Below are 72,089 nucleotides of genomic sequence, written 5' to 3' on the forward strand. Positions count from 1 at the left end.
ATGACATGCAATCAATGTTCTGGAACTCAACGTGTGACGTCAACGTTTTTTTTTAAGGTGCGAGAAAGAACTTATCTGCAAAACGAAAGGGGGATCTTGGGGGTGGAGGAGGAGCGGAACCTGCCAGAGACCAGTGAGTATCAGTGCTTGTTGCTGTTGTCTTTTAGGGCTGGACGTTAGACAAGCCCATGAGACGCCCCCTTAAATTTAGACAAGCCCATGAGACGCGACTTTAGACAAGCCCTCGAGATGCCCCTTTAGTCAAGTCCTTGAGAAGCCCCTTTAGACAAGCCCTTGAAAAGCCCCTTCAGACAAGCCCATGATATGCTCCCTTTAGACAAGCCCTTGATACGCCCCTTTAGACAAGCCCTGAGAAGCCCCTTTGGACAAGCCCTTGAGACGCCCCTTTAGACATGCCCTTGAGACGCCCCTTTAAACAAGCCCTTGAGAAGCCCCTTTAGACAAGCCCATGATATGCCCCTTTAGACAAGCCCATGATATTCCACTTTAGGCAAGCCTTAGAGACGCCCCTTTAGACAATCCCTTGAGAAGACCCATTTGGATAAACCTGTGATGTGCTCCCTGTCCTGAGCATAACTATATAGAGGATATTATATGAGTGTTTATGTCATACAATGTTTACGACACGAGTGTCTAAATACCGGAATTTAGAGTCGCAAACATTGTATGACATGAACACTCATATTATGTTCTATTTATTACCGAAGAAGATGTCTACATACAGAGACGAAGTTCAGTGTTTACCTATAAGGGCTGAGGCCTCTAAACAGCAACAGAACGACAATCTGTCGAATGACTCTAACAATCTTCAGCATGACGTCGTTTCTAGTGTGACGTCATTCCGACTTTACGACACAATAAGATTTGAATGACGTTAACAATGCTGTCCAGATGACGGAAACAATACACTGTTGCCTCGTGACGGGGTATGACCCGAGGGCACAAGTGATTTTTTATTAACCCCGATATGTTTGCCCTCCTAGGTAATAATATGGAGTGCGTTGATGGAGTTGGTTGCAAAATATATTATTTTCAACATAATCCCGCATGCAGGCGTGCCTGGACCCCACTTGTGTAGAAGGCTTCTTCCAAGGGGTGTAAAATGTCCACCATAGCGTAAATGGCCAAGGGGGAGCATCATCCCTTAAAGTTGATACCATGTCCGCATTGATGGCTGTTGAAGTTGACCCTTTGAGCGTGGTGGCCAATTTGTGTCCAGTTGCATCAGAATAACTAAGCACTTCGATGCCTGCAGACATACGCTGCCTGGATGTGTATTTGGTTCAAATGCAGCCTATAAGCATGGGAAGTATTGTACTCGCAAACTGTATACACGCAAACTGTTCAACGTGAGATTTACATCCTCAGTAGTAAGAACTTTTCAACAGTCTCTCGAAATCATGCCTCTAACCAATAGGTTCATCATCTCCCAAGATGTAACTGATGTTATACTTGGGATAATACTTTCTTAGTAAAGTACAGATTCTCGTACATTTTGGGTTGAGTTCCGTCCGCGATTGGAACCCACACTATCAGAGTGAGGCACCTAATCGCCAGCACACAAAGTCAAAGATATCACCGTCTCAGCCACCGAGGCTTCCACAAAAAAATGAAAGTCCGACAACTGGTAGTCTAGATCACGTACTTTGTGTACCCCTCTGACAAGTGTAAATTGGCACGGCTCCCATAGCCGAAAGCTATGAACACACAATGCCACTCAGAAAATGGTCAAATGTTACTAATGTTATAGTTGCGATAACACTTTCTTAGTACAGTCTTTCCAGATCACGGGACTGCGTATGCTGGATCTCCAATGACGCAGTCACCCTGTTCCAAAGATGACTCAGTACACGTGCATTACCAACTGTTCCAGGTGAAGGGCTAGGCCGGGAGTTCCTGTTGCAGGTGTCCACCTCTCGCTTCAAACGTGAGGGACTTGCAAGAACAATAAACATATTAAAAGCAGAAAAATGCATTGTTTGTTATTTTTTACAATGACATTGAATCCTTAGATTCATATATAAATAGATACTGTAGAATTATTGTCCTACCAACATGTGATGCGTGTGTTTTGCACATACGTATTCGTAATGACCTTCAGAACAAACACACAAGCGAGCATGCGACCACGTACACTTGCAGTAATTCGCGACACAATTTGTCCTCAACACGGTTATTTATGGTACCAGCTTGCTCTGTGCAGAGTTGGTTCCCACAGCGGTGCCAGGATCCGGTAATCGAGGGCTCGAATCTCAGATACTTGAATTAGGAGACATGGACACTTACTTTGGTTTTGTGTAGCTGTTCAGAAAGTATCCCGTGGGAAGATTGATTGTTCTGTAAAACGGGTCCATAATGGTCCATCTGAAAAAGTACGTTTGTCGAATCCTGCACACTGTGAGTCAACAGTCACATGGACCCGTGAAGATCTGGGGAAGAAAAGTTCTTCAGCAACCCATGCTTGGGTATAAGGTGACTATGCTTGTCGTAAAAAGCGACTAACGGGATCGGGTAATCAGGCTCGCTGACTTGGTTGATGCATGCCATTGTGTCCAAATTGCGTAGACCGATGCTCATGATGTCAGTCACTGGATTGTCTGGTCCAGACTCCATTATTTCCAGACCGCCGTCATATAGCTGGAATATTGCTCAGTGCGTCGTTAAACAACAAACAAACAACAGTCATATGAATAGTAAATATATTGGTGAGTGTGGGGAGGTGGGGAGGAGTCTAAGCAACCACAATTCGGTTAGCAGAGTTATGGCCCTTGGGTGTGCCTGTGACCAGTAGCTTGTCAGCATCGTTCCCGCTCTCGTTGGTTTCATCAAAGTAGTAAACCCGTATGACCTGCGCTACTTGATGCATTACTTCCGCACTAAGCGGACACGCCATGATATTACCGAAATGTTCAAAGCGACTTAAAACCCACCTCATTCACTGACTCACTTATTGACAATGATATATCATATCAGTGAACCATATCCGATCATATTAGCCTCTGAACTATCCGCAGAAGGAACAATGCAATAAACAAGGTCCAACCAATCCCCACCTCACACCCAAACCCGCCTGAAGTGGAAGGTCAAGGGTTCCATTCCCGGCCGCTTCATAAAAGATGGTACTTGTTGTTACCCTGTCTGGAGCTCGACACTAACGGGATCAAACAAGGACATGTCGGCTCGAAGTCAGTACACGGTACAAACACGCAAGCACGCACGCACGCACGCACGCGGGCGGGCGAACTCAAAGGGACCACAAATTTTAATTTGTTATAACCGTAGTTCGTTATAAGCATATGTACAACATATATGCAGAAAATGGACGGGACCAAGAAACAGTTCGTAATATCCGTCAGTTCATTATTAGCGAGTTCACTATGAACGTAGTATACTGTATCTTGAACGCGAGGTTAAATTTCACCTCACCCCCACTGGACACGAATGTGAAATAATGGTGCTCATGTATCACACATGCACACCATCACCCCCACCCCAACACACACACACACACACACACACACACACACACACACACACACACACACACACACCACACCACACCACACCACACCACACACACACACACACACACACACACACACACACACACACACACATACACACACAAAATAAATTATAATACAATAGGTACAAACTGTCCGATATGGATGAGTTTGATCTTAGCCCTGACAAAATGTATATAGACACACGTGTTAAACGATCTGCTCATGCATACACTGAAGTTTTATCTTTATTCAAACATATGAAAATCAGAAGGAATGGGTACATTGTCAGAAAGAAATCGGAACATTAGTGACTTTTGGTGTAACCATAGAGTTTAAGATAATTTTTGTCATTAAACAATATATCACGTGACTAACCACGGGTCCGGGTAGTCCTGTGGGTACCCGGGTCCTAGTCAGGACCAACCCGGCCCGAGTACCCAAGTTAACCGTCCCAGCCTTACTTGTTACTGAAATAATTAAAGCCTAATCAGAAAATGCAAATCCTGCTTACAACAACGTTATATATTCGTTCACAAATTATACTCAATATCTAGATGAATTATTTAGGAACGCTGCATTCGTATCAAAATAACGAGACCTTTAGACTGAAACGTGACCTTTAGGTCGTAATTCACGTGCCCATGGTAATCATCGAATTAGTAGTTATTACCGTATCGTGTGTGCACTACGTATATTGGCTGAGCATCTCCATGACAACAATAATAGGATATAGTAAGCTTGAACGGGATGCATTCCATACACCAAAACGTACACTGGAACGTTGCCTGATGTCAGATTGTGACAGCGGACTGTCGATAGCGAAAGGTCACACATTCAAATCGGCTTAATCGTAACAGTATTCATTATTGGGAAAAGATAGGAGGTGAAATCTTATCACACCACCCTTTGACCCTATTGACTAGTTGGACCGGGTATATCCAGTGTCAACACATGTTCTGCAATGAAATCAAAGACGTCTCCAACCACCCTCTACCGTGTGGACAGACTCGCTCTGTCGGCAAGATAGTTTGGAGACGAAGCAATGTCGAACTGAAGTTAGTTATACATAGTCGTGTTTGGCAGGGAACCTTGTTATGTCGTAGATGAAATCAGTAACTCGCTTCCAGATGCTCATATCATTCCTTCCCCAAGGTATATTGACACTTCCTCATGAAAAATGCATTGGAATATTCACTGGCAAGGAAGCTAGAGTGTCGTCTTTCAGGGATTTAACAAGTGCTGTGGGGTTGCAGTTCATTGTGGCGTTTGACCTAGGCTGCGATTTACGTATATTTCACAACGCACTGACAGGTGCGTTACGTGAGTTCGAAGAATTGGAACCCGAATTCCACGGCTGGGGACATACATAGGATGCGGACTCCCTTCTTGGCTGTGAAGTTGACACCATGGCTATAGTAAGAAGAAAATGTTTTCAGAAAACAATCTTGTTTTGTTTGCTTGTATTCGTGATGTGGGAAATGTACTTCGTGTTTTATTCCTTGGGTGCAGATGGATCTAGAGTGATGGATACACTCATCAATAAAGTCCTTGGTGATACCGTTGACATTCAAGCAGGTGTTCGCAGAGTTACCTCCCCTCGACCTCTCAACATCAGCAACCCCGAAGAGCTGAAACAGCTTATTGAGAGTATAAACCTGCAGCAGCTTGTGCGCAATGGGGAACGCCTCGGCCTGGATCTGGACTCGGAGAGTGTTGTGATTGTAATACAGGTTCATCAGAGGATTGAGGAACTCCGGTTCCTCATTGAATCTTTAGAAAGGGCAAGGTACATCAATAAATGTTTGGTCATATTTAGTCATGATATGTATTCCAAGGACATCAATACAATTATAAATGATATTCAGGCGTTCCCAGTTCTGCAAATATTCTACCCCTATTCCATTCAAATTTATCCGTCCAGTTTCCCCGGGCAGCACCCCAATGACTGTCCTTGGAACATAACTTTGATGGCGGCCCGGAAGCGGAAGTGCAACAATGCTTATAATCCGGACAGTTATGGTCATTACAGGGAAGCCAAGGTCGCTCAGATGAAGCACCATTGGCTATGGCAACTACACTATGTCATAGAGGAGATCCGGATTCTTAAAAACTTCAAAGGGACATTCCTGAGACTCGACGAAGACTATTATGTCGCAGAAGACGTGATTTATATGATACAAGAAATGAATAAGATAAGAAGATCTGAACCAGGTAAACACAACATGATGATTCTTGGAGATTATGATGAAATACCCACCTGGTCGTACGAAGGAATGTCCAACATTATAAGACAACAGAAATGGTATGTCGGCGTCGGACGTGGAATGGCGTTCAGTAAAGACTTCTGGCAAGACTTCAGGTCCTGTTCGCAAGTGTTCTGTACATACGACGACTACAACTGGGACTGGGCCTTACAGGAAACAGTCCTGAAGTGCATGACGGGATCGCTGAACATTCTTCAGCCTTCTGCTGGTAGAGTTTTCCATATAGGTTTATGTCACGGTTTTCATAGAAACGTGGAAGGTTGTTCTTCCAAAAATATTAAACGTGAAGTAACCGACTTGTTGATAGAGAACGAGGAGTACCTGTTTCCGAAGGAGGTGTCACTGACGCATAACCAGGACGCGGATTTTGAACCAGGACACGCCTTCGCTAATGGTGGTTGGAAGGACCCACGAGATCACCGACTGTGTAAGAGTTTTCTTGGTCGGAAGGGACTTACAGAACAAACTATTCGGTCTATCAATAAAGGCATTCGAGCCTGACGTGATGAGAAGAAGAAAGAAAGTGTTCAGTAAGCTAGCCTGACAATAGGCGTAAAATACCAGGAGCAAAACAGTTTTTGTCATCGAAAAAAGTGCGGAAGAGCTGATTATATTTTTACCTCTTTACCTTTTAATATTAATATCATTTTGAAGATATTCTAGCTTGAAACGTTTCAGGTCAGCAAAGTGTGTATTTGTTTGCGGTAATGAGACACAAAGATAATTCATCTAATGTATCCTTAAGCTATCGTTTTCATTTTCATATTTCTCATCTCCCTACGGACCGTAAAATCAACCTTAAAAAGATATAATATATAACCGAGAGATAACACCTGCTTATCCGTTTCCGGAACACCCTGTGTCATCACTGGTTATCAGTGATTCATTCATATAATGTTCACCCTTTTACGCACAATGGAATCTGTTTCGTTGACATTTTGTATGCTTTAGGAAAATATATGCACGTGAAAATACGCCTGGTCTGGCGTTCAACTCTATGGTTGTAAATGAAACGGGTCAATCTATTAATTTTTAATATTTTATAGCTGAGTGAAACACGATAACAAGGGGTATACAATACATCTTCACTACTTCCTGGTGAGACAATAAAGCCAATGTTGCCCTTAAAAATAAGGGGAAGTGCAGGAATAATTTAAGATGTTTTATCGCAGTACGAGATGAGGACTACAGTATTGAATTTCGTCGATAGAGATGTCATGATGATTACTGCTGTCGTACTGATACCTTATAACATACTTCACTGCAATATTACGTAGATTTATATATCTGTCTTTATCAGGGGCGCAACTAGGCTAAGTTTAAGTGAAAACAAGCAAGCATTTGGGGACCGTTAATGTTCATTTTATTTGTAAAAAATACTGGTAATTTATTTATTATATTTTTTTATTAGAAATATACATACATGTTTCACCAACACATTTTTAACACAACAATGAAATACACATTGAATATAACGTCACCGTGTCCGACAGAATCGCATAATCTTGATCTTTGAATTAACGATGAAATGTTTGTGACAAATCAGTTATAATTCAAAGATTTGGGCAATTCGGCGGTTCCGTCCTCTGGAAAAAGTATTCAGTCACTTTGTCAATGTCCTTGTGGATGTGGAGGTGTGCCAAAGAGCTCACTCTCTCGTTGGTCAGTGTTGACCTGCGGTGTGTCTTGATCTGCCTCATTGCGCTGAATGAACGTTCTGCAGTGGCAGAACTCACTGGCATTGTGACCAGGGTTTTCACAGCTATGATAAACCATCAACCACTAAAATATTAAAGTGCGTAAAGGTTCCGATTTTTAAGTTAGACAATAAATATCACGTTCGACGGGTAGAGTTTGAATGAATAATTTACTACATAGATGGTAAATTGAGGTTTACCTATTTAAAAAAGAAAAGTACTTTTTTTAGGTGTAAAAATAAATTGTGTTTTTTTCTTAGGTGTAAGCAATTTTCATTTCTGCTACAATGGTAGTTTCGCCCCTGTTTATATTTCAGCCATTGACGTTTCACGTTTTTCTGGATAAGATTTGAAGGGATATATGGGGATCACTGTGTAATTCCAATTTAGTAAACAAATATGTTCATAAATGCTGTTTTCTGTTCTGTTCTTGAAAGTCTGTTTAGAGAGCTTATTCACGTTAATCCTTAACAAATATTACTTTGTTACCGGGAAAACGAAAACAACTAGTCTCGTGACCTAACCTGCTTTGCCTAACAGAATAGACCAATAAGTTATGATCAGTAAAGAAGTTGTCCATGTTTCTTATCCTTACTTAGTACTCCAACTTCTAAATGCCTCTCAAAGAAGAATAGACCAATGTTCAAAGACGAATAAAAATGAAACAAACAAGACATGGTTATTTGATTATGAAGTACTAGATACAGTACCATAGTTGGACTTTTGGTCCTAAGTTTCCAGTGTTGTGGTGACTGTTTTTTGTTCAGCCCTGTAACATTTTGATGTTTGTAATGTTTTGGTCCAATCCATTTTTTCAGGTGTATACTTTCTTTTGCACGACAATTTACGTACAATTTCCTATGAATGCTGAGAACATCTACCTGGCGATGTTAGTTTGATTTTCTCAAGTTGTGTTGAGAAACTTACGTACGACAAAGATAGGGGTCATTGCCACGCGAGAGAAGTAAAGCCTTCTGCGGATCTGGTGTTTGGGTGGTGGTTGCGTGGGCGTGACGTGTTTTCCAACTTTTTCGAAAAGCAGTATCCGCGATTGAATATACTATAACGTACATGTCCACAGAAAGTATAAAATGTTCTTTTATTCGACAGACAGCCTCACGTGTTATTTCGTGAGTGAGTATGGTTTTGCTCCGCTCATAGCAATATTCCAGTGATATCACGACAGGGAGCACCAGAAATAGAAAATGTTATTTATGTCGGCATTGTAACTATGTGCACAAAATGTGTCATTTGTGTCAGCGGTTCCAATACAGTTAATTTTTTGTCCCAAAACACACGACGTCGTGCAATCCAGACTGACACATGACTCACCTGCGGACACAACAACTTGTCACCGACTGTCGTCCTACTTGACTTCAAACGATAAGCACGATGTGCACAGACAGGGGTGGCCGCACTTCCGGTTCACAGTCCTCATATTATTGGACTGATAAAATCTGTTTCGAAATGTTTGTATCGGAAGTGCTACACCTGTAACATTGCAAAATCCGTTATCCCAGAGACGTTATGTTTGAACGGTTTTGTTTTAAATTTCCCCACAACAGACAGGGGAAATAAAATACCATTGCCCGACGCCCGTGCCAAGTACGATTTGGAAAGTCAAGCGAGTAATATACATTGTAAATTGTCTATCATGTCCGTGGACAGGTAAGATTTGATAAGTAAATTGGGTTTAACGTCTAGCTTTTCTTAAAGAAAAGTAAATGAATGATCAGAATCCCCTCCGCTTTCCTCTTTAGCGTGCCCCCACCGCCAAAGAAACCCCCTAAGATTGGTGCAACATCATCCGAAGTACGTTAAAAGTTGGTGATGTAAATTGTAGATATCCCGACCATGTGCGCTAATAAGCAAATAGAGGCTACTCTATCATTCAATAGCTCACTATGTTCAGCGACCCATGCTTGCCGTAAAGTCGACTATGCTTGTCGTAAGAGGCGACTACCGGGATCGGGTGGTCAGACTCGCTGACTTGGTTGACGCATGCCATCGTATCCCAGTTGCGTGGATCGATGCTCATGATCTCAATCACTGGATTGTCTGGTCCAGACTCGATTATTTACAGACCACCGTCATATAGCTTGAATACTGTTGTACGGTCCCGTGGCATCCCGCTGTTATAATAGTATTGCTGAACCTATTTTGACATCAAATATATTGAAATAGGATGTGTACCAATGTCACCAAGAATATCTAACGATCTAATAAAACACCCTGAACAACCAAACCCTCCTACATAAACAATTGTTACATTATTCCGAATATCTGCATGAATGACAAAGGCCTATCAAACAATATCTGCATGAAGATAACTTGTGGTCGCTTCCTACGAAATGCACGTATACTTGTTGCGCGAACCGGTCACTGAAAGAGGGTGCGTTTTTCCGCATATTTCACATCCTTGTGTATTATTTTCACGAACGGCGCTTTCCCGTCTTTCAGCCTGACATAAATATGATAATTTTATGATCAAGAATTTGGGATGTATTTGAGAAGCTCGCCTTTAATGATATATAATAGTTATGAGAATGTCCTAAACCACCTACCTCTCACACAACACTTATACAAGGATTTTACTCTCTGAACAGATTATGCCATTTGTAGAGAGGACAAGACATCTGACTGTTAAATATATTGTCAAGTTTGTGCACCCTGACCAAGCTCACAAATTCACATGTATTCCAACCCTAACATGTTCCATGAAACTTGTGCTATAAGGTTACAAGGATGATGAGGGCAATTACTTGATTAAATATTGTTCATATTTTCCTGATCGAAAATTCAATAGGGCAGTCATATTGACAAAAACCTGTTTGGGGTTGTTACTTAGCCATTTTTAGTTCAAAATGTACTGAAATGTGCACACACAATGCCATTTAGAAAGTGGTCAAATGTAAGAAATGTTATATTTGGGACAACACTTTCTTTGTACAGATTCCAGTACTTTAAGGGGATAAGCTCCTCTGGTAGTGTGGTTCGGACCATGAAGATTCCGGGGTAGAATTGTTCTTTCGCCCCCCATACTTGCCGTAAAAAGCGACTATGCTTGTCGTAAAAGGCGACTAACGAGATCAGTGGTCAGGTTCGCTGACTTCGTTGATGCTTGTCATCGATCCCAATTGTGTGGATCAATGCTCATGATGTCAATCACTGGATTGTCTGGTCCAGACTTGATTATTTTACAGACTGCTGTCATATAGCTGGAATATTGCTGAGTGCGGCGTTAAACAACAAACAAGCAAACAAACAAGCAAACAAACAAACAAACAAACAAACAGTGTGGGTTCGAAGGCGTTAAACAACAAACAAGCAAACAAACAGTGTGGGTTCGAATCTTCGACAACAAAAGTGATGAAAAGAATAACAAAGCAAAAAGGTACATTTCAATATTTATAGTTTAGTATGTAGAAACAGTATGTCATTATTATCATTAGTCGACATTGATGAATTGAGACAAGGAAATAAAACTGTCCAAGGAGGAACACTGCATTGGGTGGGTAAGTGCATTGTGACAATGGCAAGATACCACATGACCAGATCATACAATGATGATGTGGATGATTGAACTGTTCCATGATTCAAGTCAAAACAACAAATGCAACGTTAACACAGGAGTAAAACTTTAAGTGAACAACTGCACCTCAGACCAAAGGGCCACCCACCGGAGTGACTGAGTGTGCAAATTAACAGCAGTAAGAACACTGTCACACTCTCTGGGTATGATCACACACAAGGTCAGCCAGCCTAGAATTGAGACTTGGTTCTTATGCCAAGTCACATATCAAAATACCAGTACTTTCCACAGTGGTTCTATTTAGCAAATTAGGATGGTTGTTGGTTGGTTTGATGTTTAACGCCACACTCAGCAATATTCCAGCTATATGACAGCGCTCTGTAAATAATGGAACCTGGACCAGACAATCCAGTGATTGACATCATGAGCATCGATCCACGCAATTGGGATCAATGACATGCATCAACCAAGTCAGCGACCCTGACCACCCAATCCGTTAGTCGCCTTTTACGACAAGCATAGTCGCCTTTAACGGCAAGCATGGGTTGCTGAAGACCTATCTTCACTGGTCTGGTAAATTAGGATGACCACGGACAGGAACACGCTGTTTGTCATATGAGATGTATATTTGCTGCTTACATGTAGGTACATTTTATTTGTTGCTATCCCTTGTTCACAATGTAGCAATGACTTGAATACAGTGTCCATCATCATTCTTTAAGAACCAATTCAACAATAAATAGGAGTGCAAGGTGCTGGTGACACCAACAGTGAAGTATTGAACTTGGGTTGGTCCATCAGCTGTTTGGGTTATATTTAGACCACCACTGACTTCATTAAATATTGAAGAATAATTTTTTTATTCTATTCTTATACACATTTCATCAATGTGCAGCTGAATACAGTGCCACAATGTGTAATATTTGCATGCTATGGTAATATTTATATGTTATGGCAATGTGTTTGAGGATTATAATATATCATTGAAAGATGACTTGCTCAATGAATATTATTACATATTAAAAGCAATATGACCATAATCATTGCATTAAATCATATAACAAACATGACCAATAAAAAGGTCAAATTTCTCACTTGAGATAAAATAATGAAATATCATTAACAGCATTTAACACCACATGTTGCGTATTGTTAATTACACATTTATATCGTTATATATGTTAAACACATGGGGCAGCACAAACACATATGTTTTAGAAGTCAACTCAATGGCTCAAATACTATCTGGAGTCCAGCATACATTTACTGACATCTTATTTGCATTGAGATGGGAAGGGGGTATTGGCAGGCATGGAAACAGACAATCAACTTATGGCAATGCACAGTTCGCATCACTTCTAGTGCATCTGTCTGTGAACGGAACTCTCATTTCAACACTTGTAAATTTTAACTTCTTCAATATGGTAATTATCTAATCATAAACAGTACATGAACACTTGTATATATATACTTGATATATAATAGCTACAGCTAAAACAGTTAAAGACCACCAGATTCTTTCATATTTCTATATAAGCATTACTTTTTTTAGTGGTATAGTTTGTAAATATTATCGAGTGAATATTATTATCTACTGGATTAGTGAGTGAGTTTGGTTTATGACAATTTGAAAAGCATATAAATTAGGTCACACGTCTGCTTATGTAGGAGAGAAGCCCAAAGTGACCTATAAAAGCCACTTACAGTTGAACGTAACCTCCAAACACAGGTATGGCTCTGACAGGTTAAGAATCATAACAATGTTTGAATCCTAGATCAGCAGATCCTGGCACAGTAACTTGGGTGACCTTGACCTCTTTACCACCAATGCCACACCCTCCTGAATTAACATACATGCTTACAGATGCACAACAAATAGTCATGTGCTGATAAGCTCCTGATCTAGCGAATACACTTCACTACAATGTTCTATTTAATGCTTATATCCACGGAGCCATTGTGGACCTTATTGTATGTACATATATACATGTATGTAGTATTGGGCAAGACAGCAAGAACATTCTGTTGGAAAAAATACTCTATGCCATTTATATTTCATGGCATCATCACATCACCTATAATTGGTTATGGTATTAATGTATAATGATATATACATGGTATATAGAACACACATGGAGGGTGTGAATGGAAGGTGGACACAAGGGAGATAACTGATGGTGGACACAAGGGAGATAACTGATGGTGGACAAAAGGGAGATAACTGATGGTGGACACAAGGGAGATAACTGATGGGGGACACAGAACACATGGCTGGAGTAACATAGGGTGATGAACATGCAACAACCAGCAGGTCAGTGACAGCCTGGCTGGACTGAAAGACCACAACAATGACCGTGCCGAAATACTGTAAATCTTGAAATAAACTCCAAATGAATGCGACTGCTGGCCCCTAGCCAAAAATACAACTCAATATGAGTGAGTGAGTTGGGTTTAACGCCGCTTTTATTCCAGTTATATCACAGTGTGTCAGCTTAATGTGGGAGGAAAGCCTGAAGTGATGCAGGTCTCAGACGTTTACCACTTCGGTGAAACCCACAAGCACAGGTATGGTGCTGACAAACATAGAAACATAATCGGGGAGAACCGGGATTCGAACCCACAATCATAGGTTTCTGGCGTGCCCAAGGGACGCAACTCTGCACAGCGAATCGCGGCGCCTTAGACGACTGGGCCATCCGTGCCTCCCAACTCAATATGAACAGAGAACATACACCGAGAACATACTCCGATATGAATGTGACCCCCCCACCCCAGTGAAATTACTAGTATATATAGAGCAAATGGCTCTGTGATGTTCGAAGGAGAATCCTTACCTTACCGACCTGACCCAACCTTACGTTAATCCAATCAAACAGCAAATAGCACCGCTTAATTAGGGCTGAGTAGAGTACTTCCGATAATTTATGTGTTTATTCTGTTGCCTGGCATTAGGGAAGTTCAAAGGAAATAAAATAATTGAAACACCTCAAGTTGATGCTGTCGCAAAGAACAAAGACACTGTGTCTGTTTGGACTCGCAGGAGTAATCAGTGATTCATGGTTTGATTTACAGGATGTCCATTGCTAGTGTTTGAATGACATTGTTATGTGCTTGTTACAAGTACTGCTCAATAAACAGTGATATATATAGTTGTTTATTTTTATGTCCAAGGCTTGTTTTTACGGTATTTCTGCTGTCCAAAATGTGAAGTCTGTCTTATTGTTGATAGTCATTTTGAGATATAATTGCAATGTTTAAACAATGCGAGCAAAGACCACTCTCATTTTTCGCATTTAATTCATGCTCAGGAATTTCATTTAATTTCAAGATTCACAGTATACCCTCAAACAAACACACAGGCGTAGCTGACATTATAAACTTACACAACAGTGAATGAGGGACACAGGTGTAACACACCTACAGGGCGACACATACATACTAACAGGTACATCATGGACAGGTTTACCTCACATATATATACAGACATCTGGACACATAAATACACCTAGGTGTATTGAGCACGTGTACTCACACGTCCACACATGTTGATACAGAAACACACAGGTGATACAACCCTGTTGCCATTTTTTCTGGTTATAACTTTGAAGGAAATATCCACAGTGCATAGCTGCCTATGCCTTGACTGATGCAACCTTATACATTTGTACTTTGTACACCAAGCCTTGTACATTTGTACTTTGTACACCAAGCCTTGTACATTTGTACTTTGCACACCAAGCCTTGTACATAAACACAGCAGTCAGGCAGTCTTCGGTGACAGGATAGCGGATCTATAGCTTTGTACATATGGTGCCTTGTACTAAAGTCTTTCAGTCTTGAGATTGTAACTGTGTCATATGACTTGTCACATGACATCAGTTTCCCGTTCAAAATGTCAGATCCTGAAGCATGTTCTGAATCTCGTCAAATGCTGCATCAATTTCACTTGTTGATTTCTTGGCGGGACCTGGAACAAAGACACTTTGTGTTACATCTCAGCTGATAAACCACATATCACTGAACTGACCTCCCTTCTGATACCACATGCTACTGAATTGTCCTCTGATAGTATCACATGTATTACTGAATTGAGCTCTCATGATTTCAATGGAGAACTAAACTTTTCTGCTGATATGCCACATTTTACTGGGCCACCCTCTGATGATATCCCATGTATAACTGAACTGACCTCGGCTGATATTCCACGTGTTACTGGACTGACCACTGATGATATCACATGTATAACTGGACTGACCTCGGCTGATATCCCATGTATAACTGGACTGACCTCAGCTGATATCCCACATATTACTGCACTGACCTCTGATGATATCACATGTATAACTGGACTGACCTCAGCTGATATCACATGTATAACTGGACTGACCTCAGCTGATATCCCATGTATTACTGGACTGACCTCTGATGATATTACATGTATAACTGGACAGACTTCAGCTGATATCCCACATATTACTGGACTGACCTCTGGTGATATCCCATGTATAACTGGACTGACCTCAGCTGATATCCAACATATTACTAGACTGACCTCTGATGATATCACATGTATAACTGGACTGACCTCAGCTGATATCCCACATATTACTGGACTGACCTCTGATTATATCACATGTATAACTGGACTGACCTCGGCTGATATCCCATGTATAACTTGGCTGACCTCTCTGATATCACATGTTACTGGACTGACCTCTCTGGTACATAACAAGTGATATAAGACTCCAAGACAACTTACGGACTTCAATCACTTCCGGAGCTTCCACAAACAGTTCTGGGTTGGCCAGGCTGCGAACTTTGATGCCAAAACTTCCAGCTGAAAATAGTGATTGAGTTGGGTTCAAAGCCACTGTGTACAGCATGTCAGTCATAGCATGCGAACAGTTGGGGAAAAACAACACCAGCTGTTGATGTTCGCCATGACGATGAAAACCAGTCACGAACTACTCACTAAGTCAGACCACTTTGTATTGTTTAACATAGTGCTTGTCGATATGCCTTAATGTCACAGGGCAATACTAAAAACAAAAACCAATTTTATTCATTGATTTGTTAGCTAAATTCCTCTTGCTAGTACACATAACATATGCGGAATAGAGGGGAGATCTAGGGGGTCGGGACCCCCTCTTTTGAAAACCAAATGTAGTATGTTTTAGGCAGTAAAAATGACAGAGAGGATTTTGATATTTTGGACCCCTCTCTTTTACAAATGCTGGATCCGCCCTTAAAACACAATTACAAATGAATTCACAAGAAGACATACATAACTTTCCATTACCCGCCGACAATGCCAACAGTTTGCAGTACCTGTTTTGAATGAGATGCCCGAGAAGATGGCGATGGATGCTTCATCGTTGTCGCTAGGTATGAGTCTGACCCGGGTGTCCCCCGCCAGCCTGCCGCCGTCCACATACGCCTCCACCATCTGGCAGACGTCGGGGTCGGATTGCACGCTGAAGTCGGGCAACTCTTCCTCTGCTCTTGTCAGCGTGATCGGCACTCGGAGCCAGTCAAGGGTGGACAGAGGGAATTCTGGGAGAAAAATGTCAGCGATTAAGTTGATGGTAGACTTCGAACATGTTGGCTGATGATGAGGAAGTAAGGTTGTAGATTTTTATCGCTTTGGTTAGGCTTAAGAAAATTAAAGAATTGGTTCTCAGGCAATGGCTTTTGAAAATATAGTGCAGGCAGGCAGTGCTTTTTTAATTTTTTGGGGGGGAGGGGGTTGCAACTTGTATGTAACCAAAGAAACAGTTGTGTACAACCTACCCGGCAAAGGGCCTCCCTACATTAATGTATTCCTTGATGAATAAAATACTGTAAAACAGTATTTGATACAGTAGGACTCAGAATAATTTTAATTTTTTTGGCAAACTTTATAATGTGGGTGGTGCCTGACATCCAAAACTATTATTTTTGTTAGCCTTACAACAACAAACATATGTATGTCACTGATAAACTGTATATTAACCAAGATCAGGGGATATACAGGATTCAGATCTATAAACAGAATATCCGGATGGGTGGCCGTTTTCCGCAGCTTTTTCTATTGTTTCAGCCCTGCCCCACACTGAAGCACATGCAGCACATGTAGTGTCACAATAGAGTGTGTGGGAGTGAGTGAGTTGGGTTTAACGCCGCTTTTAACGGTATTCAAGTTGTATCACGGCGTGTCAGCTTACTGTGGGAGGAAAGACCGAAGTGATGCAGGTCTCAGACGTTAATCACTTCGGTGAAACCAACGAGCACGGGTATGGTGCTGACAAACCTAGAAACATAATCGGGGCGAACCGGGATTCGAACCCACAATCATAGGTTTCTGGCGTGCCCAAGGGACGCAACTCTGCACAGCGAATCGCGGCGCCTCAGATGACCGGGCCACCCGTGCCCCAGTGTCACAATAGGCAAGTCACTTTGTTGGAAATACGCCTCTGTTCACCCAGAAGTGAATCGGTAGCTGGCAGGATGAGACGGTAACATGACAGTCCACATTCTAGTGTTGCACAGGAAGCTTGTGTTGCATACTCCCCATGGAGCTGAGAATGAATATTGAGTGCACACTGATTCATTGACTGGAGTCATAATAGTTTCTACCGGCATGAGAACACTCTTGCCATGGGAAGTTGTCAACACTATACACAGTGTCACTGATCAAACAGCCAGACAATCACAGCTGAACATAGCAAACAAATAAGCCAGATGCATCAAATCATAGATCTATGATAATTCTCCCTCACTCTGGTTTAGGTAAATACATATATTTAGTGCATGAACCTGACAAAAAGAACTTGGACAACATGGAGCTCATGCATGAATTTGATGGGTTCTGATTCAGATGATACCTATAAATCATGTTACCATGGTTACTCACCATTTTCTCTCAAATTCTGAAGCGTTTTAAGTAATTCTGTTGTATCTTCGGACCCACAGATCTGAAAAACAGTTACAGCAAATGTAACAACCATAGCAACAGTTTCACTTGATAGCCTTGCCATACAAACATCAGTGCCCACTTGCACAAAGCGATCTTAGCGCTAAGATGATCGTAACTCCCATACTTTAACATAGGCTTACAATAGTTGTAGCGCTAAGAATGCTTCGTGCAAGTGGGCCCTGGACCACAGAGCCACAAGGTTCTGAATCTCACCTGAATATTGGCATATAAATAGCACTGTCAAAATTCAAAATATGCCATACATGTACCTTATGTTATCTAGATATCTATAGTTACTACATATTTCATAATGATAAAGGCAAAAAACGGTTGAGAAATGTGCAGAAATGATAATTTTAATATGGTTTCCATGGTAACTAATAAAAATCAGAATTCTTTGGCAGTTTGTTAGAGATGCCATGGCTGGGACCCTATTTCAAGATGCGAAAACTGTGACCTGTGTTGTATTTTCAAAAAAAATTGAATACAGCCACAGTGTTCACTGATTTAACGGGTTTTTTTTAAAGAATATTGTGGATCATATAAACAATGCCAACTAACCTTTTTAATTGCATCATCCTCCATCTTCAGTAGCCTCAGGTATGTGTTGGCTTCCTGACAGTATGAACACGCAATGCCATTTAGAAAGTGATCAAATGTAACAAATGTTAAGTTTGGGATAACACTTTCTGAATAAAGTACAGATTCTCATAGTTTTTTGGGTTGAGTCCCATCCGGGATTCGAACCCACACTGCCAGAATGAGGCACCTAATCGCCAGCACACAAAGTCAGTGATCTAACCCACTCAGCCACTGAGGCTTCCACAAAATGAAAGTCTGATAACTGGTAGTCTAGATTACATACTTTGTGTACCCCTCTGACAAGTGTAAATTGGCACAGCTTCCATGGCCAAAAGCTTTGTTACATTCCTGGAAGTATATACTAGACAACATGTGACTCCAGAAAAACAATTCTTTTAAAAAATCCTATGGGCCCTTGGAGGTATCATGAAACAGTAAAAATAAGGAATCAAACATATTATAGAAGCAGTGAGTGGAATGTTGGAATATTAGTCAACAATGGATGTCAAAAAAAAAGGAAGATTTCAGGAAAGAAATACCAAAGCATGTAATTGACCAAATGAAACTTTGGTTTGACTGCTGAATTGACTGCAAAAATTCGACTTTCTACCCTTGCCTAACTAGCCTGGAATTTCTGGGCTCAATCATATCACCACTAGTGGCTGTAACGTGTTATGTCCCTCCTACTGACCAATCAGATTCCACCTCTCATATCACTTGCATTTGCTTAAAAAAATGGCACGTCCATTCAAGACGATCTGATCGATAATAAAAATCTATATTGTGATTAAATGGTTCTCATCAAATCACTTCAGCACCTTGATTAAAAACATGAAAAGATTTGGAAAATGTCTGTTTACACAGAATTGGCGGTATACATGCTATCCGGATGTCGATTTCGTTCCATGATTTTGATTCAACTATGCATGGACTCTCTAGTCAAGCCAAAATATAACTCCATAATTCAAGCCTAGTTCGGCAATGGTGGAAACTGGTCTTTCATTGTCAGTTAACTCTCTTGCCTCGGGAAGATAAACTGGTTATTGCAAATATAGAAAGTGTTGTTTGAGTTGAATAACAAAAGCCTTAACTTTCTAAATAGTATGCTGTCAGTAGACAAGGATTTTACACTATAAGTGTTAGCAGGACCACTCGGGGTACATGGGGTTTTATGCGTCCTGTGTTAGGTTTTATACCACAAACCAGAGGCGCGGCACATGGTATAAAACCTAACGAGGGACGCATAAAACCCCATGTATCCCAGGTGATCCTGCTACAAAGAATTTATCTTACAGACATGTTTAAATATGACATTGTAAAATAATTCAAATAAATTCAAAATTGATAGAAAACAGCTGCTCGATTGAGCTGAGGTTAGCTTGCGCTATGTCATGTGACATCTATAGGCTCGGAAAAAGCGTGTGGCTTATTGCTTTGAAGCAGGGTAGAAAGGATTTATTCTGTCTCTCAGAAATGCCATGCAACCTGTAGTGCTCATGGCGAAGATTTATTCCCCCGCTGAGAAAATTATTACCCTCCAATGCGGGTTACACAGTGTTTTATCAAGATCACGTGGACTAATCAGATCTCATCATTCTGACATGGAGGTATGATAAAATGTCATATTGCTTAAATGGAACATCTGTGACATTTATGTCTTGAGGCCAACATCTCACACTATCACAGAGCAGACAAGGATGTACCTGGCAGATGATGTTGTCTTTGTTGTCGACGATGTTGCTGCTGTCCAAGATGGAGCTCACCTTTCCCTCCACCCCATGTAGCTGGGCCCCCTGGAAGCAGATGCAGCTGCCGCCGTGGTTGTTGCGGATGTAGAGGCGAAGGTACTGACACGTCACCTCGAAACCCTTAAATGTCTGGGGTGCCCCTGAAACAGTGAGTGAGTGAGTGCATTGGTGAGTGAGTGAGTGGGTACGTTTGTGAGTGAGTGATGGGAGGGTGTATGGTTGTTTGACTGTCCAGATGAGAGTGATTGAGTGGAAGGGTGACTCAGGTGGTGGGTGGGTGAGTGAGTGGGTGGGTGGGTGAGTGAGTGAGCTGGTGGGTGAGTGTGTGAGCTGGTGGGTGAGTGTGTTTTGTGCCTTTTCGAGAGGTTGAGTGAGTGAGTGGATTATGTGATTTGGGTGGTTCAGTGAGCACCTGAGTGGTTGGGGGGCTGATGGGACGGCTGTGTAATTTGGGCCAGGTGATTTGGTGAGTAATTGATATGACAAGAGGCTGGAAGGAAACAAAGTTAACACTCACCAGGTTCTTTTGGGTCTGTGCTGCCCTCCAGTTGGCACACTCCGGACAGACAGGTGCTCCACGGACCCCTGGTGAAACACAACTCAGATCAGTACAAGCACCTGGCACACACACATCAGCTCACACACACATCACCTGGCACACACACATCAGCTCACACACACATCACCTGGCACACACACACACATCAGCTCACACACACATCACCTGGCACACACACATCAGCTCACACACACATCACCTGGCACACACACATCAGCTCACACACACATCACTTGGCACACACACATCAGCTCACACACACATCACCTGGCACACACACATCAGCTCACACACACATCACCTGGCACACACACATCAGCTCACACACATCACTTGGCACACACACATCAGCTCACACACATCACCTGGCACACACACATCAGCTCACACACACATCACCTGGCACACACACATCAGCTCACACACACATCACCTGGCACACACACATCAGTTCACACACACATCACCTGGCACACCCACGCATCAACTCACACACACATCACCTGACACAAACACACACACATCAGCTCACACACATATCAGCTCACACACACATCCGCTCACACACACATCACCTGGCACACACATACATCAGCTCACACACACACACACATCAGCTCACACACACACATCACCTGGCACACACACACATCAACTCACACACACATCACCTGACACAAACACACACACACATCAGCTCACACACACATCAGCTCACACACATCAGCGGACACACACACCCATCATCTCACACACCACACATCACCTCACACACACATCACCTGGCTCACACACACAAATCACCTCACACACACCTGAGATCCATTGACCTACAGCACAGATCAGTATAAACACCTTACCCACACCCACACCCACACACCCACACACCCACACCCCATAATGGTGTATACAGAAAGATATGTGTTTTTGTCACAGTCAATGTTCACAAAGGCTTTCATCTACTACGTCCGTATTAGTGGAGGCACACATCAAGTGTCTCTATCTTAGTCCTCACCATCTACTTCAGTATCTACTCCTATCAACCTACTTCTTGCTATCCGATTTCTGCAGTTCAAAATTCTTCACCATCTGAGTACTGTGCCTGTAAAACATAAGTTGACATTGTCAAAAACTATAAAACTATAATCCAGTTTCACAACGTAATGCCGACATCTGTCTTAATTGTCAATTTCACTCCAATATGGGTATACCAGTAATTTTTTACAGTTGAAATGACAAAAGTCCTTTGAAATGGAGTAGACTCAATCAATGTAAGTATAAGAGCAAACTATAGCCACAGGTAGGCAATTTGTACCAACGCCATGACTTGGCAAGAGTTTTCTCCCCTGCGGCTAACAATGGATTGACAAAGCAGGTGCCCTCACCAGCCATACGGGGCGGTCGGGTAGCCTAGTGGTTAAAGCGTTCGCTCGCCACGCCCGAAGACCCGGGTTGGATTCCTGACATGGGTACAATGTGTGAAGCCCATTTCTGGTGTCCACCGCCATGATATTGCTGGAATATTGCTAAAAGCGGCGTAAAACCATACTCACTCACTCACTCACTCACTCACCAGCCATACAGCGTGATGCCCGTGATGGTGTGCTCCTGCTGCAGATCAAACACTGTCCAGGCGTGGTGAAGACTTGGGATCACCCAGAATGTATAGGGGTTATCTGAAAGGTGATCATAAAGTGACATGGAGCGCACAGATCTTTGGGGTATTTGTTAATTTTACACGACAAAGTTTAATTCATGAAATCGAAAGAGCACATTTGATTCACTAGCAGCGCATCTTGATTCACTTTGTATCCTGCAGGACAGTGTTTTCAGGGCCCAGTCCTCAGTCCTCAGATGATACTGACATCACATGGTCCAGGTGAGGTGAGGTGAGGTGAGGTGAGGTGAGGTGAGGTGAGGTTTAACGTCGCGTCCAAGATTATTGCACTTATATAGCGACGTGCATGCACGTGTATGTGTGTGTATGGCTGCTTGTACTAGTCCGAACTGATGCCGATTTATAGTGCTAGCCCACTGAGATACCATGCCGCAGTTTAACATGAATACCCCACTCAGACACAGTATACTGACTCCAAGACGACCAGTCCTTGTTTTAGCCCCTTAATGCCTAGCGCCAGATGGGGTAACAACAAGTACCATCTTTTAACGTCTTTTGGTATGACGCGGCTGGGGATCGAACCCCGGACCTTCCGCTCTCCGGGAGGACGCTCTAGAGTGAGCGAGTGAGTGAGTGAGTGGTATAACTCTTCTTGAACAGTATCTCAAACCCTCCTCTCTACTGCCATTACCATGCTTACAGTGTACTGACACGATATGTAATAAATCGAATCAAGACTGGATAATCCAGTGATTGATATTATGAACAAATATGCACTCCGTTCGCGTGCGTTGACACACTATCAACCAAGTCAGCGAGCCTGACCACCAATCCCATTAAAAGTCTCTTACGACAAGCATGGGTTGCTGAGGATCTATTCTAACTGGAACATCACGAGTTTATTCGAATCAAGGCCAGATAATTGGGTGATTGATAGTATGAACAACTATCCACTCCATCCGCGTGCGTTGTCACCTCTTATAGGGGATATAATGTGCTCTACGATAAATACCGTATTCGACATAATAAGCGCCCAGGGCGCACTCAAAATTAGAAATGGGGGACTCTTATTAGAATATTATTTTGGTTTATAAATAAATTTCAGGGTTTATGCTGACAACCTCAAATGTTTATATACGACAGATATATTTTTCCAGAGTTTAATTGCCCATAATTAAGGGTGCATATAACACACGAGTGCGTATTATACGCGAATAAATAAGTCTCATGTACATTGATCAATCGGAACGGGTGCGAATTAGGATTGTTCACTAGCCAATATATAAGCAAATATCGCTGTGGGTGCTTATTAAAACAGGGTGCTTATCATGTTGAATAAGGCACCTACTATTAAAGACATAGGATACAAGGTGTCCTGATTATGTACATACCATCAAGCACATGGGCGTTTGTGTTTTTCTCTGTACACGTGCTGCAAAATTCTGGAATATTCTTGGTCCATTTGCTGCTGCTCGGCAGTAAAGGATAATCTAGGATGAAGATGCAAATAATGAGTGACTGGAAACAAAACCTTTCTGATTCAACTGTGAGTAGAAAGACGATAGAATCTACAATACATCATGTCTAAAGACACACCTGGTGAACCTGGGTGCTGTTGTACAAAGTGATTGTAGCGCTAAGATGATCGTAACTCCTATACTTTAACATGGACTTATGACAGGTTGGTTGTTTTGTACAATGTCGCCCAGTGGACAGAAATTCAGGAGTCCCACTGGATATTTCAGAAACTACAAAGCAGGGGTCCGTTCCACAAAGTGATCGTTGTGCTAAGATAATCGTATCTCCTATACTTTAACATGGACTTACGACAGGTTGGTTGTTTTGTACAATAACACCCGGTGGACAGTAAATCAGGAGTCCCACTGGATATTTCAGAAACTGCAAAGCAGGGGTCCGTTCCACAAAGTGATCGTAGCGCTAAGATGATCGTAACTACTATACTTTAACATAGACTTATGACAGTTGTAGCACTACGATCGCTTTGTGGAATCGGGCCCGGGGCCACATTCCATAACGCAAAGATAGCAGTACAAATGTTATAACTCTATGTGGAGGTATGGCTGTGTGCAGATTGTGTTGTGGAGTGAAGCCCAGTGCTGAAGAAGAATCAATGGACACACTGGACATTTTCTAGACAGTAAGTTTTCACACCTTCGTTACGCAAATATTCCATCAATTTCTGTTCTTCATTCTGATAAAGACTTACACTTAAAGGAGACACACATTTTTTACTTCAACAAGCAAGTCACATAACTTCCTGTATATAATTACTGGCCTTGATTAATTGATTTTGGCCTTTATTTTCACCATAGTTGTGAGTCCATGTGAGTGAGTGAGTGAGTGAGTGAGTGAGTATGGTTTTACGCCACTTTTAACAATATTTCAGCAATATTACGGCGGGGGACACCAGAAATGGGCTTCACACATTGTACCCATGTCGGGAATCGAACCCGGGTCTTCGGCGTGACGAGTGAACGCTTTAACCACTAGGCTACTCGACCGCCCCTGTGAGTCCACGTGGATGGTGAGGGTAGTGTACCATATAAAGCCGTCTATGAAGGGACCCCACCTTTTAGGCGACCCCCCTGTACACACATTGAAAATCCACATATATTTTCCATATTACATGATATGAACCCTGGTACAATTAGGCTTGAACCGGTAATTCACATGACTGTCAGTCCTATAGGACCAGGAAATAAAGGACCGTATAAGTCTTTGGTGTTGAACAAAACCTCGGCGATAATCAATAAAGTTTATCTTTCTAACAAAGTCTGCTTGTCTTTTTTTATCAGGGTTTCCAGGATCACTGGATTCTGGCATGACTAAGGGATGCAACTCTGCTCACACATTGTGGTACCTTCAATGACTGAGTTACCTGTGCCCTGTGTCCGCTATAACTGCCTGCCTGCCTGCCTGCCCATGGCTGGTAACTTTTTGGTGGGGCTGCAGGACATTTCCTTCCACATGCCTGACTGTCTGGCAGATAATTTTAAGACTACTTACGTATTCAAATTCATCATAACTCCTTGTAGATTCTAAAGTGATTGTTTTGCATTATTTCAACTGACTCAAGATGCGATTTGTCTCTTAATTTAGCGATTCTTCAATATTTATAACATCTGAAAGCGGGCAGGTAACTTTGAAGATGGGCAAGCAACATTTATGGGTCACCTGCCCCATGCATCAACCAAGTCAGCAAGCCTGACAACCCGATCCTGTTAGTCCCGTTATGGTTGTCATGAGTTGCTAAAGACCAACTCTAACCTGGATCTTAACAAATGTCAAAGTATGTGAGAATGCTAGCATTTAGACATACCGTATTCGAAGTGATAAGCGCCCAGGGTGCTCTCAAAATTAGAAATAGGGGGCCCCTACTAGAATATAATTTTGGTGAAAAAAAAACAGAGTTGAAAGATCATAAAATTCTACATTTGTGCACCTGAAATGATTTTTTTAGAAAAGTATGTGCGTATTATACACAACAAATATATTTTTTCAGAATTTAATTGCCCATAATTAAGGGTGCATATAAAACATGAGTGCGTATTATACATGAATAAATAAGTCTTGTGTACATTGATCAATTGGAAGGGGTGCTAATTGGGATTGTTCATTAGCCAATATAATTATTAGCAAATATCACCGTGGGCGTTTATTAGAACGGGGCGCTTATTACGTCGAACATGGTATGTTTATTCCAGTCCATGTTGAATAGTAACTCCTACCTTTTGAGATTTCTGTGTTAGTTTTCTCATTGCCATTTTCTCCATAAAACCTTGGTAGTCTGGGCAGCGACTTCTTGTACTCTGCAACAAATGCAATAGAATGGTTTAGATCAAATATCTCCATCACCTGCGAGCACATTGGACTGATCTGCAGTGTGATGGTTTCATATGGACGTATACATGATAACATCTTGGTATACACATGATATCTAGACCTACACATGATTTCATATGGATCTACACATGATTTTATATAGACTACACATGATTTCATATAGGCCTACGCATGATTTCATATGGACCTTCGCATGACATCTTGATCTACACGATTTCATGTGGATCTACGTATGATTTCATATAGACTACACATGATTTCAAATAGACCTACACATGATTTCATAAAGAGCTACACATGATTTCATATGGATCTACACATGATTTCATATGAACCTAAACATGATTTCATATGTACCTACACATGATTTCATATAGACCTACACATGATTTCATATAGACCTACACGTGATTTCATAAAGAGCTACACATGATTTCATATGGATCTACACATGATTTCATATAGACTACACATGATTTCATAGAGACCTACACATGATTTCATATGGATCTACACATGATTTCATATGGACCTACACATGATTTCATACAGACTATACATGATTTCATATGGACCTACACATGATTTCATATGGACCCCAGCATGACATCTTGACCTACACATGATTTCATACAGACTACACATGATTTCATATGGACCTACACATGATTTCATACAGAGGTGAGGTGAGGTGAAATGGGGTTTAACGTCGCGTCCAAGATTATTGCACTTATATAGCGACGTGCATGTACGTGTGTGTGTTTGTGTGGCTGCTTGTACTAGTCCGGACTGATGCCGATTTATAGTGCTAGCTCACTGAGATACCATGCCGCAGTTTAACATGAATACCCCACTCAGACACAGTATACTGACTCCGAGCCGACCAGTCCTTGTTTTAGACCCTTAATGCCGAGCGCCAGACAGGGTAACAACAAGTACCACATTTTAACGTCTTTTGGTATGACGCGGCCGGGGATCGAACCCCGTACCTTCCGCTCTCCGGGCGGACGCTCTACCACTAGACCACAGAGGCGGTCGATTTCATACAGACTACACATGATTTCATATGAACCTACACATGATTTCATATGGACCTCCGCATGACATCTTGATCTACACATGATTTCATATGGACCTACACATGATTTCATACAGACTACACATGATTTCATATGGACCTACTCATGATTTCATATGGACTACACATGATTTCATATGGACCTACACATGATTTCATATGGACCTTCACATGACATCTTGATCTACACATGATTTCATATGGACCTACACATGACAACATCTCAATCAACAGATGACATCTAGAACAACATATCTCCATTGGAAAAGTACACTAATGTTAATATAACCATGCAGGATGAGAATGAAGGCAAAATGGACAACAAAGGCAGTGAAAGAGAAGCAAAATGAAAATAATCAACTGAAAATACAGAAAAATAGTGCGTCAGTTGGCAGGAATGTCAATCAACTTAGTCAGCGTACAAATAAATTTTTCATAATATTTACAGGTATAATATCATATATCCAGATTTTAGATACCTGTAGAAAGATATCAATTTGATAAAAATATGTTTGTATTACAGAAACATATATGCTCCATTACCAATGATAATAAATGTTACACAATAGAATATTGATCACATGTCCAAATACTGATGATTTAAGAAAACAAGACCAGTTGTATGCAAGTAGCATACACTGTCTGAATACAAAGACGTCATTGCCTACCTTCAAACAAATCTAGAAATTTATCACACATTGCTTTGGGTAGCTCACGGACGATACTTTCTGGGGTCTGTCAAACAATTAGACAACAAGCACACATAAAGTAAAATACACAACTCAAAATACGTAAAATAAACAGCATGCAAAGCGCATTAAAACAAACAAAAACAAAGAATGTGAGCAAATCTATTGTTAATCTTGTTGACTCATCTTGCCTTGGTCGGTAATTCAATAATGGAGTTATCACAGCATCACTATTGCCATATATACTACTCAGCATTTGACAGGGATATTCAGAGGGGCAGGTTGTGGGGTAGACATGCAACAGTGTAAACATAACAGCAAGACGACAGGCTCTGTACTTCATGTAGGAGTGGTATTTCAAGGTGTAAGATTAGAGTTTAATAGATACCGACAAACATATTCTCAAAATAGATACTGATTTATTCAATAAGATTCGCAGAAATAACAGTGACCCAGCAACAGGGGTCATCATGACCCACACATTCAGGAGATTGGGCAACCCCTGGCAACCATAGAACTGAGATAACATTAACATGAATGAGAGTTGCAGTGCACAGGCTCTCAGTGGGCACTTACAGATTGTCCCCCCCCCCCCCCCCCCCCCCCCCACCCCCCCCCCCCCCCCCACCCCCCACCCCACCCCCCTGTTTCACACCCTGTTTCACAGTGTCATTTTTTCATGAGCCCCCTTTATCACTCCACCAAACCTCACCCCATTTAATAAATGACCAGCCCCTTTGTGAAATAAACTTCTGACATGAAAAGTTTCAGTCCATACACATAAGAGTTCATATTTGGATATGGATTTATACCGGTCATTTTAACAAAAAATAACTGTCAGAGCACACCTTATCAGAGTGAGTGACTATGGTTTTACGCCGCTTTTAGCAATATTCCAGCAATATCACGATGGGGGACACCAGAAATGGGCTTCACACGTTGTACCCATGTCAGGAATAGAACCCGGGTCTTCGGCGTGACGAGCGAACGCTTTAACCACTAGGCTACCCGACCACCCTACAACTTATCAGATCTTGCACCTTAAAAACATACTTGGGGACAGTGTGACGATCTTGCACCTGAAAAGATCACTTGTTGACAATGTCAAGACAATGGTTACATGACCATTTAAGAAGGACATTAATAATGTCAAGACAATGGTTACATGACCATTTAACAAGGACATTAATAACAAACCACTCCTTCATTTTTTCATGAAACACCCTACTTATCTTTTGAAAAATATATCACCTATTTCCTTATTCACCTTGCAATTAATGCAAGTAATTAACACCTGTAGACTGTGACTCCAGCAGCTCACGACAGGTAACACTCCCACCTACCTCCCTGTTGGTGTTCTGTAGAGCTGTAGATGCACCGAATGCAAGTAACACCCTCACTGCTTCGAATCTGTGGTCAAACAGAGAAGTTACATTGTGATGTGCTGTAGCTCACCTGAATATATTAGTTTCCTTGTAGCCTTATCTAAAATCTAAAAGTAGATTATAATAAAACCGTTACATAATTGGAAATTTGAATATGTCTGGAAATTACTTCAACTATGGCGGCATCAGAGACTTATCCAGGATTCAAAACAAAGTGCCTCTGGCAGGCAAGTAGAGAAGTAAACATTATGTCTTGCATAAAATGGGGATTTGGTATGTTATTTTCTTAAATTCAGTGAGTGTGGGTGAGTGAGTGAGTTTGGTTTTACGCCGCTTTTAGCAGTATTCTAGCAATATCTCGGTGGGGGACACCACAAATGGGCTTCACACATTGTACCCACGTGGGCAATAGAACCCTGGCCTTCAGCGTGATGAGCAAACGCTTTAACCACTAGACATCTTCACCCCCCCTTGAAATTCAGAGGTAGGCCTATGTTAACATTGTATTTTGAGATTGCATTATATGCAGTGAGCTAAGCATTAATTAATACCTCTTCCTATATATAGGCCCTGTTATCAGTGAAATACATGGTATCCCTACAAAGCAATCAAATTAGTGATGTATTACATTAATAGTGATTAATTAGCACAGTTGATGCAGACTTGGGGCAAAATATTGGCCTCTGAGCAGGTCTAGATAAATCCCTGACATAGGAACTAAACAGGAACTGAACATGATCCATACTATTTCTCCAAAATACAACAAAAATAGAACAGACAGTTTCAGTGAAATAATTTAAGCCTGTCCATACCATTAAAAGGAGAAATGTCTGTAGAAGCTAGTCTTGGCAACTGGGATGGAGAAATATATTTACCTGAGAAACCTGACAGCCTCATGGAGAGGTGCTGTACACTTGATGACATCAATGCCGTTCGGACTTATCCCATAATCCAGCAGTAGCTCCACGATTTCTTTGGTTCCTCTGGTCGCCGCCTCCACGATCGCCATGGAGTTGAGCCGGAGACGTGGGTCATGGTCCAGGAGGAGTGACACAGCATCTGTGAAAGACACATCCTTTACTCACAGATCACGGAGAGGACACAACCGGGAAAGTCTGACAACTGGTAGTCTAGATCATGTACTATGGGATGGGACGAGTACAAATTTACTACCCAGGTACCCACCCCCCTATTATCCGACCCTACCCAGATACCCACTGTAGGTCTCAGGAGATTGGAAACATTTTTAGCATATTTTAAAACATATTTCGATACATGTATTAAACAATCTAGTCATTCAAACACTGAAGCAGAATTAAGTCATATCTTTATTCAACCATATGAAAAATCAGAAGGAATGGATGCATAGTCAGAAAGAAATGCGAACATTAGTGACTTGTAGTGTAACCATAGAGTTCTAGATAATTTTGGTCATTAAACAATACATCACATGACTAACCACGGGTCCGGGTAGTCCTGGGGGTAACCGGGTCCTACTCAGTACCCACCCCACCCGGGTATCCGAGTTACCCATCCCTGCCCTATCATGTACCAATTTACACTTGTCAGAGGGGTACACAAAGTACATGATCTAGACTACCAGTTGTCAGACTTTCATTTTTGTGGTAATCTCGGTGGCTAAGTGGGTTAGATCGCTGACTTTGTGTGCTGGCGATTAGGTGCCTCACTCTGGCAGTGTGGGTTCAATCCCATGTGATGTAGACTTGTAATTTACACATAACATTTTTTTTTATCTTTAAGAGGGTCTATATTACTAGGAGGTAACATGACAAATATAAATATTTTTATGTTTAATTTATTTCCTGGACTGGCTGTAGGGGCAGTGGGCCAGTGAAACGGAAAACAAAAAATGTGTGGCCTAATCTGCTGCTGATCACAGCATATCATAAATTATACCTCTCATCACTTGGTTGTAGTCACTCTAGCCTGATAACGGCGTAAGAATCTACATCAAAACGTCACTAAATGCAATAAACCAGAAGTTGTTATCTACAAAGTAGTATGTTTTCTTGGTATGTGAGTTGGATTGTTAACATTTGAGTGACGTGAGTCAACTGACATTACCACATTCCCGGCAACCAAGGTTAGAAGTAACCAGTGTTTATCAAAGATACTTCAGGACAGAACCTGCAATAGAACATCTAAATCCAACCCAGAACATAATAGCAAATGGCTTTCAGGGGGAGACACACTAAAGCCATATGATTTGTTGGTTTGTTTGTTGTTCAACACCGCACTCAGCAATATTCCAGCTTTATGATGCGGGCTGTAAATAATCGAGTCTGGACCAGAAAATCCAGCAATTGATATCATGAGCAATTGATATCATGAGCAATTGATATCATGAGCAATTATCCATGCAATTGGGTTATGATGACATGCATTAATCAAACAAATCAGCGAGCCTGACCACCCGATCCCGTTAGTCACCTCTTACGACAAGCATGGTCGCCTTTGATGGCAAGCATGGGTTGCTGAAGAGCTGTTCTACCCCGGATCTTCACGGGGGGGACAAGCATGGGTTGTTGACGACCTATTCTACCCCGGATCTTCACGGGTCTAAAGCCGTATGAAATAATAGGATAACACAAAACTAGGACAGGTTATCGAGTGAACTTTTGCTGAATAAAACTGCCTTTGTATCTTTTCCATATTATGTATGTAACACAAGGAAGTTCAAAATAACGTGCAGAACACCAAATAGAAATGCCCAATCAACATGAAAGTTTCATCATGAAATCTTTAAGTATTAATATCAACACCCTGATGCAAATCAGACAACATGTATACCATATATGCCCAGTTAATTATATTCATTAAAATGCTTTTATTCATGTTTGAAACAATATAAAAAAATATTTAGATTGAGCGATGCTCCTCCGGTCTTCACAGTGGTGAAGCATATGCTAGGAAAGGAAAGATATTTCCTTCAGGGATAAAAGTTTAATGACTTGTGAAATGTCTCCTTCCAGAGGAGACAAATTAAGTTAAATTATTCAGTAAAAATGAAATCAATATCTAATGTCGCATGCACCTCATAATGAAACAGGATTTTTCCTGTTACCATGGCAACATGTGTCAGTACAGGATGCTAAGAAACATCAAGCACAACAGCATGTCCTTCCTTTTCACATGTTTATTATTATCTGTGTGAATGTTTCTCCATCCTTACCTACGAGGAACAAAATCATAGCTTTCACTTCCACATCCATAACAAACCTTTTTTATTGAACATTGCAGCAGCATCCAGCGGTCCGATGCCTTTTTTGTTTCGCTTGTCACTGTCTGCCCCGCCCTGAGAATACAGGAAGATTATAATCTAAACATGTGATGAAGTTATATTGATAGTATGTTTCTTGTTTTTACACGAGGTCCTCCATTAACTGCCCGAGGAAGGAGGGCAGTTGAAAAGACCGAGGGCTTCTGCAAATGATAATGCCCTGAAAAAGAGCTTTACCGTTATTATAGCTAAAATGGATGTAATTTGTTATCAAATAAAAAGAAACAACAATATCGGTTTTGAAACGTTTACTGCAATCAAGACGAAAGTCACTGACCCACTTTTACAAATATGGAAACGTCATAGAACAAACCAGATGATGTCACTATTGAACGTGACGTCACCTATCCCTACGCTATAACGTCGCCTAACAGGCGTGATTATGGACCATCGTCAAGCAATATGAGGGCATTTTCAAGTTACAGTGGCCTGATGATTTCTGATAACATGATCATTCTATAAATTTTACTCAGTCTGTAAACAAGTGGTTGATATCATGAACAATGTCCCACGCTACTGAGAACGATAACATTCAAGTCATCAAGTCCTCCGAATTGCCCCTTACAGAAAACAACATTTTACTGGTGAGAGGTGATTTATTTCAACTCGAATCCACACAGGACTTAAATATAGAGATCACTGTATTTTATCAACAGCTGTAAAGATAATATAGAAATTATTTCATTTGTGAAATGATCACACCAATCTTGTACAACTCAAATGCGTAAGGAATCAAACATCCTGGCGGTCTGTGAGGATCAAGGATATAATAGATCTTCAGCAACCCAAGCTTTCCTAAAAGGAGGCTATCCTTGCCGTAAGAGGCAATTAACAGGATCACGTGGTCAGACTCACTGACTTGGTTGATGCATGTTATCGTATTCAAATTGAGTCTATCGATGCTCATGATGTCAATTACTGGATTGTCTGATCCAGACGCGATTATTTACAGACCGCCATCATATAGGTGGAATATTGCTGAGTGGGGCATTAAAAAACAAACAAACAAACAAACAAACAAACAAACAAACAAACAAACAAACATCCTGGCAGTATTTCCTCTACTGACATACGAAGTCCACACAGACTCGCGTGAAGCTCTCAATATATGTAGTATTTAATTGGCTGACATGATGATCAAAAATGAAGAAACAGGCCCTTAGCTTCTATATTGTTTAGAAATTGGTCCATTCTAATTAAGGAAACTGCCTCTTGACGTCTGAGGGGGAACTTCCTTCATTCAATACAAGGCAACCTCAATACACTGCCAATGTACACTTCGGAGAGATGGGTCACGACAGTCAGTCTCTCCCTCAACAGCTGACTTGATGTATAAAAGACATGTTGGATTAACATTTATCATGGAAGGGTGGGACAGACACATTTTATCCAAGTGTACCAAAAGATTTCTCGATGTATATTTCGCAATTACTTCATATTTAACCAAAAAATAATCTCCATGGTTTTTTTACCCACATCAGAAATTTTGTTTTTCAAATATAGCTGTAAAAAAATTATACTGTATAGTATATTATCAAGTATAGACATCCTCGATTATCAAATGTAGTATATCTCCATTCCATTATATCAGTGATTTTGACATGAAAAGCTGTATATAGGTCAATGACTTGTAATAAATCATTGGCAAAAGTCAAAAAGTCAAATATATAAAAGCGACAAAACCCTTTTCATATTCAATAGAAATCTTTGCTAAAAGCAGAGTTGATTGTACGACTGTGACTTTATCATGAGCATGTGTTATACAAAACTCTGTTTGGACAGCCTTTAATCAGAACCATAATGGCCACTAAACCTTCATGTCCATATACCTTCACTGAACAAGAGTTGTTTTTTCATTTTTTCCCAGCAGTCCAGTCCCGCGTAAAAAATTTACTTCATCTTCAACTTTCCCCCTAATGATTGGATCCTGTGTGGCAGGCAAAAGCCTGTTTATGGACAAACCATAACAACAAATCAATACAATACCATTTGTGTTAGGATAAATATATTTATCATTTAACTAAAGCATTTATCCATGACATAAGCTTATGACATAAAAACATGTATGTCATACCCCAATGACATAAGTATGCAAATTAGATATGCAAATTAGATAACCGGAAGTGGGACTTTTTTCACCGGTGCACGTGAGTAGGTGTTTACAAACAACATGGATACCTTTGATGTTGGAGACAATGTTTTAATAGATCAAAGGGGAAGTGCTACAGTGATATCCGTGTTGACAAATGGATATTACAGGTTACAGGTTGATGGTACTTTTTTTTCTCAGCGAAGGAATATGCCATAAAGGAGTTAAGAGGTTGTTTATTTTGGTTTACACGGCTATGGAAAACATGTATCACCACGCACGATCTATACGTAAGATTTCGACAAGTTGCTGATGTTATTGTTAATGCAATTATTCCTTAATAGGGAAGCAAAAATGATAAATAGAATTCATCACTCGTGTTTTTTAATATGGGAAATATCAACCTCGTCCCGTTAATCGGTATTTGCCTCGCCAAAGGCTCGGCAAATACCGATTAACTAAGACTCGGTTGATATTTCCCATATCAAAAAACACTCGTGATGAATCCTCTATATAATCTGGCCAGTAAACGTTGCAATAGGAAAACGCTTTCTAAGTCACCATAGCTCCTGACCGTGATACAGAAAGTTATGATGCAATGACGTGCACTGCACTGCTCAGAACTACAGTTATGATTTTTTATGGCAATGCACATTGTTTTATAGTCTGTCTTACAGACCCTGATACAAATATATATCAAATACAGCCCATGCAAGTCTATAATGTTTGGCAAGTCTAGATCACTGCAGTATCAGGAAAATCTGAAAATGAAGAGAGTCACTGGGCTCCTTTTTATTATATTTTTATTAAGATAACTGAACAACTGTTTTTATGTACGATATGTTCATTTCAGAGACTAGATTTTAGTCTAATTGTTTTATTAAATCAATACCGTAAGTAGGACTAATCCTCACTATTAACTTTTTATTTCTGAAATTATGAAACGTGTGACTCCTTGCTTTGCACTTCTAACGGTCAAAAGTCCTACCACTGAAACAAGCCATGTCAAACTGAAATTTTAGCGATCTATGACTGGTGACGAATGGCTCTGGATATCTCAAGCTATGGATATATACCCTGGGCGCATTCACCACCATAGTATTGTTATCAGCCTGACCCAACTGACACAATGCTAAACTTAGCTGTCTAATCTTATTACACTGTTTTTTTCAAAATTTGCAACAAGTGCTGACAAGTACTCAATTTGCCTTAATGCATACCATTTTATATACAGCTGGGAACATCTTATAGCATAAGGACATCCCCCCACCTGTCTTATACTCAGGATAACAGTCATTTTTTTTAGCTTAACCTTCTTCAATAACAAGTCTCCTGATTCGTCTACAATGAGAGCTAGCTCATACATGGCTGCGACATTGAATGTTCGAACCTTTGCAGAACTTGTATTCAGAAGAGGCATCATAAATTTGGTTTCAAATGTCATGAAAGAGGGAATTTCAGTGAAAGGTCAGTGATAGGACAGTGATAGGTCAGTGATAGGTCAGTGAAAGGTCAGTGATAGGTCAGTGATAGGTCAGTGATAGGACAGTGATAGGTCAGTGATAGGTCAGTGATAGGTCAGGGATAGGTCAGTGATAGGATAGTGATAGGTCAGTGATAGGACAGTGATAGGTCAGTGATAGGTCAGTGATAGGTCAGTGATAGGACAGTGACAGGTCAGTGATAGGTCAGTGATAGGTCAGTGATAGGTCAGTGATACAAAGGATGGAGATGGTGACTGCTGAAACAAAGGATCACAGGTTCAGGGTATGTGTCATACTAGAATGGTGATATGATACCCTTGATAATCGAGGATGGAATATCAAGTTTTTTATAATATTCTCATGTCACGGTACATATTGAGTCCCAGTTTAAATGGTGTGGGAGTTATGGTATGTCAAAAGCAAGGAACAGTCAGTGGAATTAGTCTTATCAGTTAGCCTAAATCTCAAGTACATAACACATGTGACAAAAATCCCAAAACTTCATGTTTGTGTTCTTAACCTACACTTGTGAGTTCTATGTAGCTATACTGGGCCAGCTATCAGCTGATGTACTTGTGCTGAGTCTACTTCCTAGTTACCATGCCGTACAGACCACCATCATATAGCTGTAATATTACTTATTGCTACCGCTAAACAAAGATCTGGGGACATCCCATTAAACAGGTCATGTGAGAATGACCTTTTGCCAATTTTGACCGACTAATGAAATGTCTAACGAGAAATCAACATTAGCCAATCAGAAAAAAGGCTGTTTTGACATTTAAGGCACTATTTTTTTCAATAACAGATAACCCTTTTAAAATAATTTGGACAAAGTTCTCCATTCAAAATTTATAAAACTGAACAAAAGACAATTCTGGAATGTCTAAGATATGGAAGCGAGAGATATATGATAATTTTGACGGATTCAGTCGTAGCGTCCTTAACTGTCGTTAGGAATACCCAGTGTTAAGCTCCTTGAAGTTGCATGATAAGAAACACATTCTGACTGTCACTTTCCGAATCTGGTTAGCGACATGAAATGTCATTCTTGCATAACCTGTTATAGGATGTCCTCAGATCTTTGTCTACTGATAGCAAGAACTAAGATCTGATTTTAATGAGGTTGGACAAGTTAGATATTTTCAGGAGTGCCACATCCACTTTATCAGTTAAACACCTTAGGCCAGGCTTTTTTTATTTTTAGGATTACAGATTTTTCAGCCCCAAGTCCAGGGTTGGAGGAGGGAAAAAAGGAAAAAACAAGGAGCCAGATGCATTTTTTTAAATGCAGATTGCCTCTGGCATACTTTATGAACATATTCTGTGCTCAAAAGACCGCCATTTGTGACGATAAAGCACCTTGTAACAATGAAATTTCAACTACTTACAATACGGACAATTGTCAAGGGAGGCTATTCATGTTCGGCTTCGAGATCAACAAAAATCGATTATGTATCTCTTTACTAGTTAACAACGGTAAATTCATGTTTTTTTATTAAAAGGTGATGATAACAAATAAAATAACTGACTACGTGGCTATCGGTGGGAAAAAAATTGGAAATCTGTTTTTTTTTCCACATTTTTTAAAAAATTAGAGTCGGCGGGTCAATAATCCGAAAAATATAAAATGCCTGGCTAAAATGACACATGTGAGTGAGATGGATTTAATGCCGCTTTTAACAGCATTCCAGTTATATCACTGCATGATGTGGGAGGGAAACCCAAAGCCCTATCTATCTATCTATCTATCTATCTATCTATCTATCTATCTATCTACAATAACATCTGTATCATAATACTGAAAGAATGAAACATGGTTATGTCACAGAAGCTGAGAGAACAGCAATGTAAACAGAAATATTTTTTGTCCATTTTCTGAGTGTGAAACTGCCAACTGCTCTGTCACAATACAGCCACCAACGATCCGTAACAAATACTTTAAAGCACAATAGAGGTGTGTAGAGTGTGGTTCAGGGTACACGTTATCTGTACCCCACTCCATGCACCGCCCCCCAAGTGAATCACTTCCTGGTTCTTGACTGGCCCCATTACCGGACTAACCTGACCCCATCAAAGAAGACTTGTGATTGAGATTATTTACTACACCAAGTGTGCTTTTGTGTTGTAATATTACACATTATGAATAGAAATTGTATCATGACAGCTCTCAGAAAGTTTAATACATCTTTCTATATTCTTAATATATTATCTTATTAAACAAAAGAAATAATCTCTAAATACTTCAAAATCATTCTGGGGCGGTTGGGTAGCCTAGTGGTTAAAGCGTCCGCTCGTCACAGCGAAGACCCGGGTTCGATTCCCGACATAGGTACAATGTGTGAAGCCCATTTCTGGTGTCCCCCGCCGTGATATTACTGGAATATTGCTAAAAGCGGCGTAAAACCTTACTCACTCACTCACACAACATCATTCTTAAAATAATCAAAGGTTACGACATATCGTCATTCACTTAAGTAACTTTAGAAACCATGGAGTAACACAATGTCTGACCTGCCCTACTTATGATATCGTGCTAAATGATCTACATCCATGTTTGTTTACATATGCACTCACACATCAGGAAAATCCTGTCTTAACTTTGTGGGAATGTTATGAAGTAGTATTTCAAGCATGGCATCACGTGTACAGAGCTTACTCAAAGTAGTTTCTGATTGGTGACCTGGATTGCATATCTATTGGGCTGTTATCCAAAGTTTATTGCACTATTGATAACACGAGCCATATGTGTTAAAATGTTTCAGAAATCTGAAGTTGGAACCATGAAGTATGAAACTAACACTTATGCTAGCAACAACAATAACTGTCAATGGCAGAACTCCAGATAACTTTTTGAGCAATTGAGTTTTTACTCTAGGGTTTCTATTTTTCATTGGGTAACCAATATTTTTTTACTCATCTATTCATCACTCTATTGGGTTTTTCCCAAAATTAGTGAACATTTTAAGATTTAAAAAAAAAATGAAATAATGTTTTAGATGCAGATAACTGTTCTAAATATATAGGCTTGACTCGGAAAGTAGATAAGCTCGTAACTGTCTTTCGGAAATTAGCTCCTTTGTACTCGCACTGAAAAAGCTTCATTGGGTATTTACACATGCTGTTTTTATACATTTGAGTTTTTGATTACATGCATGCGTTTCTGTATGCAAGTTAATTAAAAGTAACTGGGTTTTTAATATTTTTGGGGGGTATTTTACGCAAATATGCTGCTTATCTGTAGCTCGGCAATGGTTAAGATATCCAAAATAGATATGTCTACAGTACAATTGACTCAAAGATAGGTCTACAACAGTCACCTACAGTCAAGTCTCGTTTATCCGACATTCGTTAATCCGACAGTCGGCTTTATCCGACACTAATGATGTGAACCGATTAAATCAATGCTATTTAGTCCCGTTAATCCGACAGTCTCGCACTCCGACTCCTACACACCTAATTTGCAACGAATTGCAGAAATCACTCATTAATCAGTCTTAATCCGACACAGTGATCAGTGATCAGCGTACTCCGTGGTCATCTGCTCGCGAGTACACAGCCCGTGTTTTGATGCAAGACGAATCGGCTGGTAGTTGCATATTTCAACGGCTGCAGAGAAAAACTTACTTAACAATAAACAATTAATGCTTTGAATAAAGAAAACAGGATAAATCACATGCTTCTGAATAAGTCATACAGTCCGTAAAGTTTGTTTTGTGCTAAACATTAGAGGTTGCTTGATTCCGCCAACAATGTAACATAACAATATGAATATTTATTACATATTTTGTATTACGCGTTTGAAACTTATCTATCGTGTAGTTGTCCGATTTTCGATCACGAACGTTGATACTACTAAATTTCGTTTATCCGACATACTCGTTACTCCGACATAATCATATGCAACCATCGATGTCGGATAAACGGGACTTGACTGTATTTGGGTCCATGGTGTTTGCAAAAAAGGTATTGGGCAGCATTCTTTGATGTATGGGGTTGACATGCAATGGGGTTCAACGTCATGTTCGGAGAATTGCACTTTCCATGATATACAGAGAAACAGTAACAACATACTAGATACCAAAAAGAACTTGTATATGGCACCTGAAACTTCCTAAAATCACATCTGAAACAGATTTACATTCCTTAATTTTTATCAAAAGTTGGTATAGCTGTAAATATGTACTGATTGGATAGTGTGATTGGATGGCTACCTTTAGCATCGTGTCAATCGAGTCAGGCTAAAAATGTACCTATGGCAGTAATTTGGCCTGGGGCATATACCACAAGGAAATGGAGACACAATACAAGATACTCGGGGGTGATGCTGGTACATCTGTAGAACCTTGTGTACTTACATTGAGGAGGCGGAGGATAATTGGCACGTTGTTTTCAGCATCACTCTGACAAGCAATATGGAGGGGGGTGTTGCCATCGTTGTTCTGACAATTCACCTAGAACAGGACAAACATCAGACTAATCATCATAGAGACTCCATGCCACCTGGGCCTGTCTAACATAGTGACATAAGTTCTACGACTGTCGCAAGTCTATGTTAAGGTACGGGAGCTATGATGCTCTTGGTGTTAAGTGACACCGAGTAATAATGAAGGAGAATGCTTACTATCAGTAGAAATAGAGAATCTCAGCCTCATTTCTTTTGATATCTAATATATCAACGAGTGAGTTGGGTTTAAGGTGAGTGAGTTGGGTTTAACTCCTATTTGAACAGTAATCCAGTTATATCACGACATGTCAGGTTGATGTGGGCCGAAATGATGCAGGTCTCGGACATTTACCACTTTGGTAAAACCCACCGGCCCTATGGGACTGATTAACCTATAATCATAATCGGGCGAACGGAGATTCGAAACCCCAAATCATTGGTTCCTGGCATGTCCAAGGGAAGCAACTCTGCAATGTGAATTGCAACTCCTTAGATGACTGACCCCCATTTTTAAAGAAGCAATAAAGGTGATAGGGAGCTAGTGACATATTCTAGCCAGTGGGTTCCTAAAGCCACCACATTGGTATATCAAAGCATGATAGGAACATCCCTGTCAAGAGTTGAGCAGTATAGAAACATGAAGTCTTTCCACCCTTGTCACCATAAAATATCAGTACACCTCACAGATAAAATATCTATTGTATAGGAACTCAAGAACGCTGCTTTATCAACAGGATGAATAAACAAAGATCTACATTTGCACACAATTAAATCACTTTTGTGAAATAATACAGTGACCAATCAGCATATACAGGTATGTGAGAAAACATACTGTGCGTCAAGTGGTGATATGACCCAAAATAACAACATATTTCAAAAGGTCAAAAGGCATTAGTTTCCCATGACCGTAGCACTTTGTTTGACATTTCCCATTGTCATGATTGCAGCACATCAACACAACCCATTCCCGAGGTCAGAGGTCAGGTGAACTCACCGAGGCGCCATTCTGTAAAAACAACTCCACAAACTCTGTTTCCCCTGCGAAGACGGCCATATGTAGCGCTGTGTTGCTGGAACATAATAGACACATGTAGTAGAAGCACACCCCCGGCATGTGGAGTTCCCCTCAAGGGACATGGTAGAGGGGCGTGGACACACATTGTGCCCATGTGGGAGACTGGGTGGAGGAGGACATGAGGCAACTGTTTGGCTTAACCACTGGCCACATGTACTTTCATACACACACAAGTAATGGCCGATGACTCACATATCCCCTGTGTTCAATAACAAAAACACACAACCACACTTCATTCCTTAGGCCGGGCGATTTCCATGGACACCTTCGAAACACCAGTTTTCCAGCTATATTCCAGCTATATGACAGCGCTCTGTAAATAATCAGGGCCAGACGATCCAGTGATTGACATCATGAGCATTGATCCAATTGGGATACCATGACATGCATCAACCAAGTCAGCGAGCTTGGCCATCCCATCCCATTAGTCACCTCTTATGACAAGCATAGTTCCCCATTACGGGAAGCATGGGTTGTTCAAGACCTATTCTAACCCAGGGCTTCATCGGTTGGTTGGAAACACCACTGAGCTACTGTTGTAGTGCTGTACCACTATCGGGGACACGGGTGGCCCAGTCGTCTAAGGCGCCGCGATTCGCTGTGCAGAGTTGCGTCCCTTTGACACACCAGAAACCTATGATTGTGGGTTCGAATCCCGGTTCGCCCCGATTATGTTTCTAGGTTTGTCAGCACCATACCCGTGCTCATGGGTTCCACCGAATTGGAAAACATCTGAGACCTGCATCACTTGGAGCTTTCCTCCTAAAATTGGCGTTAAACCCACACACTCACTGTACCACTATCACAATCATTATTAAGTTTGTTTGTTTGTTTGTTTGTTTGTTTGTTTGATGATTAAGGCTACTCACCAATATTACAGCTATATGATGGTGGCCTGTAAATAATCATGTCTGGACCAGACAATACAGTAATTGACATAAGCACTGATCTAAATAATTAGAGTGAGCCTGACCACCCAATCCCTTTAGTCGTCTATTAAAACAAGCAAGTGGTTGCTGTAGACCAGTTCTAAGAAAATCCATTATAAGGTACAAGATAATAACATACTTTCACTATGACAACATACCTGTTGCCAAGGAAACAATTTTTACTTACCCCTTTATATCTCTGCCATCAACATCAGCGGAGTGAAAGATGAGCGTCTCGGCGATAGTCTTACATCCTGGAAACAACACAGAAATACTAACTTATTCTGTATTCAGACAGTGACAGGGAAATAGTTTCAGAAAACAAACCAACAATGAGGTATTATCAGGGAATGAATGGGCCCGAATATCTCGCCAGGGAATAACATAATTCATTCACAACACATTATCCATTATATTGCACATTAGGCCACACTTTTTTTCATTTTATGTTTCACACATTTATTCCAGCTTTTTCACACAAGGTCAGTTGAAATAAAAATAAAATAATTAACTATATCAATCATTTATTTATTTATTAATATGAAAGTCATTCTGCCATGGTGTTAAACTGCTTGAATCACTGAAAGTGATGTAGACATAGATTATATATATAACATTTTATATTGTATAACAAAAAAATCATAAAGGTTCAGTTTAAATTATTTCTTTCCCAGCTGCTTTTCAGGAGGGGCGGCAAGCCCATGAAACGAAAAACTAAAAAATGTGTGGCCTTATCATTTTAAGAAAGAAAATGAGGGAAAAAGAATGAAATGTCGATCCTACAGAAAACCATTACTGATGACAAACTGGCGTTGTAATGGCATCATGTTGTCAGTGTGTGACATCATGAAGAATGGATGACATCACCTTGTATTGTTCTCAACAATTGGGCACTGTGATGTCATACAGCTTCAAGGGACCAATCAGCATCATGAATTGTTAAACATGCTAAAACGCAAATATTATGAATTTAGCATACTCTATCTTTCTATGTAAGTGGCTAATATATAATGGAGATCTTGTATTTCATTTCTTGTCTGAACAGGTTTGATGTTTTAATCCTAAACTCATAAACTCTTTGTCTGTTTATTGTTTAACGCCGGACTCAGCAATATTCCAACTTAGGAATGGTGGTCTGTAGATAATTAAGTCTGGACCAGACAAGCCAAGTGATAGACATCATGAGCATCGATCTTTGCAATTGGGATACGATGACATGCATCAACTAAGTCAGCGAGCCTGACCACCCGATCCCGTTAGTCGCCTCTTCTGACAACCATAGTTGCCTGTTACAGCAAGCATGGGTTACTGAAGACCTATTCTACCCCGGATCTTAACTGTGTTTATGAAGATATGACATGTTGGAAATGTCTATCGACAGTCCAGCACATTTGTTTGACCATCCCATTCAACCAATATTATTATATGCCTCTAAAATGGATCTTCACGGGTCCAAATCCATTAACAAATTATTTTGTTCTACATACATGTATATACTTATATACTGTATATTGACCTAATTAAGGTATGGTTTTATAAAATCACACTTGATGGCAAAATATTTCACAATAGAAGATCTATTTTTACTAGTTATCTAGATACAGACCTAATACAATTTACAAGGTCACACTTCATAATTCAATGATAGTAGGCTCTGAAAATGATATATTATGGGTGTTCAACTAATGTGATCACAACTTAGGCATCACATACTGAAAATCATGAAATTATTGCCAGCACCTCCACCGAGAGCCAAGAATAGGTCATGAAATAAACATGATTAGCCCGTTTTACATTTAATAACACAAATCTGCCCTTTTTGCACTAATAACACAAATCCGCAACTGATTGAGGGATGTTGCTTGCTTCCTTAAACTCCTTCCTTCTCCATCACTTCACTTAAACTTCACTTTACGTTTGACCTAATGTTCCTTGAAACCAATAGCAGGAAATAACATATACGGCATATTCAAATGATACATCAGGTCAATCAACGAAGATTGGAATGTTTCCGTGATATGAGTTAGCGCAATCACTCGTACATGTTATGTATTCACACCAGGTCCTGGTGGTGCATTTCCTAATATTGTGTATATATATTATAACATTCATTGGAATAATCCTGAAAACAACACAATGCATCACTTTAAAACTAACATAAAGTCTGTTGATATTTACTTTGTTAATGTATCATGCATGTCATGCATAACAAGTTATTTGTGCATTCTTCTTTAAGGCTTTTGTTGATGTTAATTCATCAACATTCACCAATTTGAATTAGATACAACTTAGGAATGGTCATTTTGCCATGATTTAACTACATATTGCCATCAGGGACCATATGACATATGATCTCTGTTGCCATTAACTGATCACATTATTTCAAAATCTTTATCATAATGTCTGCTCATCTGTAATTAAACAGGTTCGAGAGTCAATAAGACAATGTAAGAAGGTGAGAGAGTATGTTTTCAATATTATAATTCCTCAGAACATCAAAGGCTACATTTAAAAAACACATATTTTGTTTCTCATCCAACCCTCAACGAATCCTATAAATCAGCCAGACCCTAAATACCTATCAACATGATCAAACACCTGAGTTTTTCACATATTTTTTAAAACTAAATCTGCTTCCAATTCTGAGTTTTTTCCATTCTGAGTTGCACTTTTTGTTCCAACCAATCCCGACTACAGGCAATAAAATGGCAAAACAATTATCTCTTTTTATATCACTTCTTTCGTTTAGCCCAATTCTGAAATTGGTTTGAAGTGGTTGAGATATTGAAACAAGAAATATATTAAAACATATCCCACCAAATCACATTATGATAAAAAAAAAAAAAAAATCATTTGAAGCAACGATTTTTAATGAAGCCTTGCAACAGAATATGTACATATATATTAGTTATTGAAGCAGTTTATGTTGTATCTACTTCCCCTTCTAGTCACACACGCCACGCCACCCCATCCCCGATCCCCACCCCTCAGCACACCATCCTGATTGATGACTAAACTGCCACACAAGCCCTGCTCCCACAAACAATGTCCCCGGGCTGAAGTCAGTCAACCCTGACAATTAAACATGTCATCAATTACACCTGTCACAATCTTGGTCTTCAGCATCTTAAACCTAAGAATAGATATACATATTAAACTACAGAATATTGGACTTTAATCAAAGCATGTGTGACATTAACGTTTCACATATTCTGTTCAGGAATCCTTAATGGTCAGGGCTGTGAGGGCAATGACATTGTATATCAGGTTTCTTATAACCTGCTTCCAAAACGGTGTCTTCATGTTCCCCCGACCTTTAGACATTTGGGGTCAAAATTAAGGTCGGCAAAACGGTCGGCAAAACGTGAATAGTTGCAGTTGGGTTGTTAACTGGGGATTAAGAGAACAATGGGATTAGTGTGCGTGATTTTAACTTTTAATCTGGACTATCTTTATGGTAGGACTGAAGTCGGGTTCTGGTGAACACTTGTGAGAAGAAAATGATTGAACATCTCACATTGGAGAAGAAAATGATTGAATATCTCACATTGAGAAGAAAATGATTGAAGATCTCACATTGGAGAAGAAAATGATTGAACATCTCACATTTGAGAAGAAAATGATTGAAGATCTCACATTGGAGAAGAAAATGATTGAACATCTGACATTTGAGAAGAAAATGATTGACCGTCTCAGCTGAGTAAGATATGAACTGTGTTCACGTGTCATATACATATGTATATATACTAGATCGAGTTCAAGATGTCTTCACTTCTTTTGGTAATGGCCAATGCACAGACAGAGAAGAAGTTCATTCCAACTGCTTATGGTGGAAGATATTTATGTGTTGGTGGGTTCATGTACTGTTTAAATAAGAGAAAAGCAAATAACTTGATATCTTGGGTATGTTCTACCAAAGACACGACAATAAAATAAACGACACAAAAATGTATCATAAATCTGTTATATGTTTCTACTGTTAGAATGTGTCCTGAACACCATCCAAAAACACCATTCATTGCGCGCTTGTAACAACCTCGTGTGTTAACATAACACGCACGTATCATCAAAGAAAAACCACTGGGCGGCGTAACGCGAATAATTTGTTTCTGAAAGTCGGCGTAACGCGAATGAACCTGCCAAAACAACCCACTCAATCAGCTGTGTTAAGCTTTGGGGGAGGTTTCAAGATGGCTGAATGTTTGTAGACAGATTAAGCTGAGACAGTCTGGGTCACGATCAGCTTGCAGAATATCAATCAATAGAAATAGAGAGATATCAAGGCAGTTGCACTTTGGAACAAAGAGAAAGTACTTACGTGTGAATGTTTGACATTTACTGTAGTGCATGTCTAGTGATCACATAGGTCTCCACTCAGCAATATTCCACCTATATGACGGCAGTCTGTAAATAATCCAGTCTGGACCAGACTAATGATTAATATCATGAGCATCGATACACGCAATTGGGATCGATGACATACATCAACCAAGTCAGCAAGTCTGACCACCCGATCCTGTTAGTCACCTTTTACAGCAAGCATGGGTTGCTGAAGACCTATTCTACCCCAGATCTTTGCGGTTTCCACGTACATCAAGAGCGTTTGAACTTTCTTCAGAGGCTACCATTTTAGGAGTTGAGAATGAAATTTTTATTCATTGAAAACCTGGTCATGTTGGAGGATGCTATCTATTTTTGGTATACATAGATGTGAAACAACCTGAATATTGCTGTGTAATGAATGGCGTCTACAGTGTCCTCATATCCTGGATGGTACGAGCACTCCTATGAACTCTGACATAGTTAAACCCCAATGAGGCAAGTAAGCATTTGATTTTCAGGGAAGTGGGGGGCAGATTTTGGTTTGAGATCAGCTAATTTTTTTTCCAATTGTTTTCTAATGTGCTCAGTTATAAATTTTAAAAAAATGAAAATAACAAACTGTATGCTTTGAATATATCAATACAGTCTGTTTCCTACAATACGAGGTATAAGTACTAAAAAACAGTAAAATAGGGCTTGATAATTATTTCAGAACTCTCCTCCCCACCCCTAAAAAAAGAAAAAAGAAAAAAGAAATAGAAATCAAATATATCCAGCACAGCCCATGCAATGCCAAGTTGACAATATTCTGGATTACAGTAGCATGGATCATACAGACCCATAATTATATTGAGTTGCTTCGGCAAACTTTTTACCCGAATATTAAATAACAGATTAACTAAATTTGTTGATGATAAAAACATTTTAAATCCTGCACAAGCAAATCAAATCATATGCAACTAAAATATAATTACTCGTATTTACAAGTGAATAATTAAATTTTCGTTGTGTTCATTGTAATTCCTGCATTCTGATTAGCTGAATTGGTCACATGTTATTGCATTCATTCATTACCATAGAATGTCAGGAAATCCCAAAATTACAGTCGAGCAATTCCCTTTCTGCTCACATGTGTATCGTTATGGACAGGACATCTAACAAAATTCCAAACTACCCCTTGTGACCGAAACCAGGGAAGGAATTAAACAGCAAAGGTGTAGGCTCGCTTCCCTGTTTTTCTCTCGCTCGCATTGTTCCACAAATGTCATCAAAAAATCTATGTGCAAACTTTTTGTAAGAATCAGGTACGTGGATTCATACGGTTTGCACATAGGTTTTTCGATTCATACCTCAAAAAAACCGAAAAAATACAGTCAATCCTTTACAAAATTCATACCTAGTTACAGCTACCTAGTTGATTTTAATTGTGTTTAGCCTCAGGGTAACAGGCTTGTGAAGGGGGCACTCCTTCACAGCCATCATGCTCTGGTTCACTTCCAACTCAAAACTCCTCATTGAACTTCATTGAAGATTTAAAACATGTCCATGTAAATTAGTATTTAATTGGCATCTCTCTTTAACAAGAATGATCTTAATTTGTTTTAAATATAAGTTAAAGAAATTGCAATTTCAATTCATGTTCTGCCAAGCAAATTTGTGTAACTTACACAAGTTATGGTGAAATGTTGTATTAATTATTTCCATTCCCCAACAGAAATGAACATTTTTAAAATGATTGGAAGCAGTACATTACACTGTGAAAAAGCCAAAAGCTGACCTTAAAAAGAATACTAATCAGTTTAAGGGTCATTTAGTCCATATCACAATCACTAATTATTTTCATTTATCAATACACTAATATCATTACAGTAATGTTTAACTGAGCATATATCCTAGCTGACAAAATCACTGCCACCGTACTCTGATGCGTTTTACAAAAACAGTTGTTGTCTGATGATTTGAGTGATGTGGGTGACATCATGATCAATCTCATTTAATAAGTTTTTTACTCTGTTGCGATAAATCTCAAAGTCAAGATGCGGAAAACATTCCACTGGAGGTCATGTCAGGTGAGCTTCCAGATCAGTCAATCATCAGCATGATTTCTTAATCCTTGGTATCAGCTAGCTACGTACTCAGACCAGCTTATCTGTTTGTTTTTTTTTCAAAAACGAAGGTAAATGGACAGTTCTGAATGTAGAATAACGGTCATGATATGTCATGGCTATTTGACATCCTGTAGCTTCTAAACACCCAACATTGTATAAAGTAATACTATCTGGCAATGTTATGTGTCTGTGTGGTGCTAGGAGGTTAACAGTCACATTACCGTCTCATCCTACCAGGTACCCATCCACTGCTGGGTTAACAGTCACATTACCATCTCATCCTACCAGGTACCCATTCACTGCTGGGTTAACAGTCACATTACCGTCTCATCCTACCAGGTACCCATTCGCTGCTGGGTTAACAGTCACATTACCATCTCATCCTTCCAGGTACCCATTCACTGCTGGGTTAACAGTCACATTACCATCTCATCCTACCAGGTACCCATTCACTGCTGGGTTAACAGTCACATTACCATCTCATCCTACCAGGTACCCATTCACTGCTGGGTTAACAGTCACATTACCATCTCATCCTTCCAGGTACCCATTCACTGCTGGGTTAACAGTCACATTACCATCTCATCCTACCTGGTACCCATTCACTGCTGGGTTAACAGTCACATTACCATCTCATCCTACCAGGTACCTATCCACTGCTGGGTTAACAGTCACATTACCATCTCATCCTACCTGGTACCCATCCACTGCTGGGTTAACAGTCACATTACCATCTCATCCTACCTGGTACCCATTCACTACTGGGTTAACAGTCACATTACCATCTCATCCTACCTGGTACCCATTCACTGCTGGGTTAACAGTCACATTACCATCTCATCCTACCTGGTACCCATTCACTGCTGGGTTAACAGTCACATTACCATCTCATCCTACCAGGTACCTATCCACTGCTGGGTTAACAGTCACATTACCATCTCATCCTACCTGGTACCCATTCACTGCTTGGTTAACAGTCACATTACCATCTCATTCACTGCTGGGTTAACAGTCACATTACCATCTTATTCTACCAGGTACCCATTTACTGCTGGGTTAACAGTCACATTACCATCTCATCCTACCAGGTACCCATCCACTGCTGGGTTAACAGTCACATTACCATCTCATTCTACCTGGTACCCATTCACTGCTGGGTTAACAGTCACATTACCATCTCATTCTACCTGGTACCCATTCACTGCTGGGTTAACAGTCACATTACCATCTCATTCTACCAGGTACCCATTCACTGCTGGGTTAACAGTCACATTACCATCTCATTCTACCAGGTACCCATTCACTGCTGGGTTAACAGTCACATTACCATCTCATCCTACCAGGTACCCATTCACTGCTGGGTTAACAGTCACATTACCATCTCATTCACTGCTGGGTTAACAGTCACATTACCATCTCATTCTACCAGGTACCCATCAACTGCTGGGTTAACAATCACATTACCATCTCATTCTACCAGGTACTCATTCACTGCTGGGTTAACAGTCACATTACCGTCTCATCCTACCAGGTACCCATTCACTGCTGGGTTAACAGTCACATTACCATCTCATCCTACCTGGTACCCATTCACTGCTGGGTTAACAGTCACATTACCATCTCATTCTACCAGGTACCCATTCACTGCTGGGTTAACAGTCACATTACCATCTTATTCAACCGGGTACCCATCCACCGCTTGGTTAACAGTCACATTGCCATCTTATTCTACCAGGTACCCATTCACTGCTGGGTTAACAGTCACATTACATTCTCATCCTAAGAGCTCCTATGGAGAGTCTGTCTGGTCCTGACAGAGAGAGGTGTCAAATCAGAGCAAAAGACCTGGATGCCATTGTTCAAAACAACCTAAGCAACACGACTGTCGCAAGTCTTAGTTAAGGTATTGGAAGTTAGGATCACCTTAGCGCTAAGATCGCTTTGTATAATGGCATCCAGATCTTATTGAGCTAGAGGTCACAACAGTGTATCACAATAGCAAACATTTGAAAGATTCTCATCCAAACAGACAACATGAAAAGTCAGTTCTGAAATCAATAAATTGTCTAAACGTTTTTCTTTCTTTGTTTTTGTTTATGTAGAAGTCGATATATTCCATTAGTATCACTGCGGCCTTCAAATAACTGACCCTAGGCCAGACTTATTAGTTGCTGGTGTCATGACACGCAATCAATCAAGTCATCGAGAATGACCATCCAAATTTAAACACCTCTTAAGACAAGCAATTAAACACCCGGGGGCCAATTCTAACCTGGTTCCTCCGGGTCCAAGAACCATGTTAATCCAGGTGCTACTATTCTGAAGAAAACTGACACACTAACAATTTATAGATTAACCAATTTTGATTACTGAGTAACATCCCTTTGAATATGTCTTTCCATTAGTAATTGTTAGGAAGGTGGGGTTTCCAAACCAATCAGGCTAGATTACCAGAGTTTTTAATATCAGCAAAATATCTTAGAAAGTGGATAGGATATAAAACATCTTCTATATTTTACTGTAATGGGGTGTTTCGGTTTAGATCCTTATACCAAAGTCAAACAAGACTGACAACAGTATGTGGATCTATACCTAATGTTGCCATTACGGTAAAATTAAGAAGTTTTTATCCATAAATTGTGTCTACTTTGTCATCCGTCAACTTCTAAGAAATGCCCATCAAACAATTGAAAATATCTCACAATATGAACTGTGTGTGAGTCAGTCATGGCTGATTGGAACAGCATTCAGGTAAGTCTTTGAGCCATTGAGTATTTATTCCTGTTATCTTTATTATCACATTATGTTATAACTCACAATGGGTATTTTGTACATCTGTGGTGTTCAGGTAGCTTCTAAAAGCCTATGTTTGTGTGCTAACTCAAATGAGTCACATGACACATTACCTACTAACAGTGACACATGTCTAAGTTACAATAAGACAGAAGTGTCACATCTGTACACACTGAAATGCTACATTTGTAATTATGCACATTAGGGATGGGTATTGGATGTTTAAAGTGTATCACAATATATTACAATGCACAAGGCTGTATTGTAATATGTATCACAATATATTGTATAATTCCAAATTTTGAATGCAAAAGCAATTTGAAACATCACTGCAGGAACAGAAGTTTATGAATGGAACAAAACAAGATGCTGGAACAGCATAATGCTTACTCATTCAATAAATACTCAAGGATGCAAGCTCCGGGACAGTGGTGACTTGGTGTTATACCACTCCCACAGAAGAACTCCAGAATGCAAACTTGCATTTTGGAATTACGGAAACATTTTGAAGGTACATGTATTTGGCAAGTGTATAACATTAAACACATAATAAAAATTGCTATTTGAAATCACCCAATATACCGAGCATTAAAACATGATATTGTGACACATATTGTTGAAAGAATCAATCTCAATTTACCTATATACCGGTAATACCACACATCCTTAATGCATAGTGTTATTAAACTATTGGGTTATCAAATTTCTTCATGGGTATTTGTACTCCTGCAACTCAACATTAATTAGATAGTGTGATTTAGTGAATGTATTTTATGCAAATACATAGTTTATCTGGAGCTCAGATATATGACGGTGTGTCATTGTTGCGTGGGAGAAAGTTCAATGCGACAAATGTCATGTCATTATGGAAGATGGCCAAATGAAATCTGTCAGTTGACAATATCAAACGAACAATAAATATTGTTCAGTAAATAACTTTATTGATTTCAAGATACCTCATAAGCATGTTAAGAGATCAAAGCATAAATGAAAGTTGATACCAATGGTCACTGGTTAGTTTTTGTATTTCTTTGGTTTGACCAATATGAAAAGAAGTAAGGAAGGAAGTAAAAAATATATATTTGTGTTCAGGATTACATGGATCTAACAGATATGGATAAGTACCATATTTTCTAGAGTATAGTGCGCACTTTTTAAAAAAAACCCCATAGCTGTGTAGAAGGGGGTGCGCATTATACACGAATTATGAGTTTGGATGTTTTTTCCCCCCCATGGAAAGACACTACCGTGAGCACGAAACACCGGAAATACCATATCAACAAATCCATACTGAAGTACGCAAAATAATCATGTAATTACACTGTCTGGCTAGTAGTTAGGTAGTTTTTTGGTTTACCCTTTTAGGTAATGTTGAACATAATGCCATGTGCAGATGGCTTGTCAGAACTGATGCTAGTTGCAATTTATTTCAAATTGTAGGTCAAAGTAACTATGGCAACAATAATATGCAGAAACATCAAATTTGTTTTTGAATGTAAAACATAATTTCTTGATGGCTGTTTTCAGCTGTGATAAAAACAGTTGGTTCGCAAGTGAGACAAGGGATAAGCTGGATTACCCCCTCCCCCCCAAACACACAAGTATTTGAGGGCATGGGGCCTTAGATCTTAAGGACAAATTTTTTTTAATAACCTTACCATTCAGCGTCGCAATAATGAGAGGTGTGTATTCCGTATTCCGCTCATGACAGTTTATGTCAATATGACCCAGCTCCAGACGTATACGTCCACCAGTAGATTTGGTACGGTCAGGCAGACTGACCAGTGGACTCTCTGACCACGTGTTTGTGTTTCGCTTCACGTTGTATCCTTTATCCGGGAGCAGCAGTTTCTAAAACAGGATGTAGTAGGGTGATATTGATGTACACTCCCAGATAAAAATGCCAGTCCACTCCCACTCATACCCCATAGTTCCTTAGGTGAACAGAAATCACTTATTTACATTCACAACTGTTCAGATATTTCAATATGACAAAATATTATCAATACCGAATCTATATGAAAACAATCTGCAAATAACACTTGGAGAAAACAATTAGAAGCCGATGTAAAATGTGTTCACCACGATTTTCATTCAAGGATCCATGGGCCAAGGATAGAGTTGGGGGTAACTGACACAGGAACTTGTTATTGGTCAGTAAATAATAATATATATCCTACATGTAGTTACGTACGTAAGTAGGGACTTACATATAGGGGTATATATTTATATTGACTGACCACTAACAAATTACATATTGGGGTATATATTATTATTTACTGACCGATAACAAATTAGGTTCCTGTGAACATACCCTATAACAACTTACCAGATCAATAATGCGATATACTAAATAGTTTTTCTTGAGACATATCTAGTTTTTATGATACTATTGAGTGGCGAACAGATTCTATAACCGAAGCAAAAACAAAAACAATATCATTCATTATTTCACACATGTACATTTTCTTTAGAGAAGAAAATAAATTTGTATTTGAAAGTTCATATAGGCCTAGCCAACATCTGCTTCGCTAGAGACCATATATCGATATATGCCTCTGGCTTGGCTATACTTTCACAGCCGAGCACCAACAGTAAAGACATTGTCACATAAACTCTATCAGGCATCTTATCGTTCATGCCACAGGACAACCTGGGGCCGTGGTGTTTATTAATATAAAAAAAACTACCAGAGTAACCTAAATAATATTCAAACAAATACCTGAACTTTTGAAGCGTCATTGTGCTTTACTGCTTTGATCAGGTCGCTTTCCCTTCCCATTTTCCACAAAAGAGTTGATGAGAGTCGGCCAGAACACTGTTATCGTTAACTGTCAAGTGATGAATGAGTCTTGCATGCCTCTGACATGACACGCTACGCTTTGCTTCCTAAATGTCAATCAACGTTGATCACGTGACACGGAAGTAAACAGGAAGTGAGTCACATAGGATATTCTTATCGACTAAATACAAAGTGTTAAATGGATCTCTACCAGTTTCCGTTTCCTATCTTTTAGGGATGAACACTTAACGAATGATTCTATATTTTTATCATTAGCATGATTTTTGTTCGTGTCACATTTGAAATTCAATATTAGACAAATCACTATGATGATATAACTTGTATATATGCAGTTTTCTTTATTGCATGTGCAAAGTAAATTTACAATATTTTGATAAGAGAAACCACACACACACACACACACACGCACACACACACGCACGCGCGCGACTTGGCTTACACCAACGTGCAGACATTTGGATCATGCATTCTGCCTACAGCTAATTCTGCCTCCAGCTAATTCTGCCTTCAGTTTATAATACTCATTATAATTTGAATGTGGCGATTAGTTCCACTTGACTGAATGTTTACTGAATACCTGTCATCCCTTTCCTATAATAGACTTATCCTTTCAGCACAAATTATGCAGACCAGTCCATAAAGAAATGTGAATACATATCAAGCTATCTTGTCTCAAAAGACGCAGAGAGAACTGGCTTCTGACATGTACTGATGTTACATTTAATCTGAAATGTGACATGACTTATTTTATGTCAAGATGACATATATGAAAATACGTGTACTTATTATTTGATCATGATATCACTGGTGATAACATATGTGATAATTATGTTATGTTTTCATGAAAGAAATAAGATGAATGCAATACAAATGAAAGATGTTGATACAATTGGTAACCTTTTACAAAATGAATAATCATTTCTCACCCGAATATCTTTGTAGGCTTGTACCTAATACAGTTTCGGAAAGCGAAAACTACAGCTTAAGGGATAAAGCCAATCCTCAAACAGTGACGTGTAAAACAAAAGCACATGCAGATTCATTAAAACCAGCTCCGAAAAAACTTCAGAATTTGCTACCAGAAATGACAAAACTGACAACGGAGACCGTTACAAAATGTAAGAACTTCTACATAGAAGGGGAGATAAAGGGATACACAGGGAGTTAAATTATGCATGGTATTAACATAAGTGATTCGCTTGTTTACCGATCCATTTTCATATTTTGTGAAAACAGATATGTTTAAATCACACAAAGGAACATTAGAGTATAATTACTAAGTTCTCGCTGCCACTAAACAATTTGTTTAGCGATAGCGAGAACTAAGATCTGATTATAATGAGATTGCTCCTGACCTGGTAATTTGTTTCTGTTGTCAATGTGTTAACAAAAGGACTCTCTCATTTAATTCAGTGTAGGCAGAATGAGCTGTAGGCAGAATGAGCTGTAGGCAGAATGAGAAGTCACCATTCAAACAACGATTTTCTTGACTGCTTCTCAGATTTAATTAACTAGATCAATGAATAATTTATTACCCTAATTACATAAGGATAGTTTCGCAAGAGACACTAATTACTCGAGCGACACTCATGGAGCAGCGACATACCGTCACTTAACAGATCAGAAACAACAGCACTTCAATCTCTAGATCCACAGTCTATAAACATGTTATAGCACCCGATCCAGGAAATATTACCTACTACTAGCACAGAGTTGTTAGCAACTATGACCTGCTACTAGTAGGTACAAAGACGGTCTCTACGTCTCTGGAGACTAACATTTACTGCTAGTACTAGCTAACGGCAAAGGAGCATGTCTAAAATGATTTTCATTGGTCAACGAGTCTACGTCGACGGTATGCAGGCCAGGCTCTGTCTCAACAGAAAAATAAATAGATTACCGCAGAGCAACTTCAGCCTGTAACCAGCTAGCTTTCTAGATGTAGAAGTAGCTTCGTAATGGTGAAATGCGCCATGCAAACCTTTCGACCACCATTCCAGTATGTTCCCAGTCACCAGGAATTACAAATAGAATCTACATTATCATGAAGAAAATTATACAGTAACCACTGACAATTACATCACCAGCTTTTCACATGACCTCGTCATGCATCATCATCCGCCGCCATTTTGTGTAAGGTCACGTCATTTGTTCCACTCAACCTAGGCCAAGTTTAGACTAGTTAATTGTGTCTTTTCTCTAAATAGAGCACAACAAACGTGGGTGTTTTCATAACAATAAATACTCTTCAATATTCCTACCATTGCCACAAATGGGAACGTAATGTCGTGCGTGTTTTCTACAGGTAGCCTTGCATTCTTTGCGTCCCTAGAAACAACGTCGACGTGCACAAGCAAGGTCACGCATCATAAATGCCGTTTATTCTAAAAGAAAGAGTGCTTTACCGAAACAGTATGTCCTACAGTACCACCTATCGTATATTGTATTGGAGTTGTTGCCTGGTATCAAGCGCCCATGTTTTGACGCGAATCACTTGCATCCAAAGACGATTGGGTCACGTTCCTTTTCAGAATCGCTCGTTTCTTCTAGTCCAACTGGTAGTAATTACTAGTAATTAGTACTTACATATATATACTATTATATGTCGTATTTTGTTTACATTTCAGCAGTATGCATCGGAGGCAGGAAATTTATTCAAGCTCTGAAGTCCCAAACAACTGAAAATGCTCCAAAACACCATCACGTGACCCTGGTATTCTCAAAGTGCTGATGAAAGTGTTTGTTTTGTAGGCCTAAATTTTTGTTGATAGTAGAGAGGCTGATTGATAGACTTTATAACAAGTCATGATCAACATTCCCCAACTGTTAGTTAATTACACTGGTCAGTCTACATCTGTATTGTTTCTTTGCAACCTCTGTCAACAAACTCAAATTTATCCATTTATACCTGAATAATTGTGTTGTCATATTTTAAGATTATGACTAGGCCTACAGCATCTAACTAACTGTAATCCTCTGATAACTAAATGTCTGAAGGCAAAATACCATTTTATTGATGAATATACCTCCATTTAACTCATACAATTTAGTGTAGGGTGTAATGTTGGAATGTTTTTGTTGACAGTAGCAGACACTACATCTGCCTATGAACAATGGACAGAACTGAGAATACCATATCATGAACCGTAGTGAACACTGCTGGCAACATCCTGTTTTAGTAAGTATAATTGAATCCCCAATTATAATGTCATTGTACATACAAAAAATGACATAGTGTTGTTTTTAAATAGTGATCTGTTTGGCAGTGTTTTATATATTGTATATTTTTCATTTCACTTTGTCTACTGGCCTGCATTTGTCCTTGTCATTTTCCTGTTATTTCTGATACATTCCAAAATAAGATTTGTCTGTACAGTACCAGTACACTTTAATAAGGACTAAGAGCAAATGTGCCTATTTCTCAGTGTTTTAGACAATTTGTGTTGTACCCAAATAGAGGGAATATTGTTACTGTAGTTCTTGTTATTGTCTTGGTGGCAAGTGCCACATGATCATGGGCACTACTTCAGCATGTTTAGTTATACACATTTACCAGTGAAGATCAGGGTCAGAATTGGTCTTCAGCAAACCATGCTTGCTTTAAGAGGCGACTATCCTTGTCATAAGAGGCGACTAACGTGATTGAGGGGTCAGGCTCAGAGACCATGTTGATGCATGTCATCGTATCCCATTGGCATGGATTGATGCCCACGATGTCATTTACTGGATTGTCAGGTCCAGATTTGATTATTTACAGGCAGCTGTCAAAGCACGAATATTGCTTAGTACAGCATTAAACAACAAACAAACAAAGTTATACAGTTCAATTTTTAAATAATCTTATACTCTAGTATTATAATGTGCTATTTTTATTGATTATTATGAATACAGACTGTTTGTATCAGTTTGTAAGAGACACAAACCAAGGTTCCCACAACTATCTGCACATGCTTTGTCGTAACACAATTAATACGGTATCTTCAGGTTATGTATGTTTGTAAAATGTGCTAGAAAGTGTCCACTTTAGTTGTAAAATCAGTATCTTCCTCACAACAGAGCTAATGTGCACTACCTTGTTGTGGTATTTTCTGTTGAACTCGTCTCTGTCTTTCTCAAGTTATGTTTGTGCAAGGTGCCTACCTGGTGTATTGATAATATTACCTGACAAGAGTCAAGTTTGCTCATCATATTCTGAAATACGTGTCTCCAATCTAATAGAAATGGGAAAAGTAATACAAGCGAGTCACCATCATTTTAACCGATGCTAGGGTTGTCAGCATAAAGTATATGTTTTTTTATTAATATTATAAATATTAAAACTCTTTGCACCTGAATTGGAAGAATTGAACATTATAAGAAAACTGCTATGTTCCTTTTCAGCTGACAGGCTGTTTGTGGAAGATGTAAGGTCAAGTGCTAGGGCCCCCTGTTTAGTTTAGACCTACATTGTAAATGTTTGCACTAGACCATGCACTACAGGGTTTACCCAAACCTCTTAAAACTGGGGACAAATTTACTTTCTAATCTTAAAAATATCATCTTGATTCTCTAATCATACTGTTAAAATTATGTTTTACGTACTTATCTAATCTCTCTGGAATTCCTAATCCAATTAGATAGTAATGTCCAATATTTTTTAATATATTTGCAGATAACAAATTGCTATAGACTAATAAGGCAACTGCTATATTATATTCTGACTCTTTACTGGACTCACCAGACTCTGCACTGTATACTACTGAACACAATGAAGTATCAACGTCTTTTGCACGAGGTTCTGTTGTGTGTATTTCAATAACTTGCACATTTATGAACTTTAACCTTAATGTAATCCTTGAATCCATTGATGCTTTATTTTTACATTTCTTTAATAACCTACAATTGTTATGAAGCTGTCATTTTTTGTGTGGTTCCAGGAATAAAGTCACCAGAAATGTATTCAAAATTTTTATCTGAGTTTGAGTATGACCAACATGGCAGATATGTTTAAAATGTTGTTTTCTTCCACTTCTCAGACATATAAGTTATTGTACCGTAAGTCATCTATAGTGTAAAAACATGTTGATTCATTTGTTTGGATATTTAGCTATTCCAGAACTGTTAGATGATATTAAATTGCTGTAGAAGGAATTTATTTCCATCTATAATGTCATTATGGTATACCAGTGTGTATGACAATTGTTTTGAAATTCATCAATATCTTCAAATATGATCTATTGTATCCAGTGACTGACATGTTAGAAAGAAGGAAGTTAGGCAGCACCCAATCAGAGAGAGTACCATTAGACACATGTGATCAAGTCCAATTCAACACATTGCCCTTATGTATGATGGTCACTGTCAAATGTTTTTCATGGATCTCTGTGTTTGAAAACCAACTCATCCTGATAATAGGTTTCTGATTATATTGCCTATTAACTTACACAAGATACACAATTTTGAGTAATAAACAGTTGAATGTAGAAATCTGTTAATGTTGACAGGAAGAGAACAGTCATTATCTTAGGGTTATGTTGAATATCATTAACATGATTAAGGCTTTAATGACTTATTGATAAATAAGAAATATACACAGCAAATTCTGTCATTGTCATTGTAGTATTTGTCTATACTATTACTTAAACACTACATTAATAGCCATAATCACATTCAATTACAGGGATCGATTTCTCTACATACAAGCCCCACCAGTGCAGGTAAACACATTGCTGGGTCCACTTGCACAGAACAATTTTAGCACTTCAATTATTGTAAATCCTTAAGATCACGATCTTAGGCTTCGGCTACAATCACTGTCCAACTGATCAAAGGGATTGTAGGCTATGATCATTGTAAGCTACAAGCGAAACTTACAATTGGTCCAAACCAGTCTTAAGTAGCTAAGATCGTTGTGGTCCCTGAATAAACTTGACAAAATGGCGTGCAGGACCTCATCTAATTCACATAAATATTCTGCCTTATGTTCAAATATTGCCTCGTTATTTTGTTAACTTTATGATTCAAATCAACACTTTAATTTAAGATTTAACGTCAGAAATATCGTTAATTGCAATGGTGAACCACTTAACTATTGAATCGATAGCTAAAAGTAAAAGTACTCTACCCACCGGACTCAATGCTGAAAGAAGTGGGAAACAACATACCTTTTCACTAATCAAGGGAAGGATAAAAAGTTGTATGCAAGCGATTAGTAACGTCCGTGACCTTTTCGATAACTCAAGGGCAGCTAATCATAGTTTATACTCTAGATGAGAGTGGTTTTCCTTTGTGTAAGCATGTAGCGTAGAATCTACCTTGCCCAGTGTATTAATGTTGTAGAATCGCTGAGCTCCCCCTGTTATTCTTTTCGGTCCCATTCGTGTCAGTTATTTTGTCTTTAGTTCATCATTAAATTAATCTACAAATAAATATTAGATGAAGTCAAACATGTTTAAATCTAAAATCGAGTTGGCAGGGGACGAGGGATTTTAAAATCTGAATTAAAAAGAAAAGAAAAGTATTTATTAAACAAGCAAATACACATGATGAGACATTTGAAATTTGTGTAAAATTTCCCATAAATAGGAAAAGTAAAATTTACACCTTCTTAAAATAATTATCAATATAATTAATACCAAGTGAATGTATATTAAACAACTGCTTTCTCGAAACATTATTCATTATTATTATTTCCCATGCATTCTTGAAATCCTGCGTCTTCCTGTGTTTTGAAAAGGTACTCATAACATCCTTTGTCACAGCAACGAAATGAAAGCATGAAGGATATATTTAGGATTTTACGAAAAGCTCCCCCATGTTATGTTATTAGGAAATATTTTTAGTATTATTTATTTTAATTTTCATAATGATTGTGTCACTAAATAATATATTTATTCGTATTTCAATACTTTTGATAAAAAAACATGAGTAGGTATTTCTCAAGTTGAAACAGATAACAATTCCTAAATCATGACACTATTAATGCCAACAAAAATATATGCCATCATTCTAGTAATCGTTTCCTTCAAATTATTGGCACCTTTCTTGAAACTGTGCAAGGTGCCATGGAGGGAGGTACATGTTGTGTCGTGAACAGTTCCACTTATTGTATACGCAGGCAACTGTAGACAGGAGTCAAGTTTAAGATATTTGTACCTCCACCGTTGAAGATTTCAATCTTAGATGAGCCGTCTTACAATCACACTAAGATGGGTTTGTGCAAGTGGAATAGGACAATTGTATGGTGATTGTAAAATTGATTGTAGCCGCCTAAGATCGATTGTAACTAAGATTGTTCTGTGCAAGTAGGCCCAGGTGTCGGTAACTATTAGGTGAGGTTAGGTCGCACCCAGTGCAGGTAACATTTCCAACCATAAGTGGAAAACTGAATTCTTTTAGAACTGGCTGCAAGTCTTTTCGAATCCAGGAAACAAAAGTTCATGAAAATAGTGAAATACACAGGTGGTCTGAATGCATTGAACTTGCAGGACTCTTCACAATTACCACTAGAACAGTCACTCATGAGGTTACAATCACAACAGACACTTTGAGACTTCTGTTTAAGGTTGTTTACTCGATATCATGATATGAAAAGGCATGTACAGATTCACGTCAAAATAAATTCTAGAGCACATTCTCAAGGGTTTTTTTTCTTTGAATTTATTTAAAATTCAAAATAACAGAAAATTTTGGTGGTGCAACCTGCTTAGTTCACTTTGTTGCACCTGGTGCAGGTGGTAAGACAGAAAAAAATGAAATCGTACCCTGAATTATAGACCAAGGCCCCGATGACTATGACTATGGAGTAGCATTGATTATCATCGTCATATTTTTTATTTCAGTTGGCACACAACAGCATCTCTCCTGATCAAGTGAAAAGGAATCCTATGACACCGCTTGATCTTTGTCTGACATGGAAATCTGCAAATCAAATAAGGTGGAAGAATAACATCTGGTTAAAAAATTTATGTGGAAAAGTAAGTTGTTCTTTTACATTTTGGGTAAGATTAAACTTCCAAATTTCATCAGGGGTTTGAAAATTAAAGGATGATAAATTCCTCATGGCTTGTTGTGTGTTATTTATCCACTGTTTCCTTTTTTTGGACTTTTATTTTTATAAAATATACATTAAATGTAAAACTAGGCAAAAAGTCAGCAAAATCAGTCAAAATCAAGAAGGTCCGAAATCGCAAACATAACTGCATTGAGGTGGGTGTCTGAGTTGAAGCAAATATTGATCTGAACAATAATCTGTCAGCAGGTCAAAAATCACCCACGTAACTGCTGTTATCTGAACACAGTTCAGGTTTGAGATTCACCATGAACTTTTCAGGTATTGAGGGGTTGTGGGGTCCAAAAGTCATCTGAAAATGATTGAACACATGAATAATGGACAAGAAATTTAAATTACAACATAAAATAGAATGGTCATGTGTGTAAAGACATATCATGTTCAATGGTCACTTTCAAATTTATCTTCCTTTTAAGGTGGTCGAAAATAACATGGCTGCGGATATAACGACACATAACATAGACCAATGTTGATATATGTTGGTTAGTTGCTTGTTATTGTAACAAGATGACAGTGATAATATCTAGATTCTAAATATGGCCACCATGTCAACCATATTGAATTTGTCGTCCATGCTAAATTATATTACATTGTACTTTGGGGCATAGTATTATTTTTTTAACTGCTGTTACTTTAACTGCACATACTTCACATGTGCCCCCTTATCTACATTTACTGCATTTTCGTTTAGTCCTTTTGGTTTTATGCATATACCGGTAAATTGGAGTGATGAATGGAAAATATCAACACTGTAAATGGTGACACAGGAGTGTATTAAATGTAATGAATTGATCTAAGTGTTAAAATGAAAATGATATTGAGAAAACAGCCACATAATAAAATATATAAGTACCCTTTATCAGAGCGGCAAATCAGTTCTAGAAATGTGAATTTTATTGGGATTCCAAACTGTATATTTGTTCAAGATAAGGATTTGAAATATCTGATGTTGGTTCTTTTTGTAATGTTGCAACATAAACATAAATACAGTCATCCCTTGCTAAAACACCCTTCATGAAATACCACAGATTGGGTTAAACTTCAGGTAAAATACATGGGTCCCATACATTTAAATACTTCCCCCACAAACACATTTATAGGTCATCAGAAATAGCATATCAACAAATCTGCTCTGAAATTATGCAAGTTAGTCCTGTTGTAAGGATGCACAGATGTTCTTGAGAAGTGTTCATTGTATACATCTAGACTTAGGACATGTGTTTGCAATCTATTTGATTAAGTTTAGTCATATTTTTTATTTGAAACACTATGTGCTTCTTAAAACACTTGCCTTCAACTATTTGTTCTTATGTTTTTGATCATGCAACTTTCTATGTACTTATTGGGTTGGAATTATCAAAAGGGTAGCAGTTTTGGGGCACCATTGTTGAGAAATATGCCAGAAAATAAATCTTGAAAGTGTGCTTTCACTAATTGTTGTTAATAAAGTGTATAAATGGGCTGAGAAATGTGTGAATTTGAAATATTTGAAATATTTTATTTAAGGTTTGAGATAAAATGCAAATTTTACAGTATTTTAACAGAGCTCCAGATAAGATTTTTGATTCAGTTTTTTGTGGTTTCAGATATCTGCTTTAAAGTGATGTCATGAACTGGATGCTGCACTCTTGATTCCAACACTAATATTGTCATGACCAAATGTTAAAGTTCATATTCAGCAAGTTGAAGATAACTGACACCATCTTTAAGTATAAGTTTCACAAATATGATATTCAGAAGTTTTTTGTTTTCACTACTGATGTATATATAGTATAAAAAAATGGATTTCTGTATAGAATAGAATAAAGTATTGGAATACATGTGATACTAGTTGTGTTTCCGTCACCACAATCTCACTAAAATCAGACCTTAGTTCTCGCTACCACTAAACAAAGACCTGAAGAAATCCCATTAGGAGTCACGTCAGAACGACCTTTCATTCGACCAATCAGAGCGTCGCTTACCAGATCATGAAAGTGACAGTCAGAATGTGATTTCTAATCATACAACCTCGAAAACTTTAACACAGGGTATTCCGAAAGATAGTTACAGGTTTAACGACTGATCATATTCTGGATTTGAACCCATGACCAGTACATCAAGTTCCATCAACCATGACAATTGGGACACCTGTGCACCCAAGTTTCTCTCACTCTACTTCAGCAAAATTGCAGTACCATAAAGGCAGAAATTAATAAGTAGGGTCTGTGTGACTAATAAAGCAGTTTCTTGTCACTTTTCGGCCCAGTTTTATATCACAATTAGATATATATTGGGTAGGAACACTAACCCTACAACCTTACGATTCTTGTTCTTTTGAGATTCCGTAACAGCTGCGTCTGATTCAAGAATAATCCAGTTTTACATCACTGTCGGACATACATTGGGAAGAAGCCCAAACCCAAGCACCTCACGATTCATGTTTCTGTTGAGATACGATAACATCAGCGTCTGTATCAGAAATAACCCAGTTTTACATCACTGTCGGACATATATTAAGTAGAAACCTTAACCCTAGCACCTTATCATTCATGTCACTGTCGGACATATACTGAGTAGAAAACCTAACCCTAGCACCTTATCATTCATGTTTCTGTTAAGATACGAGAACATCAGCGTCTGTATCAGGAATAATCCAGTTTTACATCAGTGCCGGACATATATTGGGTAGAAACCCTAACCCTAGCACCTTATCATTCGTGTTTCTGTTGAGATATGAGAACATCAGCGTCTGTATCGGGAATAACCCAGTTTTACATCACAATTAGACATATATTAGGTAGAAACCCTAACCCTAGCACCTTATCATTCATGTTTCTGATGAGATACGAGAACATCAGCATCTGATTCAAGAATAATCCAGTTTTACATCACTGTTGGACATATATTGAGTAGAAAACCTAACCCTAGCACCTTATCATTCATGTTTCTGTTAAGATACGAGAACATCAGCGTCTGTATCGGGAATAACCCAGTTTTACATCACAATTAGACATATATTAGGTAGAAACCCTAACCCTAGCACCTTATCATTCGTGTTTCTGTTGAGATACGAGAACATCAGCGTCTGTATCGGGAATAACCCAGTTTTACATCACAATTAGACATATATTAGGTAGAAACCCTAACCCTAGCACCTTATCATTCGTGTTTCTGTTGAGATACGAGAACATCAGCGTCTGTATCGGGAATAACCCAGTTTTACATCACAATTAGACATATATTAGGTAGAAACCCTAACCCTAGCACCTTATCATTCGTGTTTCTGTTGAGATACGAGAACATCAGCGTCTGTATCAAGAATAACCCAGTTTTACATCACTGTCGGACATATATTGGGTAGAAACCCTAACCCTAGCACCTTATCATTCGTGTTTCTGTTGAGATACGAGAACATCAGCGTCTGTATCGGGACTAATCCAGTTTTACATCAGTGCCGGACATATATTAGGTAGAAAACCTAACCCTAGAACCTTATCATTCATGTTTCTGATGAGATACGAGAACATCAGCGTCTGTATCGGGAATAACCCAGTTTTACATCACAATTAGACATATATTAGGTAGAAACCCTAACCCTAGCACCTTATCATTCATGTTTCTGATGAGATACGAGAACATCAGCATCTGATTCAAGAATAATCCAGTTTTACATCACTGTCGGACATATATTGAGTAGAAAACCTAACCCTAGCACCTTATCATTCATGTTTCTGTTAAGATACGAGAACATCAGCGTCTGTATCGGGAATAACCCAGTTTTACATCACAATTAGACATATATTAGGTAGAAACCCTAACCCTAGCACCTTATCATTCGTGTTTCTGTTGAGATACGAGAACATCAGCGTCTGTATCGGGAATAACCCAGTTTTACATCACAATTAGACATATATTGGGTAGAAACCCTAACCCTAGCACCTTATCATTCGTGTTTCTGTTGAGATACGAGAACATCAGCGTCTGTATCGGGAATAACCCAGTTTTACATCACAATTAGACATATATTAGGTAGAAACCCTAACCCTAGCACCTTATCATTCGTGTTTCTGTTGAGATACGAGAACATCAGCGTCTGTATCGGGAATAACCCAGTTTTACATCACAATTAGACATATATTAGGTAGAAACCCTAACCCTAGCACCTTATCATTCGTGTTTCTGTTGAGATACGAGAACATCAGCGTCTGTATCAAGAATAACCCAGTTTTACATCACTGTCGGACATATATTGGGTAGAAACCCTAACCCTAGCACCTTATCATTCGTGTTTCTGTTGAGATACGAGAACATCAGCGTCTGTATCGGGACTAATCCAGTTTTACATCAGTGCCGGACATATATTAGGTAGAAAACCTAACCCTAGAACCTTATCATTCATGTTTCTGATGAGATACGAGAACATCAGCGTCTGTATCGGGAATAACCCAGTTTTACATCACAATTAGACATATATTAGGTAGAAACCCTAACCCTAGCACCTTATCATTCATGTTTCTGATGAGATACGAGAACATCAGCATCTGATTCAAGAATAATCCAGTTTTACATCACTGTCGGACATATATTGAGTAGAAAACCTAACCCTAGCACCTTATCATTCATGTTTCTGTTAAGATACGAGAACATCAGCGTCTGTATCGGGAATAACCCAGTTTTACATCACAATTAGACATATATTAGGTAGAAACCCTAACCCTAGCACCTTATCATTCGTGTTTCTGTTGAGATACGAGAACATCAGCGTCTGTATCGGGAATAACCCAGTTTTACATCACAATTAGACATATATTGGGTAGAAACCCTAACCCTAGCACCTTATCATTCGTGTTTCTGTTGAGATACGAGAACATCAGCGTCTGTATCGGGAATAACCCAGTTTTACATCACAATTAGACATATATTAGGTAGAAACCCTAACCCTAGCACCTTATCATTCGTGTTTCTGTTGAGATACGAGAACATCAGCGTCTGTATCGGGAATAACCCAGTTTTACATCACAATTAGACATATATTAGGTAGAAACCCTAACCCTAGCACCTTATCATTCGTGTTTCTGTTGAGATACGAGAACATCAGCGTCTGTATCAAGAATAACCCAGTTTTACATCACTGTCGGACATATATTGGGTAGAAACCCTAACCCTAGCACCTTATCATTCGTGTTTCTGTTGAGATACGAGAACATCAGCGTCTGTATCGGGAATAACCCAGTTTTACATCACAATTAGACATATGTTAGGTAGAAACCCTAACCCTAGCACCTTACCATTCATGTTTCTGATGAGATACGAGAACATCAGCATCTGATTCAAGAATAACCCAGTTTTACATCAGTGTCGGACATATATTGGGTAGAAACCCTAACCCTAGCACCTTATCATTCGTGTTTCTGTTGAGATACGAGAACATCAGCGTCTGTATCAGGAATAATCCAGTTTTACATCAGTGCCGGACATATATTGGGTAGAAACCCTAACCCTAGCACCTTATCATTCATGTTTATGTTGAGATACGAGAACATCAGCGTCTGTATCAGGAATAATCCAGTTTTACATCACAATTGGACATATTTTAGGTAAAAACCCTTACCCTAGCACCTTATCATTCATGTTTATGTTGAGATACGAGAACATCAGCGTCTGTATCAGGAATAATCCAGTTTTACATCAGTGCCGGACATATATTGGGTAGAAACCCTAACCCTAGCACCTTATCATTCATGTTTATGTTGAGATACGAGAACATCAGCGTCTGTATCAGGAATAATCCAGTTTTACATCACAATTGGACATATTTTAGGTAAAAACCCTTACCCTAGCACCTTATCATTCATGTTTCTGTTGAGATACGAGAACATCAGCGTCTGTATCAGGAATAATCCAGTTTTACATCACTGTCGGACATATATTGGGTAGAAACCTTAACCCTAGAACCTCATGATAAATATTTGTTGAGATTTCATAACATCAGCGTCTGTATCGGGAATAATCCAGTTTTACATCACTGTCGGACATATATTGGGTAGAAACCTTGACCCTAGAACCTCATGATAAATATTTGTTGAGATTTCATAACATCAGCGTCTGATTCAAGAATAATCCAGTTTTACATCACTGTCGGACATGTATTGAGTGGAAACCCTAACCCTTGAACCTCATGATTCTTGTTTCTGTAGAAATTTCGTGACATCTGCGTCTGATTCAAGAATAATCCAGTTTTACATCACTGTCGGACATGTATTGAGTGGAAACCCTAACCCTTGAACCTCATGATTCTTGTTTCTGTAGAAATTTCGTGACATCTGCGTCTGATTCAAGAATAATCCAGTTTTACATCACTGTCGGACATGTATTGAGTGGAAACCCTAACCCTTGAACCTCATGATTCTTGTTTCTGTAGAAATTTCGTGACATCTGCGTCTGATTCAAGAATAATCCAGTTTTACATCACTGTCGGACATGTATTGAGTGGAAACCCTAACCCTTGAACCTCATGATTCTTGTTTCTGTAGAAATTTCGTGACATCTGCGTCTGATTCAAGAATAATCCAGTTTTACATCACTGTCGGACATGTATTGAGTGGAAACCCTAACCCTTGAACCTCATGATTCTTGTTTCTGTAGAAATTTCGTGACATCTGCGTCTGATTCAAGAATAATCCAGTTTTACATCACTGTCGGACATGTATTGGGTAGAAACTCTAACCCTAGCACCTCATGATTCATGAAATACGATAACATCAGCGTCTGTATCAGGAATAACCCAGTTTAACATCACCGTCGGACATATATTGGGCAGAAACCCTAACCCTAGAACCATGTGATTCATGTTTCTGTTTATATTTAGCGACAATAGCGTCTGATTCAAGAATAATCCAGTTTTACATCACTGTCGGACATGTATTGGGTAGAAACTCTAACCCTAGCACCTCATGATTCATGAAATACGATAACATCAGAGTCTGTATCAGGAATAACCCAGTTTAACATCACCGTCGGACATATATTGGGCAGAAACCCTAACCCTAGAACCATGTGATTCATGTTTCTGTTTATATTTAGCGACAATAGCGTCTGATTCAAGAATAACGCAGCTTTATGTCACTGTCGGATATATATTGGGTAGTAACCATTACCAAAGCACCTCGCGATTCATGTTTCTGTTGAGATAATATGGTGACATCATAATTTGGGACTGTCTAACTTACCATCTGTTTTGATGTAAAATCATAATCTGTAGCATTGATTGCCAGGATTGTAATGTAAGCTGTATCAAGGCCGCTGGTAAATGTATTGTGGACAAGGCAAATCAGTGGCTGACAAGATCAGCAAAACCCATGCCATTGGGCACATTAACACAATCAGCCATTTGACATGTCGTTCGGTGATGAATACATGACCACATTCATGCCTACATAATACTGTTTATCCTTGTCATAATCAATCAACTACAAACAAAATTCATCATTTTGCTAGTTCTTTATTGTTGAGGAAACAATAAACATAAATGTAACACATGAAAAGAGTTTTGCCTCAAAATGCTGAAAACAGTGTAAGTGAAGAAATTCCATGCACAGTATATTTGTAAGATGCTAAAATCACCATATATGATAATTGATATTATGAATGAAAAAAACACACCTCACATTATGAAACAATATATAATATGAATCATATGTTTAGATGTACAGTACTGTCCACGAGTATAGGGAGAAACACTGTCCCTCCACACAGTAGCGAACTGATGCTACTCCCTGCTGATCTTTTCACTACTCAGGATGTCAATGCTGACTTCAACACAGAACTCTTCTTCTCAACACTTCTTCTTTCCAGAAACGTACAGGGCATAGTTGCTCTCCCTTCTCAAAGCACACTGTATTGGGAGCTGTATATGTAGTTTAGCGTTGGTGTAAACTGATACCATCAAGTTTCATTACAGCATGGTAGTTGCCCTGAAAAGGTTGAAAATATTCACATAAGTGATGTCATCACCATTGATTGAACATTTTTCATGGAAAAATAACTTATGATTTAACTTCAATATAAATAAATCCACATAGTACACCTTATTTTTACATTTACATAAATCAGTGACATTGTTAAACCCAATATAATGAAAAACAAGCCCCTCCCATTCTATTATCAGCCAATCAGGAAACAGTTGACCGTTTGTGGGTATAGCATACATTTATTTTAGGTTCATGGCAACATCAAGTTAAGTTCCATTTAAAATGCCTGTAAAGATATTATAGTTTAATATCATGTTGTCTCACTTAAATTCAAAACTTAATGGGAAGTTATAATTTGCAGTTATCTCAACTGGCAAGGAATTTTTCTCAAGCCAGTTAAATGTGTCCAGGATACAAAATTAAGATGGTGTTTTTACCACAAATATTTTCTTGAAGAAAAATGAAAATATCTGATGATAATTTGTGTACTTTTTGTAATTCACATCCAGAAACTGATATGCATTTATTTTTTGGTAAAAGATTTCTGGCTTCTGGACACAGACTCATAATTTGTATCTGGATATTCGTGTGAAGGAAAATGTGATAACAGATGATAATTTGATCTGATTTTGTTATTTTCAAAGTATGTAAGTGTAAGGTTCTTAAAATACAACCAACATTTTGTGAGGGAGATAACTGATACAGTTAGACATGAATTTCGAAAAAATATATACTTCAACAAAAACCTGCAAAACAAATTTTATACACAGTATACTGACTCCGAGTGGACCATTCCTTCTTTTAGCCCTTACTACCGAGAGCAAGACAGGGTAACAACAAGTACCATCCTTTAACGTCTTTTGGAATGATGCTTCAAGGGATCAAATTTCTGACCTTCCGCTCTCCGAGCAGACACTCTACTAGTACACCATAGAGGCAGTCAATCAGACTTGGAATTTGATGAATTTCAATGAGTTAAGGTAACTAAGTTGACAATCCATCAGTTTATTGTTATTTTCTGAGAACTAACAATCAACAGTACTTTTCTTATGTTCACCATTTTGTTACTTATGTTCATTAGTGTAGAAAATTCTGGACGGGAAGCATTTTATCTGGACAGGAATATTTGCAAAGTTGCCCTTGCGGGAATTTTATACGCTGCTGTTACATAGCGACACACTTAACATCAAATCACAATTCTGACATCATTGCTGGGATGATTCATGCCAAGTTTCAG

At 39.1% G+C, this 72,089-nt stretch overlaps 2 protein-coding genes and 1 pseudogene across 2 annotated transcripts; 1 reads left to right on the forward strand and 2 right to left on the reverse strand.

The window, feature by feature from the left end:
- Positions 1-4,996: 4,996 nt before the first annotated feature.
- LOC139446283 (alpha-1,6-mannosyl-glycoprotein 2-beta-N-acetylglucosaminyltransferase-like) lies at positions 4,997-6,292 on the forward strand. Its single transcript, XM_071227636.1, has one exon. The coding sequence runs from the start codon at positions 4,997-4,999 to the stop codon at positions 6,290-6,292; it is 1,296 nt and encodes a 431-aa protein (XP_071083737.1).
- An 8,149-nt stretch (positions 6,293-14,441) lies between these two features.
- LOC139445151 (uncharacterized) lies at positions 14,442-54,950 on the reverse strand. Its single transcript, XM_071226256.1, has 20 exons — positions 54,770-54,950; positions 53,706-53,898; positions 43,011-43,077; positions 41,814-41,889; positions 40,731-40,826; positions 32,739-32,814; positions 30,374-30,557; positions 29,457-29,523; positions 28,093-28,159; positions 26,232-26,312; positions 23,874-23,972; positions 22,438-22,540; positions 21,913-21,966; positions 20,823-20,890; positions 20,261-20,445; positions 18,537-18,590; positions 17,913-17,973; positions 16,349-16,573; positions 15,780-15,857; positions 14,442-14,987 (listed from the first exon to the last, which is right to left on the reverse strand). The coding sequence occupies exons 1-20, from the start codon at positions 54,827-54,829 to the stop codon at positions 14,908-14,910; spliced, it is 1,974 nt and encodes a 657-aa protein (XP_071082357.1). The 5' UTR covers positions 54,830-54,950; the 3' UTR covers positions 14,442-14,907.
- Positions 54,951-70,440: 15,490 nt separating this feature from the next.
- The window catches only part of LOC139445862 (uncharacterized), a 9,041-nt pseudogene continuing 7,392 nt past the window's right edge, over positions 70,441-72,089 (reverse strand).

The sequence above is a fragment of the Haliotis cracherodii genome, unplaced genomic scaffold (genome assembly GCF_022045235.1).
Source record: "Haliotis cracherodii isolate W230 unplaced genomic scaffold, xgHalCrac1.p SCAF_6, whole genome shotgun sequence".
NCBI lineage: Eukaryota > Metazoa > Mollusca > Gastropoda > Lepetellida > Haliotidae > Haliotis > Haliotis cracherodii.

Coding starts and splice junctions, on each gene's coding strand:
- LOC139446283 (XM_071227636.1), top strand. CDS start 4,997: ATGTGGGAAATGTACTTCGTGTTTTATTCCTTGGGTGCAGATGGATCT.
- LOC139445151 (XM_071226256.1), bottom strand. CDS start 54,829: ATGGGAAGGGAAAGCGACCTGATCAAAGCAGTAAAGCACAATGACGCT. Junction 41,890..43,010: donor GATGGCAGAGATATAAAGGG/GTAAGTAAAAAT, acceptor ATTATGTTCCAG/CAACACAGCGCTACATATGG. Junction 20,891..21,912: donor CAGAAATCGGATAGCAAGAA/GTAGGTTGATAG, acceptor GTGTTTCACCAG/GGGTCCGTGGAGCACCTGTC.